The 64,944-nt window shown below is 43.5% G+C and overlaps 1 protein-coding gene across 1 annotated transcript; it reads left to right on the top strand.

Moving 5' to 3' along the window:
- Positions 1-17,841: 17,841 nt before the first annotated feature.
- LOC138566970 (leukocyte cell-derived chemotaxin-2-like) lies at positions 17,842-54,878 on the top strand. The gene is made up of 4 exons (XM_069644757.1): positions 17,842-18,718; positions 24,480-24,570; positions 28,298-28,443; positions 54,620-54,878. Exons 1-4 carry the CDS (start codon positions 18,658-18,660, stop codon positions 54,787-54,789), a joined length of 468 nt encoding a protein of 155 aa, XP_069500858.1. The 5' UTR covers positions 17,842-18,657; the 3' UTR covers positions 54,790-54,878.
- Positions 54,879-64,944: the final 10,066 nt, after the last annotated feature.

Consider the following 64,944-nt stretch of genomic DNA (forward strand, 5'->3'; position numbering starts at 1 on the left):
TGTACAAAATGTAAACAGACATGTTGAATATGTACATTATGCACCCTCAGAATGCATGTGCAGCTTCTATACAAAATGTACACAGACATGTAGTGTTTCTACATTACACATGCTCAGAATGAATGTACCAATTATTTCCATGATGTACATAGTCATGTAGAGTATGTACAGTATGAATGCTCATAATTAATATACTGCTACTGTACAAAATGTGCACTGAAAAGTAGAGTATGTACATTACACAAGCTCAGAATGAATGTACAGATTCTACACAGAATGTGCATGGACATGCATAGTATGTACATTTTGCACACTCAGAATTAATGTACAGCTTCTATACAAAATGTGCATGGACATGCGCTCCTATGAAACATGCTCCTACGATACACGCTCTCACAAAGACATGCTTCTATGGCATGTGCACCTACAACATGCGCATCTATGACATACACTCTTTTGACAGTTTCTCTTATGACACGCACTTTACGACACATGCTCCTATGACATGTGCTCTTACGAGAGATACTGCTATAACACATGCATTTACAACATGTGCTCCTATGATACACACCCACTTACCACACACAGTTACAAGACAAAATCCTATGACAAGTACTCCTACAACACAAGCTCTCATGAGACATGCTCCAACGACACAAGCTCTTACAAGCAATGCTCCCACAAGTTCTTCACATGTGACACATGCTCCTACAACATGTGTTCCTATGACACATGCTCCTACGACATGTGCTCCTACACAATACCCTCTTACCACACATGCCTATGACACTTGCTCCTTCGATACACACCCTTGTGACATAAAATCTTGCTGCAAGCTCTTGGGACACAAGCTCATATGAGCCATACACCTAGGAATGTACAGGAAATGTAGATTATGTACTGTGATGAAGTCCCCTTCCGGTACTTCCGTCTAGTAACCATGAACCAAGAAACTCCAGGACCTGGCTTCTCAGAGAAACTAATAATGGAAAAAATAAGTTTCCCATAATGCCCCAGAGAAACAAAACCCGGACTGGATCCGGGAAGCGGAATTAGGGGCTTGGAAAACAGTAAACCTGGAAAACCATCCAATCTTTTCGATTAGGACAGAGAAGTCACCTGAAAAACAGTAACCAAACCGAAATATCAATTTCACACAAACAAACCACCCTAAGAGGGACTGCATCTCCCACAATACCCTTCTCTCCCAATCAGAAAACATGGAACAGATCAGGGAGGTTAACTTGTCCGTTCAAAGCACAGAATATCTAACAAAACCTTTCATGGACAGTGATACCCCAGGAGAAACCCAAAAACCCCTAGACAACCTTTAACCCACTTACCTGCCCAGCAACAGCACAGCATGCAGTTTGTCCCACAAGCTGCCTCGTCAGCTTCTGCCGGCATACAGAATTTCAAAATGGCCACCAGGGTTTATATTGAGTCAGCACAGACCTCCAAGCTTCAATCTGAATGCCAGGAAGTGAGAGAGACCAGCCAATCCCAACATTCACACACTTTAAACACAGAGCTGCAGACTATCAGCCCTAAATCTAATCTGGGGGAGGGGGAGTTTTGTTACATAAACCCAGCAGCTCAGGTTAGTGTGGCAGTTCACAGCTCCTGTTTGGAGAAGGAGATTTTGAAGACTGGAGACAGGAGTCTGCTAGGGAAAGAAACTGCCAAAGGGGCAGCAGGAGACCGGAAAAGGTGATCCTCATAGAAGAGAAGAAAAGTGATGGGATTGAAATGTGAGAGAAAGGGGGTAAAGAGAGCTGAAGCAAACCCAGGAGGGGCCTGTAGGCCAATATCTGGAGGAGAGAAAAGAAGGCAGACCCAGGAGGAAATTGTAGGCCAGTATTTGAAGCAGAAGAAAGAAGTGGTAAGACAAACCCAGGAGGGGCTTGTAAACCAGTACCCGAAATAGAGAAAGCAAGTGTTGAGTAAAACCCATGAGGGGCTTGTAAGCCAGTACTCGAAGTAGAGGACAGATGGGCGGAAGGAAAACCCAGAGTGGATTCTAAGTCCATATGAGTAACAGAGGAAAACAGGGAAGAAGTAAACCCAGGAGAGGGTTGGACATCTGTAGTGGGAATAGAGGACAAAAAGAGGGAGGAAAACCCTGGAGTGGAGTTAAAGAGGGAAGTAGGAATAACACAGAAGGGGAAAGAACAACCTGTAGTGGAGTTAAAGAGGGAAGTAGGAACAATACAAAAGGAGGAAATACATCTTTAAGTGGCGTTGAAGGATGGAATAATAGTAGAAGGTTGGCGGGAGAAAGTAATACCCAAAGTGGAGTGGGAGGCACTAACAAAAGCCCAAAGTCGTAGTACGAAGACATTGAGAAATAAGTAGGTGGAGGGTGTGGGCAAAAGTGTGGAAACTGAGAGTGATACAACTTCAGTGGAACAGAGTGAAGAAGATGATTTAAGGGTTGATGAGCTTTGGATTAGAGAGTTTAGTAAAATATAGAAAGGAGAGACAATGAATCAGAGACTGTTTAGTAATTTAGAAGTCGGAGGTTTGAGAGGGCCAGGTCAGGCTCTAGGTAGTTCTACAAAGTGGACGGAGGTTCCAGCAGGGGTCAGGGAACATAGTGACAACTCAAAGAGGTGGTAGAAAGAACCAAGGCAAGAAAGAAGGTTAGTACGGAGCAGCCCCTTTGCACCTCTCCTTGCTGACCCCAAAACAATCCCTAAACCACCCCCGAAGATCCAACAGAACATTAAGGACTGGTTTATTCTTGGGGTATAAGCCCCCGGAAAGCCTGCAACTAGGCTCAGAGGATCAGAAGCAAGGTTTGTAACATAATGGACTGGGGAGTGTGGTAACTTCCCTGAGACATTTGGTCAGTAGCTGAGATCTGACAGTTTGAACTTGCATCCTGATATTGAGAAAACCATTACAAGAGACACTGAAGGAAGAAGACACTGTTATTTTGTTATTTTCAATGGGAAATATCCTGTTTACATTTCACTTGGCCATGCCCTGGCCATCCCCTGTACACAATTCCTAATAAAATTGGTTCACTTTGAGTACATGGCCTTGGAGTCCTTCATGCTCCAAAATTTCCATTTCATGACAGTACCTTACGCGCCCTCAGATGGAATGTACAGCTTCTATGCAAAATATATACACACATGTATAGTATAATTATTGCACACACTCAGAATGAATGTACACATTTTATATACAGTATAGACTGACAAGTAAAGTATGTACATTACACATGCTCAAAATTAATAAACTGCTTCTGCTCAAAATGTACATGCAGAGAATGTACATTATGCACGCTCAGAATGAATATACTGCTTACATGCAAAATGTACATTTAGAGTATGTACATTAAGCAAGCTCAGAATGAATGTACAGCTTCTGTGCAAAAATGTACACAGACATGTAGAGTGGTGGTCAGTGATAATGTCAAATGCAATAATGTCGACAGTCAAAATGTCAAAAAAAAATGTGGAAAAAAATAATGTAGAAAAGCAATAATATCGAATTTTTTTCTATATTTTTTTGAATTTTTAGAAAAAAATAAATAAATATATATAATTAAAATGTGTTGAGTATGAGGGGTGAGAGGGTGGTGGGGGGTGGGGGAGTGACAGGGGGGTGTTGGGTGAGGGGGTTGCGGGGGGAACTCCCCCACCCCTAGTAAATGATACTCTTCTTGTTTATTTATTTATTGAATAAATAAATATATATATAATTAAAATGTGTTGAGTATGAGGGGTGAGAGGGTGGTGGGGGTGGCAGGGGGGTGTTGGTTGAGGGGGATTGGGGGGACTCTTCTTGTTTATGTATTTATTGATAGTGCTAAATGACATTTTTTTTTTGACATTTTTTTTTCTAAAAATTGACTCTTGTCATTATAAGTATAGGTTTTCGACATTATTGTTTTCGACATTTTTTTTTTTCGACATTTTTGTAAGTCGACATTTTTTTTCGAAATTATCACTATAAACCATGTAGAGTATGTACATTTCACAGGCTCTGAATGAATAACCTGCTTCTATACAAAATGTCCACAGACAGGCACTCCTAAGTCACATGCTCCTATGACACATGCACCTATGACACACGCTCTTATGAGACGCACTCCTACCACACATGCATCTACAACATGTGCTTCTACGACACACCTTCCTACAACATTTGGTCCTACAACACAGACTGTTACAACACTAACTCCTATAACAGGTGCTCCTATGAGACACACTCTTACAACATGCACTCCTACAAGATACAGACATGTATGGTATGTATATTATGCATTCATATTATGAATGTACATCTTCTATACAAAATGTGCACAGACATGTAGCATATGTTCATTATACATGCTCAGAAATCATAATGAATCACAGTTTCAATACAAAATATACACTAAAGTATACGGTATGTACATGACACACAGCCAGAATTAATGTACAGCTTCTATATAAATTGTGCATGCACGTACATGGAGAGTATGTAAATTATAAATCAAAAACAATCACGTAAACCGTAAAAAAAGAAAAATGAGTAGAATTCTTTTTCTCCCGAAAAGGCTACATGTTAAAACAAAACATAAAAGGTTTTTGTGATACAAAATAACTTCATAGTAAAACATTGAAATTATAACATGCAGAAACAGGATTCCTCCAAAAAGTACAATTAACAATATGAAATCAACAGGAAATTTACACAGAATATTTTTCAAATAAAAAAGTAAATTAAGCATTAATTTACAACTATAAAATATACATAAACATTTCAATGCCATGCATTACATACAAAGAAATATCAATTTACAACGTACATGTAATCATTGCAAAACTTTTGTAAACAATGAAAATAACATAAAAATAAAACATACACTAAACAACTAAAAAACGATCACCATATCATATGCATTAAAAACTTAGTAACAAAGCCCCAGCATGGGGGTATCGTGGCCAATGGGCAGACTGCAGGCCATGGCCAATGTTTTCTGTGGGTTGATTCAAAGGGCAGGCAGTATGGCTGAATCTCAAGGCCCAGGGAGTGTGGCCAGTTGCGATCGTAGCAAGTCATGGACAGTGTCCCACAGTCCCACAATTATAGTATAGTCACCACTAGATATACATTTATGCCACATGCACAGGGCTTTAAGTAGGCCAGGGCTAGCTAGGGTTGAGCCTCAGGAGTTCCCAAAAATTGTGTCTGGGCTGGGGCTCTGTAAAGTCCCCTGGTAACCCTATCCCATCAGGCCGCTAGAAGCAAAGGCCTCTTTCAAAAGCCTGAACCTCTTGTGCATAAGTGGGAGTTTCAGACTTTAGAAAAAAAGGGCTTTTCTTCCTGAACTGTGGTGCCGACTCACGCCACGCACCCCTTTAACTAGAGATGCAGGGATCATCGCCCTCCCACCCCAGATGGTAGGGTGATGATCAATGCAACTCGGTTCCAGTGGGTGGGGAGTCGGTGCCACGATTAAGAGATGAAAAACTCACCTGACATGAATACCGCCATTAGGCCACGTCCCTGTAATAGCCCCAGCTCGACTTCTCATGCCACTTAAGGCACTACACAACATGCTTTTACACCATCCACACTCATGCTATATGTTCTTACAACACACGCTATTATGACAAGCACTCAGAAACAATGTACAGCTTATTTACAAAATGTTCACGTACATGTAGAAGATGTACATTACACAAAAAGGGCAAATGAGCCCAGTCGGACACTGCGCTTGCAAGGTAGGTTAACACAAGGAAGGCAGCAGGTGGCTGGAAGTTGTGGGTACGTTGCCCAAGTACTCCACGGAAATATCTTTTCTCGCCTCTTCTACTGCTCCTCCTTACTTTTTGGTCTTCCCACTTCACATCTTGCCCCCCTCAAATCTATTTATCACTCTGCCATCCGTACTCTCTGTCTCCTCTCCCCCCGAGACTCCATCTCTGCTTCCCTATCCTCCATTGGCTGGCTCCCCTTTCACTCTCAACTTAAATTTCACTTCCTCTGCCTGGTCGTCAAATCTCCCAACGATCTTCCTCCTCCTTATCTCTCTTCCCTTCTCTCTTTCTACACTCCCTCTCGTCCCCTTCGTTCCACTGACCACTTCCTCCTCACTGTTCCTCCATCCCCCTGTGCCTTCTCCCGTTTCTGCTCCTTTCAACTCCTGGCCCCCCTCCACTGGAACTCCTTACCTCTTTTTATCCGCTCTACTCCTACTTTTTCCTCTTTCTGCACGTCCCTCAAATCTCTCCTTCTCCATTCCCCGCCATGATACCCCCTCCTCTCACTCCCCTCTCCTACCCCTTTTCCCTCTTCCCCCTTAACCTCTCCCACCACTTTCCCCCTCCCCACTCTCACCCAGCCCCTCCTTTCCCTCCTCCTCCTACCTTCCCTCCCTCTTCCACCTAGCCCTCACCCTCCTCTCCCTTTCCCCCCTCTGAATAATTGCTCTACATACTGTTTTTGGTGACTGATTCATGATTGTAATTTGCTTCTGTTGTTACAGTTTTTTGTTCTGTTAAATGTTCCCTGTTGTTGTAACTGTACAGCGCTTTGGTTTAAAGTGCTATATAAGACTAATAAATACAAATATAAATACAAATAGCAAAATTTGGCACGTGTTCCAGTCTCACTGCGCCAACAAAAAAGATACAGAGACTGCTTAGATTGCAGAATTATTTAATTGGAGCATATGCAGCCTGACACGTGTTTTGAGCAGTCCTTGCTCTTCCTCTGATACAAATTAAATATTTAATTAAATATTTAAATTAAATATTCACATATTTAATTTGTATCAGCCTCAGAGGAAGAGCAAGGACTGGGGCCTATCCGACCCTGCCTATGACACACAATCATATGACAACCAGTAGAACACTAACACTCATGACACACATTCCTATGACACACGCTCTTACTACACACTTACAACACTCACACTTCTACAAAGCATGTTCCTACAACACATGCTCTTAAAACACACTTACGGCACATTTACAACTCAGGGCTCCTATAACAAACCCTCCTGCAACACACTTTCCTATAAAGCACACTCCTATAACACAAGCTCCTGCATCACACACTCCTATGACACACGCTCCTATGACACAGGCTCCTATGACATATGCTCCTATGACAGGGGCTCCTACGACACATTTAGTGCATTTGCACTTATAACACGCAGACTTTTGACACACTCCTACAACACACACAACTACAACACTAGCTCCTACAACATACTTAGTACACTCACAATTAGGAAACATGATTCTATGACACATACTCCTAGCACACACATCCCATCTACATGAGACATGCTATTACTGCACACTTACAACACTCACACATATGACCCATGCTCTTTTGGCACACGTTCCTACAACATACTCACGACCCTCTCACTTACAACACACTCCATGACACATGATTGTACTGCACATGCGTCTATGACACATGCTTCTATGAGAAACTTGGCGACACACTTTCAATGCACACACATGTAAAACATATGCTCCTATGACACATGCTCCTATGAGACACACTCACATGACACACTCCTACAACATTCACACTTATGCCACTCACAGGTATGCCTCTCACATTCATGGCACACATAGCTATGCCACAAACTCTTATGACACCTACTAGAGTCAGACTTAAGACGCACTTCTAAAACACACACACGTATGACACACACTCATATTACACACACTCGTATTACACACATTCCTGCAACATAGGCTCTTACCACACACACCACACTTTTATGACACATGCTCTTATGACACTCCTTCAGCACACACATTTATCCTCCATGCTGTTACACAACATGCTCTTACGCCACTACACACTTACTCTACAAGTTCTTATAAAAAAGGCTATTACGACACACACTCATAATCAATGTACATCTTCCATACAAAATGTACACAAACACGTGTAAGATATACAATAACCACATCTATGTTACTATACCTTTGAAAACTAACATTGAAGTCAAAACTGACTTTGATGTTAGTTTTCAAGAGATGTAAATTGCTTTCACGTGCTAACTGTTAAACTAGTATTCACCTGTTGTACGTATTGAAAACTCACATAAAAGTTCAAACTCACAATAATGTGAGCTTTAATGCGTAAAGGAGGCACATAATATGTAAGCTTAATGAATGTCCATTTGTGTATATAAAGGGGCTGATTCATGGAATTATTTGCACCGAAAAACGGGGATTTGTGCGCCATTCTGCCCGCAAATCCCCATTTGTTAAACAGGGATTTGCGGGCAGAATGGCGCACAAATCCCCGTTTTGCGGTGCAAATAATTCCATGAATCAGACCCAAAGTGTTTACAGCTTGTGGGAAATTTACATTTCCTATACGCACACTAATGTCGTCTGTAAGTTTTCAGGAGATGTAAATTGTGCAATGTATGAATTGTACAACTCATATGCACCTCTTGAACATATTGAAAAATCACTTCAAAGTCAAACTGCATTTCAATTTCACTATTTGTATGCATAGGAGGCGTATATGACGGATGCATTTTATGACTTTATACCAAACCCTCATATGCCACTTACATGCCATATAGTCACATGCCAAACACTTACACACAAAATGCTCGTACACCTTACACTACACAGTCTAATGACACATGCTCCTACAACAGACACTCTTAGGGCACAGACTCATATGGCACACATACCTACGACACCGACTCCTATGACAAATGTATGACACACAGTCTCCTAAAACAAACACACTCCTACGACACACACTCCTATGGCACACGCACTCCTATGACAAACATGCTTGTACAACACACCAAAACACATGCTCCTACAACACAAAATCCTTTAGTTCAAGCATGAAACTTGAAGTATAAACACTAACTCCATGCCACTACAAATTGAACCTTGGCACTCACTTCAACTATAAGACAGTTTACATCAATACCATTATTGAAATTAGTATTAAGGTTTGATTTGAAGTGGTATGGACTTAGTGTTTATACTTAGAGTTTCATGGTTGAATTTGTAGTGGTATACAATGAGTGTTTGTACCTGAAAGTTATCATTCCCACTCTTTGTACACTTTGTACACTTTCCATTTTTGCTAGATGAACTCCTTAACTGTTGATTAAAAAGGGTTTATCTATAACATATGTATGTATGTATATATATATATATATACACTCACATAACATACTAATATGTGTATATGTCATAAATGCCAACCCTACAGATTTAGAAAGTAAAATCTTGATTTATGAATGAAAGATATTGCAATTTTTTACTTTCTCCCACCTAAAATAATTCTAACCTCAATGCAATCCTATGGGAAAGTTCATTTCTCCCACTTTCTGTGATGAAATCTCCCTCCTAGGTGCTTCAGAATGTTGGCATGTATGATATATATATATAGATATTTGTAAAAAACACACGCGGATGGGGAATTGTAGCACTACAAAAAACTCCCCAAGACAGTGTGTCAGACACAGCCACTTGCACACATGACCATACCAAATTCTAGTGAAAAAAATAGTCTTTATTTTAGTTTTAAAAAGTCACATAACCAACACGACATGCAAAATAGCATTATCAGGGTGGACACAAAATTAGTGACCTCTCCCCATGGCATAAAGGTCTAAAAAAACACTCACCCCCTTCCGCTTGTTTCACCAAGCTTCCTCAGGCTGATTAACATCCACATTTGTGAAAAACAAATCATGTGATCACCCTGGGTCTAAGTCCCAGCAGTGTAAATAAAGCCGCCATGATGGACTGGCTAAATCGCCCAATTTGCGAATGGTGCTGTATATGAAAATGATTTCATTCAGCAGTCAAATACGTAAATGACTTTAATGTGAGGCAAGAAAATTCACCCAAAGCTCTAAAAAGTCGTGCTTGCAATTCCCAATTAAAAACATTTTGTTGCAACATGTGCAGTTAGTAGAGGATGTTCGGTGCTAATGCGCTATATTTTAACATGGGTTATGTTTGTCTAACTTGATAAACATCAAACCATTACGCCCCAAGGATTGGAGTGTTAAAGAGGCCACAGATCTGAGTGCAGCACAGACATTTCTGACAGTTTCAGATGACGCACAATTCTGTGCACCTAAGTATTCCCATAGGTTAACTTGGTGCCACTAGGTAGTTTATCTACATCTTTTATCAAAGTGCAAATGCAAAAGTCTATCTATATATATTTTTTTTTTCAAAAGAAAGGAAAAGTGCCCTTTAAAGAAAAGGAAAATCCAATGGGTTGCACTCCCGAGAGCAACTGTGAGATGGACGTCCAGTCTCAGCAAGAAAAAGGCATGATAGCGAGTCCAGGCAGCACGTAAGTATCTTTATTAATTAAAGTGCTTCAGAAAGGGAAAATCCTGGATGGCAGACGACGCGTTTCGCGGTATTCTAAGCGCTTGTTCACGTAGGTAGGAAGTAACACAGAAAAGGGACTCCTTTTAAATACTATACAAAACTCTATGGTAGGTGCATAGAGTGGCCCAGGTCCAATGTCAGTAATGATGATAAGCATCTGGCAGCCATATTTAAGGATGCTAAAATAACACAGTGTGATATGTATTAGTAGAGCCAAATGGCCTCTACAGTCTCCAATACATGATGATAATACAATGTAGTTAAAAATATTTAAACATGTAAACAGATGCTGCAATTACATAAACTGAGGAGGAAAAAACGGAGGGGGGGGTTGGATAGTAATACGCTGCGCTGTTATTTAAACAGTATGTGTAAATAGTCAGATACATTTGTGGCTAAAACATACTGTAATAATATGTCAATCGGTGTTTGTGTCTCAAAGTTACATAAACCAATTAGGAACCTCCTGAGCAATATAACCTATGCGGGCAAGGTTAGCTGGCTCTGGCCTCTAAAGAATAAAAATGAAATATGCATGTAGAAAAAGCCTAGCCAGGATGCACCGACCATGTCAATACCCCATCTGTAAGGGGGACTGGACTAACGGTTAGTAAACAACCGTTTCCTCTACTCAGTTTTGTAATGCAGCGGCCGCTTACACTATTATAGACGGCTGTCAGAAAATGCTATATTGTCACCACAAGTTGCCTTTATACACGGACACAGCATTATGTTATGTTAGTCTTATTAATGATATGCACGATGGACATAGCAGCAATAGTTATACAATATAATAACAGTATAAAGTGCATGGCGCCTAGCAGCAAAGAAAGTGCATAGTGCCTAGCAGCAAAGAATACTCTCAACAGTGATAATAATGTGCATAGTGCTCTCCGTCCATGTATGCACAAAGATAGTAAAATATATATGACAGAATGGTATAATTCATATATCATGGAACAGTTTAGTTGATTTCCGAAGTACACAATAACAAACCAAAAAGATGACGTAATATCAATATGTTAAAAATACTCTTATCTTTGAGGTAAAATACATAGAATAAAAAGTACATACATGGACTACTGGAGAATAGACAAGGGGTTTATCAGTATTAAAGTGCTAAGTGCATGTGAACGATACTCATAAGAAAATGCCAGCGTGCATGGCAGAACTGCTATGATAAAGTGCCTGGTGCTGCATATCAAAAAATGTTGTCTAAAGGCATAACCATGTCAATGAATTATGATGGGCTGAATGGACAAGAATAGTATTAAACAATGTCTGGATAACCTCCAAAACCGTAATGGACGTTCCAAAGGTGGATGGTGACAATTACTGACAGAAAGGACAAAGGAAAAAGGCATAAAGAATCAAAACCCTTCTGTGTATAAAGGCTCATCATAATGATATTTACTTTAAAATCACACCTACGAATCATGCTAAAAACAATTATCAAAAAGTAAAGCTTTACAATTTCATAAGAAAACAACCTGAAATATACGTCAAGAGAGAGAAAGGTAACAAGATGATGACTAGGGTGATGTAAACATGCTGTTGGACATATGCAGGGTCATCAAAGAGGAAGAAAAAGGAGCCAAAAGTATCAGGAAAAATTCAAAAATACTTTTAGGTGCCTATAAATGTATAAAGTTCTTCATCAAGATTATGACCCCTGGGTCTTTTTGTCTCAAGGTCCAGAATGGAATTTGTTTCTAATTGTGTCAATAGTAGCTCCCATTTGCCACCTCTGGGTGATTTGGGCACTGACCTAATACCAAAAAAGGAAAAGCCCTCCAATTTACTGCCATGTTTGGACTGTAAATGCAGAGCCATCGGATAGTTAGAATCTACATTTCTTATGGCTCTGATGTGTTGGAGCATTCTCAGTTTCAATTTGCCTCTTGTGCTCCCCACATACCACATGTTGCAAGGACAGTTCAAAACATAAACCACATATTCAGTGTCACATGTGATTCTAGACATAATCTTGATGTTATTACCCAAAATGGGATGTGTGTAACATGTCTTATTGACAGCATAAGTACAGGCTTTACATTTTGAACACTTGTAAAAGCCCAATGGTTTAGTGTTCATCCAACCATTAGTCAATGTATTATCAATGTCAATGTATTATCAATCGGCCTCATAAAACTCGGTACTAAAGTATCCTTAAACGAAGTGGATCTGTGAAATGTAATGTTAATGCGATCTCCCAAAATGCTGTTGAGATGTTCGTCTGATTTATGGATATTCCAATGTCGTTGCATGACATGCTAATGTTATAAGCACCTTCTCCATAGGTCAAAATGAGCCGTGTCTCGCTTGTGTCTGTGGTTGTATGTTTCAAAGTGTCTGCGAGCAGTAGTAGAGAGCGATCTGTGTCTCTGGCTTTCTGAAAGGCTCTCTCCAATACTTGTTTGGGGTATCCACGATGCTTAAATTTGTTAGCCATAAGGGCACATTTGCAATCAAAAGTTTCAATCTTAGAACAGTTTCTGCGTATGCGAATGAATTCCCCATATGGGATACTCCATTTAAGAGCTGTTGGATGATTACTCTTGGCATGGAGTGGGATATTTGAACTTGTGGGTTTTCTATACAGTCTAGTGGCCAGTTCGCCTTGAGCCACAGTAACAAGAATATCCAAGTATGTGATCGTAGTCTTTCTGTGGCTCTCAGTGAATTGCAAATTAAGGTCATTGGTGTTAAGAACTGTAACAAAATCTAACCATTCCGAGCTGGTTCCTTCCCAAATGACAAACAAGTCATCAATATATCCCAGCCATAAGGCAATTTTTGATGTATGTTGACTGTTTCTTGGGTGCCATACCACAAATTTCTCCCACCAGCCCATCAACAAATTTGCATAGGAGGGGCAAATGTAGTGCCCATAGCAGTGCCTTGTAATTGCATAAAGAACTGCTTGTTAAAGAGAAAACAATTATTGGTGAGGCAAAGTGAGATCATCGCAAGTATCATTTGTGCATGTTGCAAGTAATTTAAGGATCTGGTATGCAAAAAATATTCACATGCCTTGAGGCCACTACATCAAGTGTCATAAGTAAATAAGTGGATTCCCATGGTATTCCTTCTATGCGACTAAGGAAATCTTTAGTGTCCCTGAGATAAGAGGGCAGAGTAGTAACAAAAGATACCAAAGTCTCGTCTATGAATCTGGAGGTATTCTCTAACAGTGCCCCGCATAGTGTGACTATTGGTCTGCCCGGAGGTCTTATTAGGCTCTTATGTACTTTTGGCAGAAAATACATAGTCGGAATGACTGGGAACTTTGGATGCAAATAAGAACATATGTCCTCATCCAACAAGTCTTTCTCTTTCCATGTTTGTAAAAGATGGCCCAATTTACTATTCATGGCTTCAGATGGATCCTCAGTTAATTTTGCATATTAATCCTTGTTCAATAGTTGTCGATGGGCCTCTTTAATATAGTCCTCACGCTTCATGAGGACTATGTTCATGCCTTTATCCGATGGTTTGATAATATACTCTGTCATGGCACCTAATCGATCAATGGTGCATTGTTGTAGTGGAGTTAAATTTTTCTTAAGAGGCACCTGTTTTTTCCTGCTTTTTTTCAGGTCATTGACAACCAGATCTTGAAAGGCCTCAACATGCCCTCCTGGATTGAAAAAAGGGTTGAAACGAGACTTTACTTTGAGTTCAGTCTTTCCTGACCAAGCAGTATCTATGTACATTGATGCAGGTTCTTGGTCCCAAATATCAGAGACATTTTCACCTTCCGTCTCCAAATGCTCCAGATCTCTCAAAGTGAATGTGTCTTGTATCGAAAAATTAGTGCCACCCTGTAGGTTGGATTTGGGCTTAGGTTTTGGTAGATACATGGCAAAGAATTTTTTCAATCTAACTTTACGCATATATTTGTCGAAATCAATTCGAGTCTCAGCATAGTCGTATCTCGACGAGGGGTAAAAGTTGAGGCCGATTTGCATTACATTAGTTTCCTCAGCGGTAAATTGGTGGGTGGACAAATTTATAATAGACATGTCCGGTGTATTTATAGTCATGTGAGTCATTACTTCACTCCAAAGCGTGTTTGCCGCTCCGTTTTGTCCGCGTTTGATGTAGATGCTACGCCTTCCCCGCCTTGTTTTTTTTCTGCCTTTTTGGCCCGAGGATTTTCCTCTTACTCGGCCTCTGGTTATCTTGCCGCTGTTGAGTCTGGCTTCCATACCTAACAGTTTCATTTCCTCTAAAAAATTAAGCTTTCTAGAGGTTCTTCACCCTCATTTTCGGTAGTTTCAACATCAGATGATGATACATCAGTGGGAATAGCATCAGTAGTACTAGATAGTTGTGTAGGAAGCTTCTGCCGCAAAGTGTCGAAGCGTTTTGCAAAGGTCAGTACTCTTCCCTGTTCGTAGTCTTGTTTGTCCCTGATGAATTTCCTTTGTTTTCTTAGTTTTATATCTCCCTCGTATTTCTTATATCCATTTTCCATGCTGATTCGGATGGTCGTGCCCTCTTCACTTGGGTCGAGCTTCTTCAGTTGCTCGCCTATGTCCTGGATCTTGTCCAGGATCTTATGACGGTCCATTCGGGCATATTTAATCAATATGTTCAGGAATGTTACTGAGCATGTATTGCTGGATTTTCCCCATTCCTGCAGCATGGCTGCATCTTGCTCTTCGGAGGAGGGTGTGGTAAGGATACGTAGGCCTCTCAGAATGCGTCCCACGTCAATATAGTTTTGGTGGGAGTGTTCCTCCCACCACTTGCTGATCTCACGACGCTGTAATTTCTCTAATTCTCTAAGCAGTCTAACTTTGTTATTGGATTGTGTATCCAGGGTTGGCGCCTGAGGTAAAGGTTTGTTGACAGGTTGTTTCTCACAAAAAAGTGAAGCAGCTTGTGTTTTTCTCAGGTACATATATATATATGTATTCATTGAAAACACATTGTTAAAGGGACATTATGGTCAAGTTGAACTAGTAAAAACCTTTGAAATTCATTGAAACAAACTTTGTGAAAGGGGCGTTATGTTGTCAAGGCAAAACCAAAAAACCAAAGAAGATATGCAACCATAATTTACGCCACTGTCATGTACTGTTAAGCCTAACACCCAGATCATCAGAGATGGCATCACAAATGGCATCATCGATTACATCACTGATGACATCACACATCCGGGGCAGTTGTTTTTGGTTTCATGACAGTACGAATTTAAAGCAGAGAACTTGATCTGGTGATACCGCATTGGAAATATGATATACATACTGAAGGCACAGTATATATACACCTTAGCCTTGTGCTATGTCTTTAAGATACTTTCCTTAGGGTTTGGCCTGAGCTCATGCTGCACCTACATGTAACAATGAGCAGGCCCCAGACAGACAATAACATTTTTATACATGATGATGAACTCTAATCTTAGTGTCATTTTCTGGTCATAGTATTTGTTTCCTCCTTACTGGAGTTTCCCTGTATGTGCCTCAGATTTGTATGCACTGATGCTCTACATATACTTTTTATACTAACACGTATGAAGTAATTTTCGTATTGTTAGCTGTTGATTCCAAGTTTAACATTACTCAAGATTCTGATAGGCTTGGACTTCTGATTCTAACGGCCAAACTTACCAGATTACGAATCCTCTAATCTATGGTCCATGCTGCCTATGTGTATGCATTACCAGATTGTTGTGTTAACAATAAAACTTCAGCAGAACGTTTCCATTACAATAGATTCATTTTGTGATACATGAGTAGTTCATGAGAGGTCTCCCGATCACACTTCAAATGTTGCTAGCAACACTCTAAACAGAACGCCTTGTCGGGACTTTCCATCAGGATTGTTACAATGTAGTGGTGTGCTATGTGATGCCATCAGTGATGTCATTGATGATACAAATTGTGATGTCATCTTTGTTGTCCTCGGTGCATGGCGGTGGCACGATTTATTGTCATATTGATTACCATAACTTGCAAATTTCGATTTTACCTTGCAACCATAACTTCCCTTTAAAAACGTTTTTTCAATGAATTTCAAAGGTTTTTATTAATGCAACGTAACAATAACATCCCTTTAACAAAGATTTTTCAGCAAATTTCATAGGTGATTCTAATTACACTTAACCATAACATCCCTTTAACAATGCTTTTCACTGAATTTCACTGGTCTTTATAAGAGAAAATGTTTCATAATGCTATAACACTGTATATCAGTTATTAATAATTCCTCTTTTAACATATATGAAAAGACTATAAACCTCCTTTAACAAACATATTTTTTGCAGCTCATACTGATGTGTGTCATTTTCAACAATGCATGCTGGGGCTACAAGTCATGGTTGAATTGCCTAGGGCATGAGGCTCAACCATAACCACAGCCTCACCAATCCATCTTCGTTCTCCACTACACCTAGCCTGCATACTGGTATAGAGTCCACTTTACCCTCATAATGTGACCAATGGCAAGTGTTCATGGCTTGCAACCATGGCCAGTGTCCACAATCCATTGGGCATGGGCTTCGGCTATGCTGCAGGCCACAATAAGAAAATCAAAGTAGAAGGTTGCCCTTGCCGGGGGTCAGACCCACTGCCCAGGCACCAAAGTTATATCACTATTTTGTGCACCTACATTTTGCACTTTGGAAAAAAAAAACACAGGACAGATTTACAAAAGCATGCTTTCAGGTCCATGTTGATGCTCTACGTGCAAGTTGGCTGCACACCCGTCCAGCAATTCAGACCTTAGCCGCAAGCAGAATTTCTTGTCTGTTCAAGCCTATCCCGATTTCGAAAATGTTACCCCATAGCAGGTCCCAAGTGGCCATACCCATTTTAACCCAATTGCCAGTGTCTTGTGGCCATTCCCGGTGGCCAGGCTGTCCGGGGCATGCACGTCGGACAATCTGGCCAACGGGCATGGCCACAGCCTATGCCTCAGGCACCAAAGTGATATCACTTTTTTTGCACCAGTACTTGCTAGGAGTCAGGCACACCACCCACTTACGCCACATAGCCGGTCAGTGGTGGACATGCCCACTTTAACACCATTGAAAGGCCCTGTTGGCCATCGTCAGTGTCGAGGGTTTCCAGGGCCATGTGGCCTCTGGCCACGGCCACAGGCTATGCCTCAGGCACCAAAGTATATCACTATGTACTGACATTTTCACACTTTTCAAAAAATAAAACATGGGAAAGATTTGCTTTTGGGTCCTTGCAAATGCTCCTGGCACATGTTTGTTGCAAATCCGTCCAGCACTTCGAGCTGTAGACACAAACATATATATATCCCGGTTTTAAACATTTTGGGACCCCCCCCTATAATTTTGTCCCCTCAGAACAAAATCCCTTCAAACTTTGCACACACATTCAAAGTTGGGTCTTTTTTGTGACATATTTTTAGAATTTTTTTTTAAAAATCTACTCGATGGATTAACACCAAATTTACAAAAGCACACTTTCGGGACCAGGCCACCACTCCTTGCGCAGGTTTGGTGCAAATTCGTCCAGTGGTTTGGGCTGTAGCCGCGAGCAATGTTGTTTTCCATTCATGTCTATCCGGATTTCAAAACTTTTGGGACCCCCCTATAACTTTGTCCCTCCCCCCTGTGCAAAACTTTGCAAATTGATTCAGAGTTGACTGTGTACTTTTTTGACAAGGTTTCGTGACAATTCGTCCAATGGCGCCAGAAACTGCTCTTCCTTTGGGTTGAGCAACTTAACCATAATTAGAGGTTCGCTACCGCAGACCCTGTAATATAGAGAAAGAAAGCGAGGAGTGTGTTGCCTGTCCCACGAAAGCCGTTTACTTCCAAAATGTTAAGAATATAAGTATTTCTCCTTAAACTAACGAAATGACTTTTGTACTTTAAGGCAATGCATTCCATAGCACTACATCCCTGAGAATGTTCACTGGAGCTCTGTCTCTACTAACTCCCACCCAGCCCTTGGGGTTTTCCTCAGCTCTGCTGAGCACACCCCTTTTCCAATAACCGTCACTGATGCAATGTCTATTTACGGGTCACCAAATCAGGGAACAGCTGCCCGTCAAGAACAGTCAGTTCTGCATTTGCAATTGTACCCTGAGCGTGAAGTCCCGTAATGTTTGGAAGACTTCCCCAAAAATTGCACAAAGGGTATAAAGGTTGATCTGGAATCCAATTTCCCGCTCTCAGGTGGCGTGTCTGGGAGTTATCTGTGCTCTGATTGGCTGATAAAGAGGATAGGTTTAGCCTGGGGTCAATAAGTAGCTGAGGTCCAGGAGACCTACAGCGCCTGCGCAGAGCTGAGCTGAGCACTGCAAGAGCAACATGCCTGGTCACTTCGTCAAAATCCTCGTGGTGGTTTTGTGTGCGACCACGGTCGCGGTCGGTAAGTAGACTTGAAAAAACGTAAGCTGTGTTTTCAGGGCTCACTCGACCAGCGGGAAGCGGCACTGAGATTCAGTTTTGTGGCGGGCGTTACAGGAAATGTTGCTATTCCTAATGCAAGTGCACGTTGTATTAATATGCAAAGTGCCATAAGAACTATATAATGCTCGCATTCCTTTTTAACGTTTGCTGAATGGCTGTAATTCACAATATTTACTGCTGAAATGCCTATTTTAAAACTATTTTACTATATATATATGTGTGTGTGGACATTTTTTTTATGTGTGTTGTATCGTGAAGTAAAACCTGTTTTTACTAATGATTACTTGTTCCTGTATAACCTACATTTGCCTAGCCTAGGTCGTTTCTTAATAAAGTGCCTTTGCCAGTGTGTGTCCTTTAGGTGTACTGTAGAACGGAAGTGTGACCCCAGCCTGTGCCGTACACAGGGCATCTTGGCTCGGGTACACACATGTCAAATGTCTACATGTCTTCAGGGATTCGCCCAATATCCACTCCCCCACCCGCCTTCCCAAGAAGGCAAGTCTCCATGGCTCCGAAATTCACAAGTTCAGGAAAAGGCAGTTTGTCCAAAATTGCAGCCTTACTGATAAACATATTTGTCTGGATTGTCAAAGTTTCAGCTTGCTTAAGTCACATCTCTAAAATTCCGGGTCTTATTTCTGACGTTTCTATGCGTCGAACTATCTGAAATGACACCCGCGCGCTGGATTTCAGAATCCTCCCACTAAGAGAAATGCTTGATGGGTCCACAGCTTACTGCAAAAGATTGAGAGGCGCAGGCAAATCAGAGGTCGAATCCCGGAAGTGCCAACATGTCGTTATGAGGGCGTAGTTTTTTATTTTTGGCGATTACCCACAATTATTAATTTATAATACAGATAGGAGGGAGGTAGAATATGAAGGAGGCACAGCTTGTGAATACTGTTGGCCTTTCTACCCACCCATTGACTGCCCATGGCCAAGCTTATCCTTATGGCCCTTCCCACCTAATCCCTGCGCACCACTCACCCCCATACCCTGCAAAAAGCACGCCCTCCTGGGATCTCTTTGGCTAGCTCTATCACACCGTAACATTAAACTTTGTTCTCTCTATGGCCTACCATTGTTAATTCCAAGCAGTCTTCTGAGTTAATGGCTGAATTGCAGCTTTAAATGAGGGTGTAATCAAAAATTCTTAACTAGACGTGCCTTCAGGCACTTGATTTATAATCAATATGTGTTTCTTTGCATCTGCTCTTTGCACTGAAGAACTGTTAAAACAAGCATTGACAATGCCAGCAGCATTGGCCAGCACATAGATATTAGATAGGCACTGGCATCATACCTGGCAAGTGCACATCCTATGCCTAGACAACATCCCAAACTGCTGGCTTTGCCAATGCTTATTTTTTTTGAGTACTGCATACGTGTACACTGAATGTAGGCCAGTCTAGCCACTTAATAACACATGTTTGCTTTATCCTTGATGCCAAGTAAAAAATGCCATGCCACGTTTAGAAAATATATGCAGACTGGCAGTATTGGTGTCCGTCTGCAGATACTTTCCTAATGTGGCATGGCATTTTTTTTACTGTTTCTTCCTCCAGCTGATACTTTTTACAAGTCTCGACCACGGATGGCAGAGGTGATGGCTGCTCCTTCATCTGCCTTCTTGCGGCGTCTTGCCCCTGACAGGCCAATAAAGGCACTCGTGTGAGGTCATGATGGCAAACAAAACATTGTACCTCCGACGTACTAAATGAATCATTTACAGTTCTGCAAGCTACTGAATAAAGTACTGTGGGGCAGTGATTGGGGTGGATCACGGTACTAAATTATGGTACTGCTCGCTACTTAGTGGATCTCTGGACGTCAGTGATACATTGCATGTGGAATTAAGTACTACAATCTGTGCAAGAGAGTGAGCATGTGCAGTACATACATGAACATTCCACATTGTATGTAGTGGTGCATGGTACTTAATCGAGTACCTTAGACTATTGATTAAAGCATGCCATGGTGCTGACACAGTGACGTAGAAGACTGATGAATACAGAATCAAGCAGTTCATGGTAGTGAAAAATGGCATAAAGCAAACAAAGTACTGCAGAGTATTGCACAAAGTACTGCACTTAGTACCTCGTTTTAACATGATCATTCCGGTAAGTGTTTCTGCCGTGTCCGCGTCCCACGCTCCCCATCTGAGCCCCAAGAGATGCTTCCTTCATTCCCGAGCACTGCATTATCCAGGGGCGTGCGTGCATATGTGCATTCCGTTCCGTTACCTCTTTGTCAGTGCAGTGTCATGTATGTTCCTTAGCACTCAATGCATTTATCTTCAGTGCTGTATTGTAATTTCATAGTGAGGCCCACTCCTTTCTTCAGTGGCATGCTCTGATTTCTTCAGTGTACTGGCATTCAGTACTCTACTCACTGTATTCTGAGCAGTTCTCTTACCGCTACTCTATTCGATGCAATTCACTGTACATGTCCGTACTTTCCAATATTCAGTCCTTTACTGTACCCTGTAACGGCTTGCTTTTCCAGTGAAGTACAGTGCTGCTTTAAGTATTATACGCATGCTAGGCAGTACTGATGTTTCCTTCAGTCTCCTGCCCCCTGAGCGAGAGCACTGCTGTAGAACAATTGTGACAAATTAAAGAAAATGACTGTAAACTAATGTATCAGGTACCGTTCCGTTCTTTATTTACTACTGCTTGCTACTCAAACCAGTAGCATGCACGTTTTACGGCTAAGATGTGTGTTTTGCAGGCTGGTACTCTGTCCACGATTGCACAGGTTGAGCAGGTTGAGGCTGAGATGTGTGTTTTGCAGGCTGGTACTCTGCCCAGGATTGCACAGGTTGAGCAGGTTGAGGCTGAGATGTGTGTTTTGCAGGCTGGTACTCTGCCCAGGATTGCACAGGTTGAGCAGGTTGAGGCTGAGATGTGTGTTTTGCAGGCTGGTACTCTGCCCAGGATTGCACAGGTTGAGCAGGTTGAGGCTGAGATGTGTGTTTTGCAGGCTCATGGCATTGCCCAGGATTGCACAGGTTGAGCAGGTTGAGGCTGAGATGGGTGTTTTGCAGGCTCATGGCATTGCCCACGATTGCACAGGTTGAGCAGGTTGAGGCTGAGATGTGTGTTTTGCAGGCTCATGGTATTGTCCACGATTGCACAGGTTGAGCAGGTTGAGGCTGAGATGTGTGTTTTGCAGGGCACATCATAATGAATTCTCCAATGGAGACATGAAGAAAGGGAGCACCCTGGATCAAGAGGGGTGTTTACCAAACAGAGTGGGGCTCTGTTTACATTGGGAGAACCCAGTATTCAGGCGAGTCCTAAGGGGAAGGGGACCACGAGTATTCACTAGGATTCAATAGGGCATCCTCTGTGGGGGAAGGAGGCTCTCTGTGGTCTCTGGGAACTGTAAGGTGGGTGATAACTGCAGATTCATAAGATGTGATGGACTCCTCACTGCCCACCCCTCAATTCCACCACCGTCAGCCCTTGCGTTAAGGGAAAGGACCGCACCCTGGTTGGTGGGCTTGCTCACCTACGTCTAGCAGAGTTCCCGCTGGGATCTACACATCTGGTGTTGGGCCCAGGCCTTGCACCGTCTTCCATCCCCTGGAGGAGAAAGCAGGAGGCAGGTCTCCTTCTGCGGCTGCCTCTAAAGCAAGGAACTCCCTTTTCTAGCGGAACCTGAAAACCAGTGCACGCATAGACCTAGGAATGCGTTATCCATGGCAGACAATATATCTTCTGATCAGTGTCTGTGTAATTATTGTGTGCTCTGTTTTGTCCATGTTGCAAGTTTATTAAGAAGAGCATGCATTGTCCTGAAATCATTGTGAGTATATAATGTGAACCGTGCACAATTTTAAGAAAGACATTGTTGGCTGGATCCATGGTCTAACTGCTTAAGTTGCTGACCTTGAAAAGAATGGTTTTCGGCCCTTCGGGCCAGTGGCTCGGCTTGCTTGGCAAAGGCCCACGTGACCCACAGAACTGTAGCCTGTATACCCCGGTCCTTTATTTAGTGCAGGTTTTATGGGCGCCCGTTAGAAGATAATAACAGTTGAAGTCTCAGAGCAGGGCCGCCATGGTCTGGCAGGCTGCAGTGCAGTTCCTTCCTTAGACCGGCCTGAGCGGGTCCTGCATATGTACAGGGCCCGGAGAGGATGCTATTTATTTGCAAAAGCGCTCTGCGCAGAGGCCTTACTCCCCTGAACAGTGATGTAGCAGGATGGGGCACACAAAAATAGCCTCGCAGGTCCTCACGCGCCTTTTAAACAATCCCACAGGTCTGCTGCATCCAGGGAGCCAATCGCAGCCTTCCAACGCGATTCTAGGCGTATCGTGCGACTAAATGTTGGCAGCTCGCAAGTGAGTCAAATAAACCTCACTGGCTTGAACAACCAGCTGAAAAGCTGCCATTTTCTACTGCAACTCCACACATCATTGCATTCAGTATGTACAGTACTTTTCCCAGTATCTTGCAGTGCCATATAGTAAAAGGGTTGTCCAACTCCAGGCCTTGATACCCCTCATTAATATTCACGAGGCACAGTTGCATACAATGATTCTAAATGTATGCACATTTTCTCTCATGAATATTAATGATGGATATCCTGAAAACCCATCAGTATTCCAGCCCTCGAGGGCCAGAGTTGGGCACCCTAGCAGATTATGGGTGGTAGACAGACATGACTTCTGTTGACCAAGAAAAATGTTCCATACTATGATTCATATAGCACCTATACGCAGTGTGTTTCAAAGCGCTTCAAGGCAAGGGAGGGAACAAGGGAAAATACAATGACATTCTTACAGGCCATGAACAGTAAGGATGTGAAATTAACTATCATACTCGGCCTGACGACATTTCAGATGGTGCAAGAGCTAAGACATAGATAAGGAAGGGAGGGGGAGAGTGGGAAGGAAATGGAAACAGACAGGCGACTACGGTACTAGGCCTGACGACATTTCTGGTAGAACCGGAGAAAAACAAAAGGTGAGGGAGTGGGGGTGCAGAAAGGGAGTTTAGGAACAAAACAAGAGACTGTCGTACTAGGCCTGATGACATTTCAGATAGTGCTGGGCGGGCGGGGCTTGGGGGGGGAGTGAGGGGGGATGAGACAGACGAGGTTGCTATCATACTAGGTCCAGGGACAATTCTGATAGAATAAGTGCATAGAAGAAAGTAAGAAGACAGTATTCAATGCGTTCCTTTTTTCAGTACTATTATGTGCAGCACTTTATTTCCACCTGCCTCTGTATAGTATTGCACTTAGTGCCAGGAAGAGCTTTATTCAATAAAGTGCTGTACATTATTTTCTGATAGTTGTATTTCCTAGGAGAGCTAGAGTATTAATTTGATGGTACATCAGGGGAGGACTGCAGGGATAGATTAGAATGATTTACTTCAATTTTGCTTAGATTCTGATAAAATAGCTCAGCAGGTGGAGCGCTTGCTGCTGCAAACTTAAGGTCGATGGCAAGGCCAACTTAGTCGTTCATCCTTCCAAGGTCGATAAATGAGTACCAACTTCGTTTGGGTGATATTGTATGTAAATATGTTCTATGTAAGAGCTTTGGTTTTAATAACATTGTGGTCTATTCTATTCACAATGCATTTGAATTTTAGCACAATAAATTGCTATAGTCCACTTTTCTATTGTGTTTAAATTGTATGTAACTGTAGGACAAGCTACCACAAATCCCATTTTCAAAAAGTTGTTCACATGTTCATTTTTCCAGCATATGGAGGAACGTGGGCGACAATGTGTCAATCGTCGAACAGAGTCAGGGGCTGCGACTTCCATGGCTGCGGACATTTTAATGCCAGGAGGTACAGTGGCTCAGCTTGGAAAGAAATTAAAATTGAAGGCTGAAATGGCGGATATAGCAACACGGCTTGCATGCTATGCTCAGTAACGTACATTCTGTATTCACACTGTGGCTTTTGGTATCTACCCACCTGTCCTGGGGGTGGCGGGTCCCGTAAAGACTTGAGGGTTCTTTTTATCTGCCAGGTGATCGAATCACCTACTCAATGTTAAATGTTAAAGGTATTTGTACCGCGCACCGTCACCAACGGAGTTGGTCCCCAGGCACTCTGGAGGATCTGCAAATGGGAAGGCGGGATGGGTTAGTAGGGTGAAGGGGGAGTAGGATAGTGAGAGGAGTGGCGTTCTGTTGGTAGCAGCTTCATCTCGGTATACACAGTGCGCTGAGCTTTGGTGCGAGTATCGGAACAATGTCAGTCCTTGTGTGCTCTTGGTGCGGTTTATGTGTTGTTGCAGTGTGGTGAAGTGAATGTGGCTTGAGGTGTAAGAGGTGGTTGTGTTCGTTTTTTTGAGTGAGTTAAGTATGCAGAAAGCTTGAGCTTTTTTGGTTAGTGGGTTGTATGTTTTGCAGCTGATCTTCACAGTATGGCTGAATGCCTAGATTTCGGGAATCCTGCAGGATGCGAAAGCAGCTAAAATTTCAGAGTCCTGTATGGTGGGTGAGAGGCCTTTTGCCGAACAGAGCAATTGAGTATAATACCATACTTCACTGGATTTGAGAAACAATTGAATAATTCAGTACAATCCTGAAACAGAGCTAGATTTGAGGGTCCTGTATTGGGGAGAAGGCCTACGCCTGACAGAAATGTAGGTTTTACTGCAACGCACTCCCTGTTGTATCCTAATGAGCTGTGTATAGTGCTGTATTCTAATGAACTATCTATATTGAGGTTGGAGTGTCTATTCTCCTCCTATCGATCTCATAAATAGTTCTGTAAGTGATTAGAAGCCCAGGCATAATCGCAGACAAACACATCCTTCAAATCTATGTCATGATTGGGTGGAAAATCTCCATGATATTGAAATGTCACTAGCAGGATATCCACCTATCAGTGTGCTTCTGCTATGGGCCTGAAACAAAATGGCAGACGCAAATTAGAGCGTTTAGATACTGACAAAGAGACTTCTGGCCAGGGTTCTGAAAAGAATAATAGATGTGGGAAGAGAAGGTGTTGGCGGAGCAGACCGCCCAATCACAGGCCAGTGACGTCATCGTCATGTCCCATAGTGCAATACCACTAGGAAAGGTTAGGCTAGTTGCAAGAAAGGAAGTGGGGCACACAGGCCATCGACTGAGCAGTGAGTACTCAGTCTGGCTCCAAGCTCAAACTGCATTGATGAGGGTACGTGGGAGGTGGAGTGGCTAGGATAAGCAGATCTTATTGAGTTTGGAATTGTTTTAAATCATAGTTCATTACCACACAACTTTGGAATTCCCCATGTTGTTTATCCCAGGAGGCAAACTGGTGCATGAGGCTGAGCGTGTTGATTTACTGAATAGTTCAGATTAAGTGATATTTTCAGAATGGCAAACAATGATTAGGGATGTAACGGTATAACAGTATACCATTAAAGATACCGCAAACCACTCAATTGAACAATAATAACCGTCACATTGTTTATACCGGTATACCGTGTATACCGTTAAGTGTGCTTTTCAATCTGATTTGGAAAGCTGCAGTAAGCAAGTGCTGCGCAGTCTTGGTCTTGCACTGTTGGATGTGCCATCTGCCAAGTAGTTTCAGTTGGAGCAGTTTTTAATGCCATTCCATAAACTACACGTGCCTGACACAAAATCAATATGTTAGCAATAGGGAGAATAAATACAGTGCCAAGAAGGAAAAGGGTTTACTTTGGGTTGGCGGCTTTGGGGTTTATATATTTATAATGTATGTTTGCTAAACGTATGACAATGGGGGATGTCCCTGGTTCTATCATTGAATTAACATATGATAAGTCACACTGCGAAATTCACTCATCTCTGTGGGTATTCCCTGCTGCCATACCAAAGGTTGACATGTCCTTGATTACTGAACACCTTTTGGCCCACAAGTAAACTAAAGGCTGTAACGTAGAGAGAGCATGCGTGTGCGAGTATGCGCACAAGCTTATACTACCATCAGCCTCCATTGATCTGGGGCATGCATGTTATAAATATGGCAACATGTTCATCTTCACCAGTAGCCAGTGGGGGAGCTAAAAGCCTAAATGACCACTTAAGAAAAGCTATTCAGTTTGCTTTGCCAGTCGCAGCAGGGCTCTCCCCCTCCTCCTCTCCACACATGTTTGTGTTTGGTGGAAGCAAGGGGTGGCATTTCAGTGAAAAGTATGTTGAAAAGCCCAATTCTGACTCTGGGTGCCAGGTTTTGTTTGTGATGATAAATCTGACAATTTATGACCTTTTAGAAAATATTTGTTAAGATTGGTTAACTCCACCTGCTATACCGTGATAACCATGATATACCGTCATTTTGCAAGAAGGTTATCGTACCGGCATAAAACTAATACCGTGACACCCCTAACAATGATGTGCATATTCTCATCTGGAATGATTATATGTAATGTACATGCGTTTCTCTGAGCCTGCGTCCAGGACTGGGCTTAATGACGGCAGCACCCGGGGCAGTAAAACAAACATTTGGCACCCCTGGTCAATGCGGCAAGGGGTGTGACACTTTTTTTAAAATCCCGCCTCCGCACCAGTGCGGGGAGTTAATCACTGGGATAGGGCGCTGATGCTAATGCATCAGCACCCTATTCTGACGAAAACCTCCCGTTCCCGCGCCGGAGCGGGGACGTAATCACCTCAATAGGGCACTGATGCGAAAGCATCAACGCCCGATTGTTTTTAAAAGTGCTCCAATCCCGCGCTCGAAAGCCCGGTGCCAGCACAATAGAAGGGTGCATTTAATTTCTATAGGGCGGCTGCCACACGTTCACCCACCATGCCAGCTCAGAGAGACCTTGAAAGACTCCCCTCAGCGTCTTCTTCTTCTTCTTCTTCTTCTTGTTAGGGTGACTCCATATACCGGAGCCAGCGATTTCCATCTAATTAGATGATGTTCGCCAAAATAAGCACCAATCAGCCAACTATCCTCACTAGATGTCGTCCCACTTCCCTGTCTCCCGCACAAACTGTCATGGCCTGGGGCTAATGGCGCCCCGGGTGGTCACGCGGGCTGAACTGCCCTAAGGCCCGCCCTGCCTGTGTCCTCCTTTCCCTTGTGGCTGTCTCGTTGCTCGTTACTGATGCACCACAATGCATACTCATGCTCAGCCCCTGCCCCCTCCTGCTCGGCTTGTGGAGTCCCCTTCGGGTCGTTTTTGAGGCTGTCCTTCTGAGCGTTCTCCTGCTTGGCTTCCTCTACTGCTCGGCTCCAGGTTCCTGTGAGAGGCTGTGTCCTCTCCTCCCCCCAACTGCCCCTAGTACTTCTTCTTGCTGCCCCACTGTGCATTCTAGGGCTCTGTTGTGCAGTCACTCATGGAGTGTGCCCGTGAAGCTACAGAGTGTGAGGCAGCAGAACTAGTACAGGTCTGTGAGCAGTTTTTCATGCGTGCATCGTAAGAACAGGGAGCTGAGTGTGCACAGACATCCTTACTCTTTTATATATATTGGATAGGATGGATTGTTGATATTGTGCAAGGCTGACTTCCTTCTTTGGATCATGGAGACCAGCTCTACTGGATAGGAATGTATATGCCAATAGTAACCTGCATTTCTGTTTTCAGGGGTACTCGACTGCACAAAGGGGTAGATATTGTATGCCGCGACGGGTCAACCGTGTACGCTCCTTTCACCGGAAACCTTCAGGGAATTTCTAGGCCATACTCGAAGACCAATGCAATCAATGATGGTGTGAAACTGTCAGGATCAGGTATTTATTGTGTCCATACTTTGTCATTTCTAAACATTTGTTGAATGCCTAAGTTATATACTGCATACATTATTTTTTGTGCTTGTTTCCTCTTTTCTATTTCTCAGTTTGATTACTTTGATGTTAACTATTGAGATATTATAATGAGTAGTCATGTATTATTTGAAATGTGAATAAATTGATAATAAAAAAAAAGAAAAGGGTCAGGTAAGGCTATACTAATGCTGCTCACCTGCACGTTGCACTTTCCCGTACATCGTCCAAAGCTTCACACTGAGTGCAGCATATCAACTGGGTATTGATATTGATATTTTATTTCTATCGCGCTCGTACACAAGTGCTTCAGAGCGCGACAAGGCAAGGGAGGGGAACAGGGGAGAACAAAACAACGATCTTACTAGGCCCAGTGACATTGAGAATGCGCAAGTGCATGGGAGAGGGGAAAAGTGCATGGGAGGGGGGAGAAGTGGAAAGTGCAGAGTTCAAGAGCTATATCAAGACATGGCCACTGCACTCAGTTCACTCTGTCCCATTGAGAGCTCTCCGTAGCCTCTGGCTAATTGATTCGATATGAAAATCTAGAGAGAACGTTTTTTAATGAAAAATTTGAATCTCAAATGATTAACAGTTTAAACTGAATGGTATACATATTCGCTAATAGACTGTTATATAATCGTTTTTAAACAAAGAACCATGCCCCCAAACCTTTCTCTGTTTACAACCCCCCCCACAAGCTCTTCTACCGTCCCCAGTCATAAAGAACATTTCATGCAGAGCTCACACTCGCCCCAGAGACGGGTATTTTGATGCTATTCGAAGGCGCCAGACGTTCAGTGTTACCTTACTACTTGCTACTCATTTTCAAAATCTGAAGGGTGAACTTTGGTATGGACCTGCCCCTATTCAAGCCCATGACCCCAAAGTCAAGTATTACCAAGTAGTGGGTGAAATAGTGTGCTGCACCACATGCCATGCAAACTGCTCGTCCTGGACGCCTCGCCTCTCTCCCCCACTCATTAAGCCTCTGGGTGTTCATTTTTTTTGCACTGTTCAAAATGACATTGCACTGCTGGATAGTGACTTTGCACTGCCGCCACAAGCCCTGATTCATGGAACTGTGCAAAGTCTATTTTTGTAGACCAAAATCAGTACAAAGTCATTTTTGCCGTACAAAATTTGCACTGAAGAAATACACTTTGCACAGTTCCGTGAATCAGGGTTTGTGTCGGCGGTGCAAAGTCACTATCCAGCAGTGCAATGTCATTTTGAACTGTGCAAAAACTCTTATGAATCGGGCCCTTAGTGTTTTCTGGATTTTTCTTTTCACTTTTTGAGCAGTCTATGTTTTCATTGGATATTTACAAATGTTGGATAGCCAAACCTTTGATTGATATTAAAAGCTTTGCTATCCAGCACCGATGTGGATGGACCCTGCCATGCCTGATAACTGAATGTCGATATTCGGGTGGTAGAATGTTACTAACCAGAGCAAAAGAGATTACCCTGCTCTGGTTACTGGCACTTTGCCATCCAGAATCTCGGCTATCATACCTCCAAACTATGTTATCCGGCATGTTATTCATTTTTGCACTTTTGCAGGCAGTGGCAGGTGTCAGTTGATAGAGTTTACCAATAACACAACCTACAGCGACAGAAAAGGTTAAGTGTGGTGTGGGCGGGGAGCCCAGCCCTTACTGTACTCCAGTAAAACCCCACTACTCTTATTACCCAAAATCATACACCTGCCTGCATATAGCCTAACTGTGTAATTTGGCTGCATTATGCTTCTGGCATGGCTGGCCTCTTTTTCATTTTTGCTGAACTGTATCGGTCAGCCATACCATGCATCCAGTCTGCCTGTATAGATTACTCATACGGTTGTAGGAAATGGATCGCACTGATATGGATTGTTGGGGGCAGGAAATTTGCTGAACTGGTTGGGGTCAGGAAATTTGCTGAACTGGTTGTTGGGCGCATTAATTGTATTACAATTGGATGGCTTGTTGAAGGTTGAAACTGTTGCTCCTAGCTGACCGTACTAACATTTCACAGTTCTGCCTCATCATCCTCAAACTCTGAACTAAACACACCCTCATTACAAGTCAGGCGGTGGACCATGGTGCTATTAGCACCATGGTCCATGCCGGATTCCGCCATGGTGGATGGCGGAATTACCGCCCCATTCCAAGGTGAGTGGGGCGGTAATTCCCCATTCACCATTTGCCCTTCCCCATTCCCATTTTTGCCCCATAGGGCATAATGGGGATGGGGAAGGCGCTAATTACGGCACCGTAAATTACGGTGCCGTAATTAGCACCAAGGTCGCTTAGTGTGAATCAGGCGTTAAGGGTTAACGGCGCAGACGGCGCCGTTAAACCCTTAACGCCTGACTTGTAATGAGGGCCATAAACACAACCATATCTCTACCGCAACACAAACCACACGCACTTCACAACATCCAGCATGAAACCAAACCATGCACAATCATACCTCAACACCAGATGACAGACACCAATCCGTAAAAACGCACCTATGCTCAGTGGCCGGTTTCTCTGAACTGAACCTGCCAAAATCACACCAAAGCTCTCTTGCTCTTCCCCCGCTCAGTCCCACTAACAACCCCACCATTGCCCTTACATTGCAGATCCTCCAGAGCACCAAGAGACCACGCAAGTGGCAACAGTGCACGGTACAAGACTCATTAACATAAATGTAGTGCCGGATAACAGCGATTCTACTGTGTATATGTATCAAGATGTGTGTGTATATATGTATCGCCCAGACATACATGTGTATTTTTTTGTTTATGGTTAAAGAAATACAATGAATGACACCTTAATCAGAACACAGTGTTTTGTGAATCAAGCACACAGGAGCTGATGGGACACCACACAGTGTGGGTATGTGCCTCCACCCCCACCCTTTGACAGGAGTGGACTGGCCTAGATTTCCTGGTGGGCCTTTGCACCATGGGACTCTTTGTGTGTTTACCCCTCCTTTTTCCCAAATTTTCCTGTGGAAGAACACCTGCAACCCCGTTTTAAAGGGGCTGGACTTGCTTACACAGTCTAATACGGGGCCATTTTGAAAAGCATTTCCAGGGCCACTTTGGATTCCCAGTCCACCCCTACCCCTGGGTACTGGGTGAGAAGTCGTCCCCTAACTCTCCCAGAGCACCTGTAAATCGTTCAGCGAGTTGCACAAGACCTTGTTCATCATATGGCAAAGGTCCGGTTGACTGCTAGCCACCATTCAAAGAGAACTTCTGCGTTGTACCTAATTAAGAAAGGCACCTTTCTGTCGAGCACGTTCTCGAAGTCCCCATTACTGCAGCAAATCTACGACATCAGGGATCAGGGAGTGCGCTGTCTGGAGAGCACTGCAAGGAACACACAGGCCAGATCGGCAGCAAGATAGTAGCCACAGCAGAAGGTGGGAGGCGGGACTTCCACCTCTACACGCCGTGACCTGGATGTACTTCCCCGGGAATGCTTCAAACGTACAGGCACCAGAAGCAGCCCTAGAAACTGCAATACTCTCCATATGGCATTATGTGCACAGGCATTGCAAGCATGTCCGCCCCCGTCTCACAGTAGGTGGGGCAGGTCAGGATTACCCGCAGACATTTCTAAAAGAATGCAGATAAAGTACCTGCTCCACGTTTTTGTCCCAAATATGTTGGACAAAACGCTATAGTGTTCAGTTCCTTAAGGAAAGCTTAGGAAATAATGCAGTCCTTTAAGGTATGGACCATACTACCCAGAAGTGTTATTTCTTTGTGGCAAATGGATTGAAATGTGGAGCAAATAAGCGCGTGCCCGCTCAAAAAACTAGACGTGCAGAAGGCAAATGTTGATGCCCCAGGAGAAATAGCAAAACATTTTGCGCCCCAACAGAAATCTTGTACAACGAGAAAGCCCATTGCTTTTCTATATGGTGCCGGGAGATAAAATGGCCATCCGAGTTCTTCTCAGCGGATATCCTATTAAAATTCCTGTACCAAAAAATAGAAGATCAGAACTGCTGTCAACATCTGCCTTGGTGTACCCTTGCATACCATGTTTTTCTTTTATGGTCTCTAAGGTTTGGGGTCTTTAGAATGGACGCCAATTTATTTTCAGCAAGAGTATCCCTTACCATCTAACCTGCGACCATCAGGCGAATTCTTTCTGAAACCTTTTCTCTCCTGACGTCCAGGATCCTTGCATTGCGTATGCAGGCAGTGGGATCTCAGTTCGTGCCCAGCTTTGCCCCCTTACCTCCCTATATGATATGATAGGTTATTTATAATGAGCTTAATACCCAGAGGTTTCTAAGCGTGACCCGGGGATCGAACCTGGGTTGTTCTGTGTCGTCTTGCTTCCAAGGCGAGCATGTTACTGTTGAGCTATCCTCCCGTGACAATCATATTGCAGACGCATAGCTACTGAAGACAGATAAGAACCACAAGGATCATCTGCGCTTTCTAGCTCAGCAGCCCTCACAATGGTCCTATTTGAGACACAATGGCCCTCCTTAAGAGCCTGTCAGATTTCTCTGTAGGATTACCGCATGTGGTAGCTAACATTACTGCATAGAGTATTTCTGTAAATCTGCATGGTTATAAGAATACCACTGGCCCCGTGGGAAAGAGGCGTTCATTTCCCTGAATGCATTGTGTTCTCGTTTTCTACTGAGCCCGTTCCACCTTGATTTGAGGTTGGGAATGGATTGTTCATGGTAGCGCAGCCGGTCATAAGGCCACTGTGCAACCTTTTAGTGCCCGCCTGCACCCCTGCTCTGAGCGGACCCCGCAGGAGGCATATTCTCCCCTAGTGCTGGCAAGTGCTCTGACTTCCCATCACTGAAAGGCATTTACAACAAAAAAACCATGGACTCTTTAAAATGTGTCCTTCCACTTGTCTGGTGGAAGTAAAACATTAGAGGTGATTTTAGCAGGCGTTTAAACGCATAAGCAGGAAATATTTACCACATGCAGTGAAATCCCCACACCTCGTACTTTGGTATGCAGTAAAAACAGGCTTCATTTACAAGTACCGCCTGCTTTAACCATTAGCACGGTCCTCATAATGAGGGGTCAGGTGGGCAATACGTCAGGCGCATTAGAGCTCTGTTACTAGGTAACTGGTTCGCGCTTTCTGACAGGAGGCTCAGATAGCATGTATTTGAACGTTTTTATGAAGCTGTGTATTACCTTGTGTGGAAGTTGTTGCTTTAGTGCGTGTGTATTTTGCTGTTTGTCTCACTGCTCCTCCGTGCATGATTGTAGAATGCGGATGCCTGCAGATGAATGACAGCTCAGGGAGTGTTGCGTGACTGTGACGTCAGTTGTTCTGATTTGTACCGCCCCCGCTCTTCCGCTGCGGTATGTATGATTCTGAGAGTGGCAGTGGGGACTGAGCTGTGAGGACCTGACGATGCACCAGTGGGTGTCTCCTAAATCTACAGTTAACTTGTTTTACTGCCACATATAATACAACCATGTTCCTTTTTATCCGCTGAATCTTGAACCTGCTCCTGACTGAAGATTTTCCAGCAAACCACCTTTCCTGGGCAAACTCCTGGAAAAGCTGGCCATCTCCCAGATTTATCTTCATACTGAATCTGTTGGTTGTCTCCATGACCATCAGTCTGGCTTCAGAGCTGCCAGAAGCACGGAAACTGCTCTCCTGAACATCCGTGAAGACTTGCTCTCTAACCTTGACTCCAACAACCCCTGTGTCCTCATCTTACTTGATCTCTCTTCTGCTTTCGACATGGTGTACCATGCCATCTTGCTCAACCGTCTTTGTGATAACCTGGGCATCACTGGTAAGGACCTGGCATGGCTGACTTCTTTTCTCTCCGAGTGACCCTTCCAGGTTCATCTCGGGTCCTTCCTCTCCTCCATCTCTACCTGGGTGTTCCCCAGGGGTCTAACCTCTCTCCCTGGCTGTTCAACCAATACCCGGCACTTCTTGCCCACCACATTGCTGCGCTGTGCCCCAACTTCCAGTGCTATGTGGATGACACTCAGTTAATTTTCAGGGTACCCTCAGCCACCTCTTCTCCCTCTCTCATCTCTGACTGTCTGTCCGCCATCCAGTGGTGGTGTGCCGCCAATGATCTCTACCTTCATGACAAGAAGACGGAGATTCTCCTCATCGGCACACCCACACCCTCCTTCCTGTCACTCTCTGGCTGGCCTCTTTTGGCCCTCTCCCTGCTTCCACCTGTGAGGCTAAAAACCTCTGGGTTATCTTCGACTCCACACTCTCCTTCTCTCCTCACATCTCTGAGGTTTCTTAGAAATCACACTTCCAGCTGCACCTCCTGAGAGGTAGTCTTCCTTTCCTCTCCTTCCCCCAGAAGCTCACTGTCTCCAGAGCTCTGGTTCTATCTAGGCAGGACTATTGCAACAGCCTCTTTTTAAATCTGCCTGCTTCTACTCTCCGCAACTCATCCAGAATGGGACTGCGAGACTTGTCTTTGGCCTCAAGACCAGGGATCGTTTCTCTCCAGGACTAAAAGCACTGCACTGGCTTCCAGTGGCTGCGAGGATTAAGTTCAAAACCCTCTGCATTGTCCACAAGGCCTTCTGGGGCCTCTATACCTTCAACTCTCTTCCTAAATATCTTCCTTCTCGAGCTCTTCGCTCTTCCGCCTCCAACTTCCTCAGGGTCTGTCGCTTCTCCAAGCAACGAGTTGGTGGTAGATCACTTTCTTCAGCCTGGGCCTCCCTCTAGAACAGCCTCCCTGCCCCCCTGAAACTTGAGGAGAACCATCTCCGGTTCCCGGAAGCACCTCAAAACCTTTCTCTTCGCTTATGCTTTCTCTCCTCCGCTCCCCTGCTGATTTCCTGGCTGATATGGACATTGCACTGGTTTACCTGGCCTGATGCCTGCACTTACCCTTTTACCCTTGCACTTGCCACCTGCAGGCCATACTTTTCTATTGTTATTTATTCTATTATCCCATGTACTGCACTGTCCCCTCCTGCTTCCCCCCTGCACTTTCTCCTCTGTCCCTTCCCATGCACTTGCACGATCTGAATGACACCTGGCCTATTAGGATCCTTGTCTGTCTTCCCTCTGTTCCCCCTCCCTTGCCTCGCCATGCCTTGAAACACTTGTGTACAGGCGCGTTATAAATGCCTTATCATATCATAACAGAGATTGTTTTGTAGCATGTTTGCTACTGTTGTAAAACGTTTTCAGAAGCAAAGTGAACATGTCGGTTATTAAGCAATACCTTGCTGTAGTACAGTCACAACACACGTTTGCAGCATGAAAAGGGCATCTCTGTTCCGAACTGTAATTGCATTGCAATTTACTTGTTGTATAAGTGCCTAACAAATGCACAATACATACATAAATAAATAGGAACGCACCCACAAAGGTCTGGGAAGCACACGTCTCTCACTGGTAGTAGTTCCGGTCTCGTTTAGAGGTTATTGAATGTTTCCACGGAAACGTTAGTCAGCTGCTTCCCCTGGAGCAGAGGGTGTATGCTACCAGCAGCCTTTCTGTTCTGAGAGTGCTTCCGCCTCGCCCACTCTCACTGCACATGTGGGGTGCTTGTTATCCGTCAGAGGAGAACCTCCACCACCCTGCCCGTGCACACACTCTCCCCGGCGCCCAGCGGCACTGTACGAGCAGAGCAATGCCCCACCTGTCCCTGCTCTAGCACCAACATCAGAATTCAGCTCTGCCGCAGAGGCTCGCACTGGCGCCGGGGTCCCCCTCTTCCTGGGAACATGGTGCATGCTTTGTGTCACATCTGGCTCAGGTTCAGTACTGGAAATGCAAGAAATGCACTGTGGGAAGCCAGTACCAGTGGATGTGTGGTGGCAGCGATGGGAGCAGGGGTCCAGTCATGGAAGCCAAGTGATTGTTGGACAGGGAGTGAAGCGCCCTTCTTCTGCCAACCTGACAAGCGTACAATCAAACTGTCAATGGAACCAAGGACCCAAACATATACATATTATTCAGTCTTTTTTTAATGTATGTATTCTTGAACCATTACGTGTCTATATTATCCCCATTTATCAAATTACCCAATGCCGCTTATAGATGCAGACGATTCACAACACACACCCACACTAACCATGCCCTCTGCCACCCTCACTCACACACTCTGGATCACGGTCAAGGTTTTCAACCTTGAACCACTCTCACACTCATATCCTCATGATGTGTTATGCTATGTCAGGGCATGTTATTTCACGTCATGCTATGGCAAATCGGTGCATGATATATTCCTGGTAAGCTCTACCTTCACACCAAGTTCCGTTCCCAGTTTCACATTGGTTTAGTTTGACATCCCCCATAAGCTCCAGCTTTGCATTCCCAGTAAGCTCCCAGCGCTGCCCTCCTAGTAAGGTACTTATTACCAATAAGATACTGGTTTCACATTCCCAGCAGACTTTACGTTTCCCACTAAGCTCCAGGTTTTTAATTCCCATTAACAGTGATGATCCCAGTAAGCTCCCATTTTGACATTCGCAGTAATATCCATGTTTGACAATCCCACTAAGCTTACATTTGAAGTGAAGGGTCAGTGGCCCAAAAAATTACAATAAAATCCCTAGCAGAAACCGGGGTATTATTCTGATACCAAGCAAGGACATTCCCCAAGGGCAGAGACAATGAGAGCATTCTCACTTTTATGCAAAAAACAATCAGAAAAGTCAAATTCATGTACACAAATATTCACGAGACTAAAGTGCAACACGTTGAACACATAGAGACATATCCAGAAATCATCTAACACACATCCAGAAATCATCTAACACACATCCAGAAATCATCTAATACTCACCCAGAAATCATCTAATACACATCCAGAAATCATCTAACACACATCCAGAAATCATCTAATACACACCCAGAAATCATCTAATACACACCCAGAAATCATCTAACACACAACCAGAAATCATCTAATACACACTCAGAAATCATCTAATACACACCCAGAAATCATCTAATACACACCCAGAAATCATCAAACACACATCAAGGAAACATAAAACGCATTAACAGATCTAGAAAAGCTAACAATGGAGCACACACTGAATGGCATTACTGATGATCCCCTTTTTAATCAATTAAAGACAAATTCCGAAATCTGCTCATCCTAACAACTGAGCTTTAATTAATGTGCAAATCAATATATATTTTTTACTACAAAAATACGATTGACTTAACTTCCAGCACGAGACACACAATTCAATGCCCAGCCTTCTTCTTCAAGACCATCTAATTTGCTTAACTAATGCCTACTTTTCTTACTAGATCTATAAAAAATGGAGCGAAAGTGAAGGTTATAATTTGTGCATTTTGCCTAATCCTGCAAGTGTACCACAGATATAAAGAAAGGTAGAGCCCACCATATACCGTGGACAGTTTCCCCACTGTTTCCTCCTCGGGCTACTTGTAGATCCATTGCTGACTGTTGCCCCCTAACGTTATTCTTCCAGCTATGGTTGTAAGGCGCTCCATGGCTTCCCGGAGCTAGGTCCCGCTCAATAAATACCCTACTAACAATGCAGTATTGTCCCTCCACCTGCATTGAATCTTAAAAACAATTAAAACAAATATGTTCTTAATCAAGGTCATGTCCATAGGGTGTTTGTGTCAGGACTAGCAAGGGGTGTCCTGTAAAGACACAGATGTTAGTAACTATATTTGTAATGATTTAAGTAAATGTATAATAATATAGACATGGTTATCAAGACTCCCCACAACCACAACAGGGGTGTGTTTCAAAAAGGCCATGTTAGAGGATAAGCAATAAGTAGCACAAATCACACTCATCAAGTGTTTGAACCCCAGGAGAAATGACTATATCCCGGTTTGGTCCAGCATGGGCTATGCTGTACCTGGAAAAAACCAGAGACCTGAGACTCCATGAAATAAACGGTCCTGGATGTACGAATTGGAGCACCAGCCCCCCTCAAACAAATTGCCGAAGTCTCACCTGGGTGCCACACTCGATTCCTATTAAGTGTGCACCAACCAGCACTAATGCTCACAGGTCAGCATGATGGTAACTTTGATCCCTGGCTGCCAGTAACACATGCTGCAATGCATGGCCGCAGCATATGTCGCCCATGTGTAGCTCGATGACGTGGACAAAGACTGCCAACACCCAAAGTCTGAAATGCAGTGTCTTGACAGAGGTGTAAGCAAGAGGTGCCAAGACCACTACAGTTTACACATTGTATTCTGCACCTCCTGATGCACATCATTACTGAAGAGCTGTCATAGGTAATCGACTGAAGGGCAACAGGGTACACAAAGACATGTCTATGTGTTATCTAAATAGTTTGAATGGCAGGTCAACACACCAATGCTCATCTGTAATGGGGTGAGCATCTGCATGCTAAAGGTGAGCACTCAGATATTCCTTAATAGCACTAAAATCTCCCTAGAGGGGGTGGGGATGGCCTGTGGGGACAGAGGGTGTAAACACATGTTGGTGCATGCTTACCTGCTGTCTGAGCAGGGGGTCGGGCCCTGGGTCTTCCTTGTCTGAACAGGTCCAAGCAGGAATTGCCCTTTTCTTTGTCAGCCCATCGCTTTGGGCGCCCGGGCGTGAGACGGCCTTGATCTAAGAGTTAAAAGCAGGAAGGAAGAGGAAGGTGGGTGGTGCTTGGGCCAGGTGACCTAGATCCACTTGCACCTGCTCCCCATCTGCAAAGGACAAGAGGCTAGAGGGCTCCTTAAGTAGGGAAAAAGAGCAGCAACCTGGAAGGCGCCAGGTGCCCAGGGCTTAGGCCAGGTGACCTAGATCCACTTGCACCTGCTCCCCATCTGCAAAGGAAAAGAGGCTGGAGGGCTCCTTAAGTAGGGAAAAAGAGCAGCAACCTGGAAGGCGCCAGGTGGCCAGGGCTTAGGCCAGGTGACCTAGATCCACTTGCACCTGCTCCCCATCTGCAAAGGACAAGAGGCTGGAGGGCTCGTTAAGTAGGGAAAAAGAGCAGCAACCTGGAAGGCGCCAGGTGGCCAGGGCTTAGGCCAGGTGACCTAGATCCACTTGCACCTGCTCCCCATCTGCAAAGGATAAGAGGCTGGAGGGCTCCTTAAGTAGGGAAAAAGAGCAGCAACCTGGAAGGCGCCAGGTGCCCAGGGCTTAGGCCAGGTGACCTAGATCCACTTGCACCTGCTCCCCATCTGCAAAGGAAAAGAGGCTGGAGGGCTCCTTAAGTAGGGAAAAAGAGCGGCAAGCAGGAAGGCACCAGGTGGGCGGGGCTTGCTAAGTGGGGGAAAACGAGCAACAACCTGGAAGACGCCAGGTGCCCAGGGCTTAGGCCAGGTGACCTAGATCCACTTGCACCTGCTCCCCATCTGCAAAGGAAAAGAGGCTGGAGGGCTCCTTAAGTAGGGAAAAAGAGCAGCAACCTGGAAGGCGCCAGGTGGCCAGGGCTTAGGCCAGGTGACCTAGATCCACTTGCACCTGCTCCCCATCTGCAAAGGACAAGAGGCTGGAGGGCTCCTTAAGTAGGGAAAAAGAGCAGCAACCTGGAAGGCTCCAGGTGGCCAGGGCTTAGGCCAGGTGACCTAGATCCACTTGCACCTGCTCCCCATCTGCAAAGGACAAGAGGCTGGAGGGCTCCTTAAGTAGGGAAAAAGAGCAGCAACCTGGAAGGCGCCAGGTGCCCAGGGCTTAGGCCAGGTGACCTAGATCCACTTGCACCTGCTCCCCATCTGCAAAGGAAAAGAGGCTGGAGGGCTCCTTAAGTAGGGAAAAAGAGCGGCAAGCAGGAAGGCACCAGGTGGGCGGGGCTTGCTAAGTGGGGGAAAACGAGCAACAACCTGGAAGACGCCAGGTGGGCAGAGTTTAGGCCAGGTGACCTAGATCCTCTTGCACCTGCTCCCCATATGCCATATGGGTTTCCTGTGTGAGCACCTGGAATATGAGTGTGTGGCATATGAATGTCTGGTATATGGTGTATGGACATATGGCATCTGGGGGCATGGCTTATGAGTGTTTGGCAAGTGTGCCACGTATATGGTGTATGAGTATATGGTGCATTTGCTTATGCTTATGAGTGTTTGCCATATGAGTGTATGGTATATAAATAAGCTAGCACAGCGCAATGGCACCAGCAGTTGGGGCATCTGGGGAACCAGGACGGAGAAAGACTGCAGCATATTGCTGCCTGTGAAGCCCCGACCCCTTGCTCCAAATCCTGAGGAGCTGCCCACAGCAGCAACGCCCACGTAGCACAAAGGCGCCAGCAGTTGGGGTCATTTTGGCGGCCGGAACCCTTGCATTTGTGGGCTCTGCTATTGCGTCTTCCTGTGGTAACCAGCGGGTATCGAACTTTTCTCGCTGGATTCTGTACCCTTGACTTCTTGACTCTACAAGGTGTATTATGTGCTCCAACTGTATGTGTGCTTGCATCCTTACTGCTCTAAAGTGTTAGTCTAGTCATAAGCCCCTTGTGTTCTCAGTATCCAGCAGTATTCAGCTTCCAGTCTGTGGTGAGAACATCTGTTTCTAATTTCCCACAAACTGTGCAACGGGAGGGGGAGATGGACTTGGGCAAGCCCCTTTAGCCGGTCGGACGTCCCCGTGAACAGCGGGCAGACTGTGGTGAGGAAGAGGTCCTGCATTTAATCCCCTTGAACCAGTGCAACCGGAGGGGGAAACGGAGTTAGGTACACCCCATACGCCTGTCGCGCGCCCCTGTGCACAGCAGTGATTATTTCAATTAATTGATGCACTTCTTTTAACTATGTATCTGTTCACTGTTGCAATAAGTTATCATTTATCACCTCTGTTTCACATTTTATAGTTGTGGTTTTTACTGTGTTCTGTCCATGTTTGTTTTCTTTTTCAATTTCCCAATCTGTATTTAATATTTATACTGTTGTTACTAGCGTGATCTGTTACTCTGATTTTGGCTGCGAGATGTCGAAGAGGAAAGCCCTTCCTGACGTCTCTCCCACACAATTTAATAAGAAACTAGCAGCATTTAGACAACTGATATCCTAAGTTAATGTCCTGTCATCAGAAATGGAAACATTGCTTTAAGATATGCCTGCCACTAATCTAACACCTATATTTTCAAAAACACTCTATTTGGCCCAAAAACCCTGCTATTTGCCCCAAGCCTTACAAGTAGAACCCAATCTCGACTGTCGAGTACTAGAGGGTCCTCGGAAATTAATGATACTCCACCCCCCTCTGAAAATTCCACTTCTTGTTTCGAAGGAATCTATGGCCCCTGGCACGAAAGAGATTTCCAGGGGGACTGATCAACAAGAGGGTCCTTCCTTTTCAAAAGCCTACTAACATTAAAGGGGAAGTTCACTCAAAAATGTTATTGTTTAAATAAATTGCCCATAATTAAAAACGTATGTTAACATATATTTTTCTAAAGAATCCTATGAAAAAGAATCTGCAAAATGTACATCCAAGTACTGTTTTTCAATGAGTTGGAGGCACCCATTTTCTATACAGAAACAGCTACATCTGTTTCTTTTAATTCTCTCCTGTCGTGGCAGTAATCAAGCAGGAGCCCCCGACTGGGAGCTAAAGCTTGTTGCAGCTGGAGAGCAGAGAATGAAATAACATGTTCACAGGACAGTCAGTCCTATGAATGTCAATCCTAATACAGACAACAAACAGTTATCAAATCTGGAAAGCATTTGTTTTCTGTATTAGGATGGTATTCATAGGACTGGCTGTCCTGTGAAAGTGTGAGCGAGGCAATCACGTCCTGTTTCTTTAACAGGGCATGTTTGCCACGCTCTTTCAAAAGGACTCCTGTGGTTAAGGGTTAGCCCTTTCAACCAAACAACCTAGGTTGTGATCCATGTCTCTATTTTTTCTGGATGCTTCAATTTTTGTTTTTAAAAAACAATATTTGAAGCACCAGGAAAAAAGGCAGGATCTCTAATCCAGGCCTTTTGACTGAAGGAACAAGTCTTTCATCACTGGACCACTGGATTCTCTGCTAATCACAAGTGTTCTTTGCTGTTTTGTTATACAACATGGCAATGAGCCCTGTGATTTCCATTTCATAGCTAAGGAAATAGATTAGACGAGCCCCCTCATGTAGTCTAATTCCTTAGCTGCTTTCACAGCGCTTTTTGATGTGCTGCAAAACAACAAGTAAAGAGCGCTATGCATGACAGAGACTCTTGTGGTCCAGTGGTGAAGGGTGAAGGGCGAAGGGCGCACTTCTATCACTGGACCCGATTCGAGTGCCAGTCGGTCTCTTTTTTATGGTGCATCAAATATCGTTTTTTTAAACAAAATTTGATGCACCATACATAAAAAAGACAGACTGGGATTCGAACTCTGGTCGAGGGGACTAGCCCTTAGCCACTGGACTACAAGAGCCTGTTCTTAAAAAGCAAAGCAAATACGCCCTGTTAAATAAGCAGGATGTGTGTGCCTTGTTCACACGTTCACAGGACAGGCATTCTTATGAATGCCATCCTAATACAGTGAACAAACGCTTTTCAGATTTTTCTGAAAAGTGTGTGTTTGTTGTATTAGGATTGGCATTCATAGCCATGCCTGCGCTGTGACCGTTTTTCATTCTCTGTTCTCTGGCAGTAACAAGCTACAGCAACAAGTAGGGGGCTCCTGCTTGATTAATGCCGTGTGAGTAGAGAATTCAAATTACACTTAAAAGGGTTTCTGCTTACAAAATGGATGTCTCCAAGTAAGAACTTGGAGGCACATTTTGAACTTAAAACAAATATATGTTAACATCTATTTTTAATTATGGACAATATTTTTAAACTAAATTTAAAGGGCAAGCTCAAATTTGATAGGACTCGTGTTGTCTATTTCCTTTGGTGTGAAATGGCAATTTCAGTGCTCATTGCTGTGTTTTATAACAACACAGCAATGATTTCTGTGAACGCAGATAAAGATGTAGACTACACAAGGGAACTTGTGTAGTCTATTTCCTTTGGTGGGAAATTGAAATCACAGGGCTCATTGCCATGTTGTATAATAACATAGCAATGAGCACTTGTGATTAGCAGGGACTCCAGTGGTTCATTGATGAAGGACTTGCTCCTTCAGTCGCATGCCCTGGATTGGAGTTTCTGCCTTTTTTTCTGGTGCTTCAAATATTGTTTTTTAAAATAAAATTTGAAGCATCCAGAAAAAATAGCAGCAGGGATTAGAACCTGGGTTGAAAGGGATATCCCTTAACCACCGGACCACAGGAGTCCTTTTGAAAAAGTGTGGCCAACACGCCCTGATAAAGAAACTGGGGTGTTTGCCTCGCTCACACGTTCACAGGACAGTCAGTCCTGCGAATGCCATCCTAATACAGACAACAAACGCTTTCCAGATTTGAAAAGTGTTTGCAGTATAAGGATTGCCATTTATCGGACTGACTGTCCTGTGGACATGTTATTTCATTCTCTGCTCTCCAGCTGCAACAAGCATACGTTCCCAGTAGGGAGCTCCTGCTTGATTACTGCCCTGAGAGCAGAAAATTAAAGGAAACAGATGTAACTGTTTCTTTATGCAAAATTGATGCCGCTAAATCATTGAAAAGCAGGACTTGAAGGCACATTTTGCAGATTATTTTTCATCAGAACTTTACAAAAAATATAGTAACGTACACTTTTAATTATGGGCAATATTTCTAAATAATCTTTTTGACTGAAATTCCCCTAAATATGACTCGCCCCTTGGGAAATGACATACCGGGAGTCTACTCCGCTGCTTCATCTTTCTCTGAAGGACCCCAACATAGTTTAAAATCACCTTTGTCATTAAATATGACTTCACAATCTTCTAACGAGGACCTTGGTCATCCCACTTTCCCAAAAGACCCTGCAAATTGCAGTTGTTGCCTTATTTGGAAATCCTCATTACACAACATTAACACTAACATAAAGGATATGAAATTACAACTATCAAGCATTCCAAGCCAGCTGGGGAAATTAGTGGCTGTTGGGTCATGTCCGAGACCTCATTTGGCCATCCCTCCTAGTTCTAATGGCCCTTCTTTGGTGTCTCAAAATATCTCTATGCTACCCTCCACGTTCAATGTACCCTCCACCAACAAATCCATTTTGACCCAGACTCCCCATGCTGTCAATCTTGAACCCTCAAAGATTTCTTCAGTAAAGCCAAACTCGCCTTCTTGTCACAGGCTAAAATAGTGTCTAAGGGCAGAGGAGAGCCAGAGGCTAATGGACCACGCATACCTACTCCTCTACAATTGCCCAGATGCAACCTATCCACAAAATGGCCTCTGGCGGCACCACATTCAGATCCCATAGTCCCATGGTCCCATAGTCCCAAAGACACATGGTAATGCCTTTTCACTGGAAATGATGAATGTCCAGAAACTCCAGAGAGGTGCAATTGAACACCCCGAGTCCTTAATTAGCAAAGAAACCCATTGGTTACGCCACTCGAAGGGTTGTTTATCAGTTATTCGTTCTGATATTACCAAAGCTATATGTCATGCAGACCCCACCAGTTCTAAATATGAATATATTTGGCTGGTACTCACAATAGAACATCTAGCACAAGACCTCTTATCAATTGAGTTTCGTACTTTAGCACCTACAGGCTCACATCTAGTTCTGAGACCTTTTTGAGGCTGGGAGGGTGAAACGCTGCTGACCACCAGGATCTTATTGATCTGACATGTGAGCCAGAAAAGAAAAGCTTGGTAACATGCTCATCCCAAAAAGACCCTCGCCTAAGGAAGGACATAGGTGAGACAGTGACCCCTCTACTGCCACCCAGGCCCATTTGGAAGGGGACTCTATCCAATTTGAGAGTAATGAGTAACTAGTGTCCATTCTCTCTTGGAACATCAGTGAGTTAACCAGTAAAAACCCAGACTCTCATTGGCACGAATTTATAGAACAAAGCAAATGATCTGCTTCCAGGAAACTTGGAAAATCGAACCAATTCATAAACCCTATTATCGTAGCTTCTTTTATCCAGCCCAAAAAGTCAGCAAAGGAAGACCCAAAGGTGGATTACTCATTTCAGTACATATTAGCCTTGGGCTATCATGTAAACCCATAGAAATGTAGCCCCCCCAACTTACTTTATGTGGTGCTTGGCCTCAAGGGTGGTCTAACTGTCCTGATTATGAATACTTATTTAAGACCAGATTGACTAGCAATTGCTGAGGTCTGGCATGCACTGGATTTCATCTCTGGCTCCATTGATATGGTAACTAACAGGGCCCTAATACTGTTGGACGATTTTAAATGTCAACTTGAATGCACTAACCAGTACTCAGTTGACCTTCCCACAGAGGATAATATATGAGTTATTCCAGACCTCCAAGTCCACCCTCCTGCACGTAAATACCCTCTGACTAACTCTGCCTTAGCGATCGTCCTGTCCTGTGGGCTCAGATGCTGTAATGGATGTTTTCCTGATAACTCCCCGGGCCCATCCAATGCTCTGAGCACAAAACAAGCAGAGTTTCATTGAATATATTTTGATAAACACAGATCAATGGACTCTGATAAATTCCTTTCGAGTTGTAGAATGTTTGGAAAGTGATCACGGCCCTTTGATTGCCAAATTGTACTTCTCTGTCAACTGGGGAAATGGCCAAACTCTGCAGTATCTACATCCTAGGTAACAACCACCGGCTAATTTAAAAACTGTCATGTGGCCATCACCTACCGATTCTACTTTGTTACCACCTGTATATATGAAGCTGTGGCAGCTCTTGGAGTAATATTGTAAACCTAACACAGCTCTTACATCGCTTGTTTTTTATGACTCCTGGCGAGTAGGTTATTGCCTCTATTATCCAGAACTGGCAAAGCAAAGCCCAACCTAACCAAAAATCAACAAGGTTAGTTTGACCAAGAGTGCAAGGAAGCCAAATTGGCTCTCCTCCAGCAACTGAAGTCATCCAAAGGAAGAAACCCTGAAAGAGTCACCAGTAAAAGACATGAGTACAAGAACCTAATTGAAAGGAAGACAGCCAAGTCCACAGAGGCTCTCTGGCTATCTCTCCTGATGAATTATATTTGATGAATTAGTACTGCTTTACAAAGATGTTTTCCTTTACAGTATACACATTCATAGCGTCTAAATGCTGCTGTAATAGTATGTTATCACATTGGCACATGGAACAGGGAACACGAGGGGCTTTGTGCACTTGCTCAACAAATCCTTACACAATTTGGACAGATTCGACATTTTGTGTCTACAAGAAGCCTGGCTCTCTGTAACTCCGATAGTGGAAGGATATGAGATAACCATAAACCCTGTAATTAAAAGAAAGAAAGAAATGACGTCCATTGGCCAGCCTGCTCACCTTGATAAAAAAAAAGTCTGGATGCTGCGTCCTCAGCACAAACAGCACAAACAACATAACTCTGTACATTCAAGGAACTGAAATTCAAATGCCAGATGAATCCAAGTCCAGGAAAAGTAAGATGCATATCTTGAACGTATACTGGCATCATAAAGCCGTGGGCACAACCATCTTCATTGACCAAGTGTCTGTGTTAATTGATAGTATTAAATTAGTGGAACCAAGCCCTTCCATAATTTTGTGCGGATCCCTTAACATCGAATGTGTGACATCAAGGTGTGCAGGAAAGCAAATATTTGAAAAGACAAGGCTCTGTAACCAAGTGACGCTTTGATGGTTGGAACAAATGGAGGCAAGGGACATGTCCATTCTCGATGGAAACACCACAGGAGACATACCTCCACGAGCGACTTGGAGAAGGAACATGCAAGAATCAATCTTAGACTACTTTTGTTATCCAAACGAGTAGCACAAAGAGTAGCCTCTCTGCAAGTGATTCCTAAAAACCAGAGTGATCATAATCTTGTAGAGATAATATTCCACGGTCCTTCAACAACTAATTCAGCATCATGGAATACAGCTGTGACGTTTGAACCAAGCAGGAACCGATTACGGCTAAAAGCCAACGATGTGAAACAAATTACAAGAGCATACCAAACGAGACTAACTGAAGAAAACAGTGACAAGGTAGAATATTCCTCCTTGTTAGCTCAATACGCAGAAAGTAAAAAAGGTCTTTGTAATATCAGATTTAAGAAAAAACATGCGTTTGATCTGGAGTTCCTCAAAAAGAAAAGAGAGCTCCTAAACAAATCAGATCCATCATAAGGGCACCAAATGAAAATCAATTTGATGAAAAAAAGGTTAAACAAAAATATAAAAACTGGTTGATTTTGCACAGGCACATACTGGAACAACGCGATGCGGAAGTCATGATGAGTACTTTATCATATAAAGACATCAGGGATTTTCGAAACTCATTAATGATACATATACCCCACAAGAAACAATTCTGTGTAATATGGTATCAGAAACACAGTGGGTATCGCACTATAATGAGTTATATTAAAAATAAATCCCCTACAGAAACTCTGATCTTCCCACATTTAATTCATTGGGACATCCAGTTTGAGAAAGACGCCATTTTGAAATATATCAAACCAATTAGCTCTTCAGGGGCACCAGGCCCTGGCGGAATTACAAATCAAATGGTGAAGGAAAATCCGGAAGAATGGGCAGAATTGTGTACTTCATTGTTCTGCACAATAACAGAGGAGTGTGCAATCCCGACATCTTGGCAGAGTGCAATCATGGTGCCAATATTAAAAGAAAGGCACTAGATCAGATCCTAAAAATTATTGTCCGATTGCCCTCCTTGTCATCGTGGGGAAGATCTTTGCCACTCAGCTTCAACTACAACTGTTAATATGGCTCCAATCAACATCACACTATGATCCAATACAAACAGGCTTCATGAAGGGCATTGGTTGTGGGCTAAATTTGATGATAATCAACCTCTTAAAACTGGAAGTGATTAGGCAGGGGACAAAGATATACCTTGCCTTTGTCGACTTAGCCCACGCGTTTGATAGTGTGGATAGGGAGCTTTTATGGACAAAATTGAAAAACTGGAAATGTCCAACTAGCTTGATCATGGCACTGAAAGCCCTTGATACGGACAACGAAATACAAATCCGCCTGGATCAAGCTGGCTCCTTAACTGAGCCGTTAAAGACCTTTTGAGGAGTTAAACAAGGGTGTCCTTTGGCGTCTATTCTCTTTAATCTGTTTTTATCTGACATTGGTGAGAACCTTGAAAGTGTACCTGCATTTCCATCTAGAATCAACGCGAAACATCTAGGCTGGATGTTACACGCGGATGATTTAGACCTTCTTGATGTTACTCCGATTGGACTTCAACATAAATTTTGCGCGTTGGAAAAGTATGTGGAACTGAATGGTTTAATTATCAACCCTGCAAAATCTGAAATTTTAACCCTCCAAAATATGAAGGGAAAAGAAATGACACACCAAAAAGAAGTTACAGTGGCACCTTGGAAAGGAAACCGTAAATTGTGTCAATCTCACCAAATACCTTGGGATGTGGATTCATCCAAACATCAATGACGCTCCTTGGGTAGAAAAAAACTAAAGCTAATTGAAACATCTAACTACGCAGGGTGCTCTGATTAACAAAAAATTTGGTAAATTTTCGTTGAAATCGACAATTGATTTCTGCAGGCAAAAAGTGGTACCCGCGCGGATCCATGGAGCTGAATGTGCCCTGGGTGGCCCTCATTCATTTTGGGAAACTCTCGAGAACAGCTTTTGGCGCACAGTGCTGTGGCTTCCGAAGGGTGTCCCGACTGCTTGCATCAAATACGAATTGGGCCTTGCATCAATAATCGCCAGAGTGGCATGGAATATGCTGACACTCTATCGGAAGGCGATTGATAAACATGGTCCTCCACAATTTAACATCTTGCATGACCCATGTTGTTGTAACAATGAAAATATTTACACTCAATGGGCAGAGCATTGTGAATTTTTTTTAGGAGATGTTAACCTCGACAAAAGCATTCTGCAAACGAATCCCAACCTGGTAAAAAAAACTGGTTACAAGACTGGATAGACACCATAGACCAGAGATTCCGACACAAGATAATGTTAAATGCTGCGTGCAAAGCCAAAGCCTTAAATAATCTACCCAGTTACTTGGATAAATCGCCGGACAGATATCGCAGAACCTTTTACGTGAATTCAGGCTCCACCTATTTCAAACCAAAGAGGTTCTCAGCCTGTGGAAAAACGACTTGGTAAAGGACAATAATCGCAGATTTTGAGGTATCACTGAGGCATCTGACCATATTCTGTCCCACATTAAGATCTCTCAGAACTAAACATTTGGGATCCTTTATAGCAGGAAGCTTGTTTATGAGCGGTGAAGATTGGTGGTCGGTATGCTCTGATGGGTCTAACAAAAAACTAATGTTTGCACTGACATTCTTCCTGGAGAAATTAATCACTCTGTTAGCAAATGACGACAAAGCCAGTGAAAGCTGAGTGAATTAGATATAAATCATGCATAACGAACTGACGGAGCTTGGAGCTAATAAAATTATGAACTCTCGTCCTACGGGGAGTTAGTTGAAATATGTGTATGATCTATGAGATTGTATCTAATGTGTTTTTCTTGTTTTAAAGGTTTGTAATAAACCAAATAAAAAATAGTATGTGATTTTATCTTGGTATGTGGATTGTGTTTTTTAACTATGTTCTTTTTTGTGATTTTGTACAAATGCTTTTATTGTGGAAACTGAAATAAAGCTTTGATTGGTTGGTATATTAATATAGTGTATGGCATATGAGTGTTTGGTATGTTAGCGTGTGGCATCTGAGTGTCTGGTATTTGAGTGTTGGGGTATGATGTATCAATGTATGTCATGTCAGTGTGTGAAATGTGAGTGCGTGGAGCATAGGAGCGTGATATAATTGTGCATGTTATCATTGTGCATGGCATAAGTGGGCATGGCCTAAGAGCATGTAGCATATAAGAGTGTGGCGTAAGAGTGCGTGATGTAAGGTGTATGAATGTTTGGTGCATTGAGTATATTATGTATGGCATATAAGCAGTTTATGAGTGTTTCATGTAAAGTCATATGAATGTCCTACACACCTCCTGTACATAAAAGGGAGGTCTGGCTTTAATGTGAGTTTTTATATATAGAAGAGACATATCAGAGTTTTACATTTCATATATCTATGCAATTTACATCTATATATCTCATACGTATGAAAAATCATATCAAAATGAGTCCTGACTTTTAGGTATGTTTTCATACAAAAGTAGTGTTTATGTACAAAATGTACATCTCCTACACGTTCATGTCCAGTACATATCAAAGAAGTACGTTTATTCTATACATGTCTTATACACCTCCTGTATGCATTTATCTAACTGAACGAATTCGGTATCTTGGGGTGGGTCTTTTTCTGATACATTACCTCGTCTTCATGGCATTCGTCAAGGCTCTGTTTTAGGACCTTTTTCTTTTCTCTATACATCTCCTCTTGCATCTATCATTTTGTTTTTTTGGGATATCCCATCATTTTTATGCAGATGATACCCAGGTCTTCCTCTCTTTCTCCTCTTTCATCTTCTACTCATAATAATCTTACCTCTTGTGTTCTAGCTATTAAATCCTGGATGTCGGATCATTTTCTTGTCTAAAATGCTATTTAAACTGAGGTTCTCTTTTTTCCGTCTAATACTATTCCTTCTGATTCTCCTCTTTTTGTCTCATTTCCTCCTTCACAACTACCTATTTTGTCTTCTGCTCATAATTTTGGTCTTTACCTTAATACTGACATATCCTTTTCTCATCATCATCTCATCATATTTCTATTATGTCACATGCTTGTCGAATTTGTTCAACAGTCATAAATCTCGTTCTTCGTTCTTTTCTTATGTTTGATGCCACTAAGCTTTAGATCTCATCTCTTATCTTTTCACATGTATTCTCTTATCTTTCCTCTCTTGTCTCTTTTTATTCTCCTTCACGTGTTCTTCGTTCTCAGTCTCAATTTCAGTTATCCGCTCCCCTGTTTACCAATCACGGTTTTGTTCTTTAACTTTGCTAGCTCCATTTCACTGGAATGTTCGTCCTCTAGCTCTTCATTCTATTACCTCTTACTCTTTATTCTGTATTACTATTAAGAATGATCGCCTTCATCTAGAAGGACAACTCTGAATACCTTCTTTTATTTTTTATCTTTGCGTTTTTTGTTTTGTAAAGTGTGTCTATGTTCAGCGATTTGGAATAGAGCAGAATACAAGTTACAAACACAAATATGAAAATTCAATTGTGGTCTGACTTTGATGTGAATTTCTATAAATATAGGAGGTCTATAAGAGCTTTACATTTCATGCATGTACATAATTTACATCCCCTATACAGCTCATACCTATGAAAATGCAAGTCAGTCCTTACTTTGATGCAAGTATTCATGCATATAGTAATGTACATGTACAAAATGTACAGATCCTATATGTGCAGTTCGTATACAAAATGTACTTTAATTCTATGCATGCTTGAAATATAGATAGATCTTAAAACTAAGATATCTCAGAACTGGCCAGCTCAATGTTTAATTTCTTTTAGGACACCAGATCCTGGTAAGATCTAGCTGTATCTCAAAAATCTTAAAAAATCAAAGTACACAATGTTGAGATAGTTGGGCCTTAAAAAATGATTCCGATGGTAACACCATATTAAAAGGTGTAAAACTGAATTGAAACAGCATTTAAAAAAAAAAAAGACAAAGATGTGCATGAAAAAGTCTTCTGAAATATTCCATGTAGTGGTGGATGCCTAGAATATTTTCCATAGAAGTGGGCAAGTTTTTGGGAAACTTAATTTTATGATTGATAAACCCCACAAGGGGGTAAGAATCCTAAGTGAGTCAAAATGTCTGAAGGTACAGAAAGCGCAGCCATGGCTGGGAAACCGAGTGGCCCAAGGAGGGTTAAGATAAAGAATAATTCACCATAGGCAACTGAACCAAAAGGTCCAAGCTTGACCGCGAGAAGGGATCAGATAAGAAATACAGGTATACCCTGGAGGAGTAAGAATGAGAGACCAGTTGAACAGAAGTTTACATCTCGTTGTACCACACAATTTAATGTATTACTGGAACAAGTATCAATGTTGAAATTTGAACTGTTTGCGCTAAACAGAGCCTTGTTGTGGGGGGTCAGGACTCCCCCTTCTATAAAGTAAGAAGACAGACACAGAGCTTGGGCCTCATTCTGAGTATGGCAGTCTGGAAATAAGGGTGCCGGTAGCAACGTACTGGCACCTGTTCCAGACCACCATACTACAACGATGCCGGTAGGGGCCACGGATACCCCAGCAGGCCTGACCTGCCGGGTATCAGGCCCCTAGCGGCATGGTGGTCATGGAAGCAATGGCACTGTTAGTAACTTCCGGCGCCTCCATGACCCCATTTCCATGGTGTCATATTGGTCCCCATGGAAATGGAGAGTAACCATTATCGCTGCCACTTGTGATATCCCGGTGGCACTGGGATAACAGGCGGCGGTACGGCAGTTACCGGGATGCCGGAAACCCGTGGCCTACCAGGAGGTTTTCCGGCAACCTCGTAATGAGGGCCCTTGTATTGCATTTGCCCTACATCCGAAAGACACAGATCTTGTTTTGAACTATATTTGAGCTGCACCAGAAAGACAAACTTTGTTTGGAACTCTTCAAGCAGGCTGAGGCTTAAACTGGAGGAAAGAACTGTAGATACAAGTTGGTGCGGTTGCACACCAGCCAGTCCAAGCCAAGAGGGGAGTAGTCGTGTGCTTTTAGAGACTAATTTATGATTCTTTGTTGTTAGTGGTAGGGTCAGACGTTAGGACAGAATAGGTTTACAGGGCACCAGTTAAGAACACGTCTCTGTGTTCGTCAGCTATATCTGATTTACCACAATTCCCAATAGGTTCCAAGTTTGACTTTGCCAGTGAGCTTGACATTTCCAATACGCCCCCACTTCCTACAATTCTGCTGTACTCAAAACAATCGAAACCCCAGATAATATGGAGTGCAAGCTGCCACTCTAGAAAACTTGTTTGTTTAACCCAAATTAAAGGAACACAAGACGCATCCCTAAACCACATACATCACAATTCAAGTAGTGTGATGAGGCTTGGGACTCTGAGACAAGACTGTCGCAATCCTCTGGCAAAATGAGTACGTGCAATTGCATAGTATGATGAGAGCTTTGCTGTTGGTGCCTAAAATACCTTATAGAAATCAGGTTAGGCAAAAAAGCATGCTTATAGGTTTATAAACAGCATCATAAATGGAAGACTTGTGAAACCAGAATCCCATTTGATGTGAGCCTAAAGTATCTCCTTAAGCTTTAACTATTGCACTTTGAAGACCAATAGAAACTGTGTGATATGGTGATATGATCATAGTCATTGCTTAACAAATGCGTGCAGCTTGTTATCAATGATGTGAAAAAAAAAGCGTGCACAAAAGAAAAACATTTTTCTCTTTCAAATGGAAAGCAATCCTGGAAGCAAGCTACGCCGTTTATTTAAAGGGTTCTTTTTGTGTTTCCTATCACTGTTGTCCTGAAATAATTCATAGGTTTGGCAGCTAACTAAACCTGGTCTGTGGCTTTAAAATGCAGAGGCTTGGTTGCAGTTGTTTTCACCTAAACATTAGCACGACCTGGGGGACTTGTAATAGAAAAGGGTCCCTCCACGGTGCACTCTTGTGTATTAGATCAGCATGGGGTGCTAGGGAATGGTATACCCAGGGTGATGGCTCTGGTGGTGGTACCGCAACCCTCGGTCAATCCTGTTTTTATTTTTATCCAGCAGAAGCACAAGGCTATGTCCTGCTGGTCTTTGAGGGGGCCGGAGGAGATACAATGTTTGCATTGCTGGGCCTGCATGGATCGGTCCTCCACAGAGTGACGCTCTGGCAAGAGGACGTTTTCCCAGAGTTGGAAAGAACCTTCCAACCCAGGGTCCTGCTTCCACCTGAGGGTTTGGGTTGGGAGATGAATAGGGTGGTAGACATTTTCATACAAGCTTTCCACACTCTTAAATTCCCTACCACTAGATATGTGGAATCAGCAACTATTGCAGCACCTTTTAAGGAATGTACACTTTACTGCACTTTACTGCACTTTTCACTCCCCACTTTGCAAGTATTCACTGAAATATTCCCAAATACACCTACGTTGGTGAAGCAACGATGTAAAACGTGATGGCATAGCGGATTTAAATATGTTGAAATGCATTTTGTATATACCAAATACTTTAACACATTTCAAACATTGTGGGTATGTTTTGTATCCTGAACATCTTTTGTTCTTACTTTGAAGGATTCTGTGTTAAGATGTTCTACATCAAGCCAGACAGGTACTATGGTGAGATCCAAAAAGGTGAACGCCTGGGAACCATGCTGCAGATGCAAAGTGTATACGGCGGCATTACGTCACACCTGCACGTCCAGAGTTGTGACCATTCCATCGACCCCACACCCAACGTATAAAATGAATACCACAGAGACAAAAGTATACTGTGGACTGTGACTGAGATTATTGTTTTGTTTATAATAAAGAAAATCTCTTCTACATGAAATGGACTCTGTTGTTATTAGTATCACATGACCATCTTCAGAAGTATGATGCCAGATTGGAATTAGTCCACCTGTGGTGGGTGGTGACTTTTTGAAGTGGTGGGGCAAAAAATATTTTTTCATAAGTGAGGCGAGCACAGAAAGCCAGCGAGAACTACCTTAAAGAGATTGTGGGTTGCTCCCTCCCCTCACTGCGCACCCTGAGAGTCTTAAAAAGCAAGTCGAAATAGTGCATTTTCTAGCACACATTTATGAAATACTGCATGAAATCTCCTAGAAGGTACAAACCGTTTGACAGGGAAGGAAAGCAAATAAAACAGTAGGTGCCATGTCACAAATAGTACATCGGAGCAACACATTTTCATGCAGACAGTGTGCAAAGTAAATCGAGAGGCCCTTTCTAAAACTCAAAAAAATATATTCAACATTGACACTATAACACACACTTCCATGGGGTTTGCAATCAAAAAAAGGCCTGTCCCAACACTATATGCCACCATTGCCAGTGCAGCTTGTGCCAAAATAAATAAATGAGGGCTATCTCAATACATGGCAGTACAGCCTCCTATTCACAACTGTTTCCAAGGAAAACAATGACACTTGCTTCCGCACAATTTCATACTGCTTGTTCCTAGCAAAAATGGCAAGGCCTCTCCCATCAATACATGCCAGCAATGCCACTGTAAAACACAATTTCATGATGATTTTGTTTGTAGAAAATAATGAGTTCTGTTTCAAGAGTATGGCCTCATTACGAGGTTGGCAGTAACCCTGTAACACCGAATCCGACGCCTGATTTCCTGGTGCCTTACAAGTCCCGGTGCCACAGCAAGTCAAGCGCCAGATTTCATAAGTCCCAGTTCCTATAGAGTAGCATAGAACTCTATGGGAGTGCGGAGACGGAAGCACCGGCACCGTTGCTAACGTGACGGGACTGCCATACTTGTAATGAGCCCCTATATGTCACTGATGCCATGCTGGTTGTACTCACAGAAAATAATGATGCCTTTATCAAAAATATATCCCAACATTGCCACTGCTGAACACATTTTCATGATGCTTGTGCCCACAGAAAACCACGAAGCCTGTCTCGAAAATATGGCAGCAATAGTATTGGAAAACACATGAACATGCTGCTTGTTGCTCCAGTTTTTTCTTTTTTGGCCCTCCCTCTTCTGAGGATCTACCACTGTTCTGCTCCATTGCTTCTATGCACAGTTCTGCACCAATGTCAATCTTAGTGCACAAATTCCCTTTTTGTGCCCAGGGATGCCCTTTGTAGCTCTCAGTGCCCAATGCTGTCCCAATGACGCTCTCACTGCCCAAGTTCTGTTGCAATATCATTCTCTCAGTGAACAGGTTTTTCCCACGTGACTCTCACTTCCACAACTCTGCCCCAATGCAACTCTCAGTGCCTATTTCCAACTCAACACCACTCTCAGTTCCTAAGTTCTATCCCCAAGCCACAATGAGTCCAGATTCTGCCCCAATGACTCTCACTGCTATAGGTCTGATCCTGTGGTGGCTGCAGAATTTTGCAAGTGATGGTGAATAAACATTTCCACAAATTGGTGGAAGGCCACTGAGCTAGCAGTAACAAATTGTTTCTTTAAATAATGTGGTGAAATGCCATAGTTTACAGCACACATTTCAGAATAATTGGGTGAAGACGCATTACATTTTATAATAGGTTCTGTAGCCGAGCACATGAAAAACTCCACAGTAGGTGAAAGGTCAAAAAAGTACACAGAAGCATTTCGCAACATATTTCCATGTGGGCTGTGTCCAAACACAAACTTAGCACCTTCTGAGTAACATATGCTAGTTACCAACTATTCCTAGAGTGCCAGTGTAAAAACATGTTCATGCTTCCTGTGCATTACATATGCCAGCATGCCATTATAAAAAACTCATTTTCATGCGAAATGATATGATATGGCATTTATAACGCGCCTATACACAAGTGTTTCAATCCATGTTTCAAGTGTTTCATCGATCTGTGATCTATTTATTTATTTATTTTTACTTTTGTATAGAGTGCTAATCCCAGAGGCATCAAGGTGCTGTTGCATGAGCAGTTACTCAAATGACAATGCAGGTATTATAATACATACAGTGTAATGATTGTACAGGATGATTTTGATAGTTTCAAAGTTCTGAACCAGGGTGGGCACATCGCCCGCCTTCAGGAAAAAAGTGTTTTTAGTGTTCTCAGGAATGTCCAGTAGGAGAGTTCAGCACGTACGGTGGGAAGGATGAGGTTCCAATGCTTGGCCGCAAAGACTGGAAAGCTAGAGCCACCAGCTTTAGTCCTTTTAAATTTGGGCAGAGTGATGTGGTTAGCGTAGGCTGCTCTAGTAGGTCGAGAGGAGGAAGCTTTAGCTATTTTTTGAGATAGGTATGGCATCCCTAGACAGGCATCTGTGCGTGATGGACAGAATTTTGAAGAGGATTAATTGACGAACACCGAGGCAGTGGGCTTTTTTCTGTGCTGCTGTGATATGTCCAGTTTTGGGAATATTCAGGGCAGCTCTGATAGCATAGTTCTGGATGACCTGCATTTTTCGAATGTTGGAGCCATAGTGCCTGCAAAAAGGGCATTGCAGTAGTCGAGCCTAGATCCTATGGTGGCTCGAGCTATTGTGAGGCAGCTATCCAGTGAGAGGTAAGGTCTGGATGCATTTAATATCTTCGTTGTGTGTGGGGCAGAGGAGGCAACGGCGCTAACATGCAGAGTGAGGGATAAAGTGGAGTCAAGATGAACACCAAGCGTTTTCACAAAGGGTGAAACTGTGATTGGGATAGCGTCAATGTTGAAGGAGGAGGATATGGGGTCAAGTTTCTTGATGATCGATCGGGGGCCAACAAGAAGAATCTCTGTCTTCTCGTCGTTCAGGCAAAGCCGGTGCGTGGCCATCCAGGCCTGGATGGTCATGGAGACAGTCTTCAGGGTGGTAGAGTCATCATGATAGTTGCCAGAGAGGGGAGATAGTTTTGCGTGTCATCTGCATAGTTCATGTAAGACATACCCATGGAGTCCAGAAGGGCAGATTGTGGTCTTGTGAATATGTTATACAATGTTGGGGACACGCAAGATCATTGGGGCATGCTGCAGTTGATAGGTACGGGTGAGCCGCTGGCATTTTCTGCAAATACTCGACGGGATCGTTCCCCTAGGAAGGAGGTGATCCAGGATATGGCCTCGGGGGAGACGTTTGCTGAGGAGGATAGGTGTTGGCGGAGGATTATGTGGTCCACAAGGTCAAAGACCACTGACAAGTCAAGGAGCAGCCGCAAGGCAGGCTTATGCCAGGATTACTAAGTAAAAAAAGCATGTTCATAGTCCCTGTGCATAATATATGGCAGCATCCCACTATAAAAACACATGTTGATGCCTATTTGTACCCAAAACATACCAGCATCCGAACTGCAAACACGTTTTTATCCTGGCTGTGCCCAATATATGACAATATTGCCACTGCTGTATAGTGGCTGTAACCAGTATATGGCAACATTGCCCTAAGAACCATTGTAATGAAGCCATTGTGCAATGTAAGCTAGCATTGCCACTGTAAAATGTGTTCATGCTGGCTGTGCCAAACCTATGTCAGACCTGACGCGTACAAGAAGTCTCAATGATTGTACAATACAGGCCAGAATTGCCCTGTGGCATGTCGCCTTGCAGCCTTTATCCAACACATGTTAGGAATGGCATTGTAAGACACATTTTCACTGTGCATGTTCCACGCCTTACCCAAACTCCGCTCCACCCCACACATACATACACACACATGCATACGAGCACACATGAAAAAGCATGCACACATATCCACACAAACACCCACACACAACCATATTTGTATTTCTTGAAATGTGCCGACTCATCCCTTGGCTTCAGTGTAGCTCCAGTCATCGGATAGATGCTCTTCTCCGGCATCAGCATGCAGGAAACAAGGAGGGAAGTTTCCAATGATCCAATCATTGGCAACTTCCCTCCCTATGTTCTGCTTTCATGGGCCACTTAGAAAGCTCACAGAGCATCTCCTCTTTCTCCTGATCACTCTATTAATTCCACTTTGTCTGAACCCGGCTTCGCTCACTTCTTTTCCTCTAAAGTTCACTCACTTCGTCAAGAGATTCTAAACTCTCCAGCTCCAACTAATATATCTGCACCTCTCTCTACTCCATCTGCTTTCATCTCTCCTTTCTCTCCAGTCTTTAATTCTGATGTTCTACATCTGTTAGCCTAAGCTCATCCTACCACTACTCCGAATGACCCAATTCCATCTGCTTTCATTCCTAAGGTTTATCCCCTTCTTATTTCTTATATTGTATCTTTCTTCAATAACTGTCTCGGTAGTTCTGTTTATCCTACAACCTTCAAACATGCTACCATTATCCCTATTCTGAAAAAGCCTACTGCTAACCCTCTTATTGTTTCTAACCTTTGCCCTATCTCCCTCCTGCCTTATCTATCTAAACTCCTAGAATGTCTTGTTTATTCTCAGTTCTCATCTTTTGTCACTGACTTATCTCTTCTCCCTCGTTTTCAATCTGGTTTCCGCCCTTGTCACTCTACCGAGACTGCCCTGCTCTGTGTACTCAATTCCCTTCTCTCAGCCCTCTACTCTAAACACCCTTCTTTTCTCATTCGCCTTGACCTATCTGCTGCTTTTGACACAGTGGCCCATTCCTTGCTCTTGGCCTCTCTTTCTTCTTTTTGGCCTCAGGGGTTCCATTCTCTCATGGTTTTCTTCCTATCTTTCTAACTGAACTGTCTCTGTCTCTTGGGCTGGACAGACCTCACTACCTTTCCCTCTTCAGAATGGTGTTCCCCAAGGTTCAGTCTTGGGCTCATCCTTTGGTCTATGCCGATGACACAACTCTTATCTTTCTCGTCCTTCACTCCTGAAATCCACCACACCCTTACAGCGTGTCTTTCTGCCATCAAGTCCTGGATGGCTTCCCATTTCCTGACATTACATGCAGGGAAGACTTAGGTGCTATTCGTCCCTGCTAACACTCTTCCTCCTAACCCACCTCCTCCTTTCATATCTTTCCCACCCGCTAGTATTACTATTTCTCCCACAGCTCGGAATCTTGGCCTTTACCTTGATTCTAATCTCTCCTTTGTTCATCATATCTCTCTTACCTATCGCTCCTGTCAATTTCATCTTTACAATATCCATAAAGTCTGTCCTTTTCTCACATTTCAAGCCACCAAACTTCTTATCTCTTCCCTAATCTTCTCACAACTTATTTACTGCTCCAATACTCTCTTTGGTCTACCTTGTTCTTGTCTTGCTCCTTTGAAATCAATATATAACTCTTCTGTTCGTCTACCCTGCCTCCTCTCATATAATGATTCTATCTCTTCCTCACTTGCCTCTCTTGGCTGGCTACCTTTTAATTCTCAACTTAAATTCCATTTCCTCTGCTTACGTTTAAAATCACTTTCCCAGCTTGCACCTGATTATCTTGCCTCACTTATATCTTTCTACAGTCCATCTCGTCCTCTACGTTCTGCCTGTCTCTTCAGATTGAATGTCCCACGTCCACCATGTGCCCAGTCCCGCTTCCGCTCCTTCCAGCTTCTCGCAACACTACTTTGGAACGCCCTGCCCGTGTCTATTCTCTCTATCACTGATTATTCCACTTTCCGCTCTTCACTGAAAACTCATCTACTCCATTGTCCTTGATTGTCGGCTACCAGTAATGATGTTCCAATGTTTATTTTCCATTTTTGATGTACCGTATTCTGTTTTAAGTGTACAGCGCTTTGGGTTAAAACGCTATATAAAAGTCAATAAAATACAATACAAATAGATGCCCTCTTGTCTTCCTTTGGGCCAGTGGTCCCTGCGCCACCTAGTGCCTGTAGGCACAGAGGCCCTGCAGGTTTCCATGTAGAACAGAGGTCCGCATCACGGTCTGCCGCACCACTGTCCCTGTGAGAACAACATTACTTCAGTTCTCTCTCATGCAGTGCCCCGAACCTGGTGCGCTCCGCTTGACACAATTTGATGATGGCAGGTGCATTATGGGAGATGCTTTGCCCCAATAAACATTGTGTGACAACTCTCAATGCCCAGTTCTCCCACAGTATAATTATCAGTGCCCACATTCTGCCTTAATGTTGGTCTTGTCCTAATTTCCTGCCCCAATGTTACTCTCACAGTGCCCTAGTTCTGCCCCAATGTGATTCCCAGTACCACGTTCTACCAGTGTCACTCTCATTCAACCTGTTAAGCCCAGTAATGCTCTCCAAAGGTGCCCCATACCCCCCTGCTTCCACTCTAGCATCCCATCTCCCCGTGCACAAACATACATACACATGTTCACACACCTACTCTTATCCACACACACATAGTGACACACACATTCACACATGCACATAAACATTCACACTCATTTTCTAATGTACCTCCCTTCTGACATGTTCCTTGTCCTCTTACGTCAGCACATAAAAACAGGAAGCAGGGTGAGAAGTGATGGACATCTTCCCTTCCTGAGTCCCTACTCCACATGCTCCATAAAAGGCCATGAGAGTATCAAAATAGATAAATAGATGCCCTTGCTGTCTCACATTGGCTAGGCATCACAAGTACCACCTGTTGCTTTCAGACCCTGCAGGCCTTCATTTGAAGTGGTGACCTGTCTCACAAAGGGGCCCGCATTTGGCTCCTGTCCCTGCAGGAACACTATGGTTCTGTCATGCAGAATGTTCCCCATACGGTCTACTGATGGGAAACGCTCTGCATGACATTTGATGGTGAAACTTCTCCATAAGGAGAGGGCAGCGGCCAGTAGCCCATTATGGACTGGTCACCACTGCAGTCCACATGAGAGCTACCCTAATAGGGAAGGTTGACTCCAGACATCTTATGAACGGAGAGGCAGGTTTAGGGAGAGATCAAAGTAACCAGTCTCTCTGTGTGCCACCAGCACATGTGTGCGGGATAGGTGCTCGGATATTGACCTGTTTAGAGCAGCAAGCCACATGATCCAGCAGGGGGTACAGGGGCACACCTCTTTAGCTTATGGAAGAGGTGTGGGAGAGGGGAGCGTTGATGCAAGCATTTCGATACCTCACAAGGGTAAATACTCCAGCACAGAAGGCAGATTGTAATGGAAGAGCAATCCCAGTACAATGGATTATGAGAGGAGGCTTAGGCTTGGAGATTGGGTTGAAAGGAACCGGGGTAGTGGCTCAGGGGTAACTTAGGAAAGTGGTCCTCGCATCCTCACAGAAAGGATGTTAAATACATGGAACCTTTTTCGAGTAAGAATAGTAGGAGCAAAAACAATCCGAAATCTTGAGATGGACACAGTGAAGAAAGAGATGGTGCTGTGAGAGCAAAGACAGAGTTGGAGCCCAAGTGGGTTCTATGGAAATGGATTAGACGGCCTTGGCAGTTCGTGTCTATCTATTTATCAATAACATTATTTCATGTTGGGATTGAGAGGTAGAATGTTGCAATTTAACAGGCAGTGGCTACAGTTTCAGAAGATCTTGAAGGATGCAGGATTTAGAGCATCACAACCAGGGCTATGTCAAGGATGTGTTGCTACCATTGACAAAGTGCTTCGCCTGGACTACCACAGGGCAATCGTGCCTTTCAATGGGACCACTTCTCATCCAATATACCCATAAAAGTCTATGGTCTGAATCTAACAGCCCATAACTGTGTTTGTAAATATATGGAGTTTAGCCGCCGATAGAATGCCTTAGCCTCTTCATTTGTTCCATGTACATATTCAGACAAGGATATTCATCAGTCTGGCACCTTGCGATTGTTTTGTGAACCTGACGCCCACACCTCCACTCTTCAAGAATAATAAAATCACCAAAGCCATGTGAAATGTATGTTCACAATCAGACCATTCACCTCTAACCCGAAACAACTCCTTGTACCTCCAGCTATCAAGTATCAAGTAACTATTTTGCTGTCTTTTGTCTAACCTGAGGGGTGTTTTTGCCCTGCCTCGTGTTTTAGCATGAGTGTGGTAGAGTATGTTCTGCATGTGCCTGACATATTGAGCATGTGTTGGAACACTGATGTTTGGATGACCAATTTAAGTATTTGTGTTTGCATTTATTGTAAAAAGCTGCAGTTTTAAAACAATGTGACTATATTCTGTCACAGGTGGCTTCAAAAACACACCAACTCTTGAAGACAGTGCAAGGGTTTTTATTTTCAGAAAAGAGACTTGCTAACGACCGTCTCTCTCTATCGCATGTAGTGAAGACCATTCCCTCCCTAGCCCAGGTGCCCCTAAACCCCCGGATTTTCACTAGAGATTGATAACCCCTAAAATCTAAAAATAAAAAAAACTGCCTAGCTGAGGGTAATGGCCTAAAGGCAAAAATCGAATCTATCTAAGCTCCCTCTGGCAACAGTCTAAGTGGTTCCTGCTCTAAGTTCCCCAATATGATGTAACGTAAGGTCAGAGACTCAGAACCCACTTGATCATATCCTCTTGTGCTCTGATGTCCCTCGCCCCATGTGTCTCCATCACTCTCCCTTTCTCATCCTACTCTCCTGCCTTCTACTCCACCCACTGTCTCTCCTCGCTCTCTCTGGCATTTTCCTGCTCTATCCCTTCGATTTTCCTCTCTCTAATATCTACCTCCACCCTCTGATCTATCTCCATGCTACTCCCTCTCTATTCGCTATCCCCACTGCTTAACTCACTCCTGTGACATGGTCAGTACCCTGACCTTGTCGATAAGGGGAGTGAACCCCTCTCAGCATGGGGTGGGAGGCCTCCCAGGAAGTAATCCTGTGCCAGTCCTACCCCAAAGGGGGACAATGGCAGTTGAGAGGGCTCCAGTTCCTGCCTCCCCTTTTGCCCCCCCAAGTTCCCCCTTGTTCCTGTGCAGGACCACTTTGCATCACACCATACCAGTGAACAGAAACACTGGCCAAGATCTCTCTCCCTTTCTTTTTTAGATGCCAGAGCACCAACCAATCAATGTGAGGGGAGACCGCCTGCAGGTCAGCAACCCATCAGCACCCCATGCAAATCCATTTGGGGAGAAAGAGACAGCACAGAGAGCACCAAAGTCCCTGCCACCAGCATCAAGCCCTGTGCGATCCACCCAGTGACACCACTATGAGCGAGAGAACAAGAGAGAGGAGCCAAAGCGCCTATGTGGCTGTAGCCATGGACACACAGAAAACCACATCCCATGCATGCTTGGTCGAGGAATCACTGTAACTAACCTAGACCACCAGGGATTGAAAGTAGAGCCACTGAGGCTCCCCAAAGATGAACTAACCTCTGGGTTGGGGAATTGTCCAGCTTCCCCTAACTTGGACACTTTCCAGAATGGGCCTGCATTGCTGTTACAAGGCGGCCCTGCACGGAGAAAGGAAGGCATGGCTTAGACCGGGTTTTGAAACCTTTTGTAATTATGACCCCTCCCAGCTTGGCATGAAGAGGCCAGACTGACCAGGAACAGAGATCCAGTCAGAAGATAGGGAGGGAATTAGAATGACCACAGGAAGCAGGAAGAAGTGGGTTCTTCAGGACAGAGGAGGAGGAGGAGGTGACAGACCAAGAGTCCAGCATGAGGAAGGATGCAGGTATGGATTGTGGAGCTGATTTTTGGGGACGCTGAGGTATTGAAATATATTGTGTTGCTGAAATAAAAGCAATCATAGGGGTGTACTTTGGTATCTCATAGATTATAATATCTACCCAAAATTGAATATGGAAATGGATGGTGGTGTGAATTCAAGAAGCAAGATTGATGTTGGCAGGGAAAAATTCATTTTGTTGACTAATTGGTTGTAGTGACTTTCTTAGTAGGAAGCTGGAGACCACCTTTGATTGAAGTTGGCTTTGTTCTTTAAATACATTCCGAGTTTTGAGAAATACAATCTATGGTTTTCTTACCCAGAATTGTGGGATGTGACTGTACATCAGGAACGTGAAATTAGTTGTGCTACCCTAGCGAAAACAATAAATACATTCAAATATATTTCTATACCTTCCTCAAACTGAACCCAACCAAAACATGATAACTCCTTGTTTCCCCTGCCCCCCCCCCGCGCCCCAGGC

Source organism: Ambystoma mexicanum, chromosome 2p (assembly GCF_040938575.1).
Source record: "Ambystoma mexicanum isolate Mex_15411 chromosome 2p, UKY_AmexF1_1, whole genome shotgun sequence".
NCBI lineage: Eukaryota > Metazoa > Chordata > Amphibia > Caudata > Ambystomatidae > Ambystoma > Ambystoma mexicanum.

Coding starts and splice junctions, on each gene's coding strand:
- LOC138566970 (XM_069644757.1), top strand. CDS start 18,658: ATGCCTGGTCACTTCGTCAAAATCCTCGTGGTGGTTTTGTGTGCGACC. Junction 18,719..24,479: donor TGCGACCACGGTCGCGGTCG/GTAAGTAGACTT, acceptor TCATTTTTCCAG/CATATGGAGGAACGTGGGCG. Junction 28,444..54,619: donor TGTGAAACTGTCAGGATCAG/GTATTTATTGTG, acceptor CTTACTTTGAAG/GATTCTGTGTTAAGATGTTC.